The following is a 58,864-nucleotide window of genomic DNA, read 5'->3' as shown; positions in this document are numbered from 1 at the left end:
AATAATTATATCTTTAATTAAGGAGGGACAAAGATATCTCTCTCTGTTCAACTAAAAACTACTAAGGCCATTAAGTCAAAGAACATTATAGATATCTCCCATAAGCTTGCATTTCAATAATTAATATATGTAATCAACAAGTCTGATTGCATTAGAATCCCGCCATTTCCCGTCACATATTGATGGGTGCGACGACGACGTATTAGCAACTGCAAATCTGTCAATTAGCGGCCGGAGATATCCTCTATGCGTACAAACTGACTAATTCCTTGAGAAGGAACCCACAAGAATTTATGATGAAAGCTTTCAGGTCAGGGAATTAGCCACAAGAATTTATGATGAAAGCTTGCAGATCAGGCAAGCATTCGACATCTTGTTCATGGGATTCTAATACGGAAGAAGCAAAGTGAGAATGGGAAAAGATTTGATGGGTTGACTAATGAGGGTTTAAGGGAACATGCATGTAGGCTTGAGCAAGACAAGCCAGCAACGTTGCCTACTACGTTTATCGAATGGTTGATTTTCATGGCCTACCCAGCCGGACTACCCCATATATATACATACATATATATATATATATTGTTGTTATTTGAATATAATAAAAGAGTTTGATTTAATACTTAAATCAAACTTTTGTATTCAGAATTATTAACAAAACTATTTTTTAGATAAAAGTGACTTTCATTTAAAGAATAGAGGTTAATCTATTTGTAGAAGAGTTTGAGGGATTTGTGATAACTATTGAATTGATTTAGATTTAGTTTATTCTTATTTGTTACATAATTTTTGAATAAATTTTGAAGTTATATATTTATGCTTTTCCCATTATGAGAATCTCTTGTAGAGAGTCTCTAGGAGACCTTGTTAGGTCACCTGAACCTCTATTTCATCATAAGCTTGTTGGAAGGATCTCTTGAAGACTCTTTTTTTGGACGGGTTTTTTGGGTCTTTTGTGGCTCTCTTTCTTTTTGTCCTTTATGATTTATCTTTAATTGTTGGACTTTATCCCTTATGGACATTGTAATTTGGCCAATGTGTATTCATTAGATGAATCATTTTGCCCCTAAATTTTTTTTATTAGGGTCTCCCACTAGATCTTCCGTTGTATCTATGTAACTAAACCTTGATCAATACGTATATTATGTGTGCATATATATACATACACTCATTTAATTTAAATTTTATACAAAAAATGATATGACTTATTAATTCCGTAAAAAAAGAGAAAAACACTTGTCAAATTAATTGACGATTGTAGGTAAAAATGAGTGTTTTTTTAATGATTTTTTTTTGTGTAAAAAAATAAGTTGTACAAATTAAAAATGTTATTGGATTGGTCCAGGCACCACCTCATAGTGGTACAAATCATCTAATCTTGTGACAAAATTATTCCATAATTTGTGCCTGCTAATTAAATCCAGGGCTTGCTCATATATATAATTCGTAGCTATAGCTAGGGCAAAGACAATGGGGATGATCCAATTAATCGCCTCCATGGAAGGTGTCCCAGAGGTTTCACATTTCGACAGCACTGTTGACCTTTCCTTCATCTTTCACATCCCAAGTGTTGCTTCCTACATTAATTAATTAATCATGCAGCAGATTGTTTATTAGTTAATATGACAAAGAGATATATAATATATAGATTTTCTTATGAAGATGCTGCAAATGTACGTATGTCGCGGTGGTCTTTTCATACGGCAGTTGATATTCTACCAAAAAGTTTGCACCAAAATGGTTACAACAATGATGCCATAAATCACACTTCTAGCTAATTGATGGGGTCAGTTATCTCACTCAAGATATATATATATATATATATGAAGTTTTATTAAGCCTTTAATTAATTAGGTTTGCCATAGATTTTTCTAATTAATTAATTTGGATTTTTTTTTAGTATTGATTATCCATCCTTTTAATTAATTATTACAATGTGATAATTAATTATGTTTATGTATACATAAATGTATTTCTGTTTAGTATTTCCTATATATATATATATATTCTTTTTCTTCCAGAGGACGAAATAATTAAGAAAGCTAGAAAGATCAAAGATGCAACTTAATAAATAGAGAATACACTTTGAAGCTTCCTCTAATTCATTACACAACACAGTAGTTTTAACCCATCAATCAAATGGGTTGACCAATCAAATCTAGCCCCACCCAAATGATTGTGACGCTCCATCCAACTCTCCCCTGGCCTCTCCAAATAGATAGCTAGAACCCTTCCCTATCATTCTACTATTATATTATTATTTTTATCTTCTTATTAATTTAACCAAAAAATTAAGAACGAATTTCTAGGCCACCTCCCACATGCACGCTAGCTCTTCTTTCATTTCATCAAAGTCAAACGAACCCCCTATTCAAACTTCAAATCCTTCCTTTCCTTCCTATTCAAACGAAACTTGCTAGTGAACTGAAGAAAGATGAATAAAACTATATATACAACACTAGTTGCTCCCTCACGTGCTTCGTTTGAATGAGTTTACCGTTACTCCTGATGATCGGCCATGTTGGATGGCCTTGGCCACACACACAACTTGTAGTTGTATATATGTTTATATTTTATTCGATTTCTATAATATATATATATATATATAGTTTCAATTAGAAACTTAATTATATATAATTTGACTACAGCGGCCGGCCACTGTGTTATTATTGTGAATATGTAGTAGATGGATCGAACATGTGAACGTTGGAAAATTTAAATGTTGTACGATATCTCTTTTTCTTCATCACATGCAGTTAAGTTGAGTTGGCGGTGCCGCTACTTCCCCCCAACTGCATCATGCATATATAGCCTCAACAAAGATCCGCACTTGGTGAAGATCCTAATTAAATAATGTATAGTTGAGAAAGTTACAAATAATCCTTAAAGCCCTTTTCATTAGGTAAAGATGGGCAGCTTTTCATAATGGTCGTCTTCTCCTTCCCCATCCCCCATCTGCATTTCATAAATGATCAGTTGAGCTAGAGAGAGAGAGAGAGAGAGAGAGAGAGATTTAGAAACTGGAATTTTCATAAAGTAAACTGTTCTGTTAATTGGAGAGAGTGGGATAAAATTAATATTTAAGAGATGGATGGAAACCAACTGTAAAAGTATTGATAAATGAATGAATTGTTTTGTATTATTAAGGATTCACCAGTGTGATAATCTTCAAGTAGATTGCACAGTTGTTGCTAATGATTAGTTGTTTCATAAAAATCACTGCAGCCTTTTTTATTAATATGGAAAGAGAGAGGGAAATTAAGACCCTCCAAAGAAGGCGCTGTTGTTGGCATTCCACAACAATTTACCCAACATAATCATGTGGTTCCCTTGGTTTCTGCACTTGCAATAAGTACTGTTAATCCTGCATTCCAATCTTTCATCTTCTGTCACTAATTAAAGAAGAGTTAATAATGTGCTTGTTTTGGAGGCAAATTGAGAACATTATCACTTAATTTGTGGGAAATTAAACACACAAATTAAAATTAAAACGCACATATATACTAAATTATATTACCCCACAAAATATCATTTTTTTTTATTGGATATATACTACAGTTTGTAAACAAATTCTACATTAATTGTAGAAGCAGCATATTAATCTCATCTCAAACGTAATTTATAAGTCTTGTTTTGTTTTTATCTGGATTATTAATAATTAAATAGAATAAATTTCAAATCACTCGACAAAGAAAAGACTTTTGACATTAAAATGAACAATTTAGCAGCGTGTTTGTGTTTGAGGCTGCTCTTCAAGCTTGGATTTTTGTTTATTTTGGCAAAAAATGTTGACGCTTAGATTGAGATGTTGCTGCACTTCGCTAAGACAATACAAAACATGGAATTCCTTCCTTGGTGGGTGGCTGCCATATATATTATTATTTATCTTTTACTTAAATCACACTTTTTATAACATAAAATTATTCAAATATTAACAATTTTAGATTTACAAACTCATTGGACAGAATCCCAACTTAGTATTCATCAATAATAATAATAATAATAAATTAAAACTAATCCCTGAATGTCCCAACAATATTTTTCTAAATTCTCTTGCACCAATGAAATTTTGGTTAAGTGATCAAACAGAGAGATTCAAGAGATTTTTGTGTCTTTATTATAAAAGAAAAAAAAAAAAAAGAAGCTATTTGGATTGAATTTTTTTTTATTTATGATTTTGAAAATAAATTTTAGCATAAAAAAGAAAGAAGGTGGGTGGGTCCAGATGGGGAGAGACAAATGATGCCAATTTCCACAAAAGTGCACTCCCTACTCTGCACCAACCCGCTTTCTGCCCGCCTACTACAGCCCCCCGTCCAGTTCAGTGGTTTGGTGGCAAAATCGTCAATTAATATATTTATTATTACTTCCAGGATATTGTATCTTTAAAAATAAATTGCGATTGCGGGGACAATAATGGAAATCGACAAAGAACTCCAGGTGGGCCCCGCGCCCCACTTCCTGCTATAAATTGCCAACGTTCCTCTTCGTCCCAAAGTCTCGCTCCTATTTTTGCTTCCCACCGTCATCGCCATTCCTCACTCTCTCTCTCTCTCTCTCTCTCTTCGTTCTTGCTGCGCCTTCTCTCTCTCTCTCTCTCTCGTTCTTGCTGCGCCTTCTCTCTCTCTCTCTCTCTCTCTCTCTATATATATATATATATATATATCACTTTTAGTAGTTCTATACATTGTCTGGGTGTAAAAGCAGCAAACAGCAGGGAGACAAAGGGCGTTTCCCGGCTGCTAATTGCCGGTAAAGTCGATCGATTCCAAGCTAAAGCGGTGGTTTTTATCGAGGGGTGCGTACGGTGACAACATGGTCGACGTCGACCGGAGAATGACCGGTCTGAACCCGGCCCACGTAGCCGGCCTCCGCCGTCTGTCGGCCCGAGCCGCCGCCGTTCAGCCACCGTCGACGCCGCTCCCTGTCCGGAACGGGCTGCTTTCATTCGCTACTCTCGCAGGCAAAGTTATCACCCACCTGAAAAGCTCCGGAATCCAGGTCCAGTCCGGCTTGTCTGACGCTGAGTTCGCGCTAGCCGAAGCAGAGTTCGGATTCGCATTCCCTCCCGATCTCAGGGCCGTACTCTCCGCCGGCTTGCCTGTCGGCCCAGGGTTCCCCGACTGGCGGTCTTCCGGCTCCGCTCGGCTCCACCTCCGCGCTTCCATCGAGCTGCCAATCGCTGCCATCTCGTTCCACATCGCGCGCAACGCTCTCTGGTCCAGGGCTTGGGGCCCGAGACCATCCGACCCGGAAAAGGCGCTCAAAATCGCTAGAAACGCCATCAAGCGAGCCCCCCTTTTGATTCCCATCTTCAACCATTGCTACATTCCTTGCAATCCTTCCTTGGCCGGAAACCCTATATTCTTCGTGGACGAGAACAGAATTTTCTGCTGTGGTTTCGATCTGTCCGATTTCTTCGACAGGGAGTCGTCTTTGTTCCAGAGCTCGGACCCCCAGGTTCTCTCGAAGCAGCGTTCGGTTAGCGAGAAATCTGCCGGGTCCTCGTCCAATTTTTCTCGGAGAAGCCTCGACGCCTCTGCCGGGGGTAGAACCCCTAGATGGGTGGAGTTTTGGAGCGACGCCGCGGTGGATCGGCGTCGGAGGAACTCTAACTCATCCTCGTCTTCATCCTCGTCGCCGGAGAGGTACTTCGAGATGCCCAGGTCTGAAATGCCGAAATGGGTCGAGGAGTACATAGAGCAGATCGGGTCAGTGTTGAGAGAAGGCGGGTGGGACGAATCGGACGTCACGGAGATCGTACACGTGTCGGCTTCGGGGTTCTTCGAAGGTGAGATGGTTCTGTTGGACAATCAAGCGGTCCTGGACGCTCTGCTCCTGAAAGCGGATCGGTTCTCGGATTCTCTCCGGAAGGCCGGGTGGAGCTCCGAAGAGGTCTCGGAGGCCTTGGGGTTTGATTTCCGAAGGGAGAAGGAGAGGAAGCCGGCCAAGAAGCTCTCGCCAGAGCTGGTTCAGCGCATCGGAAAACTGGCTGAGTCGGTTTCCCGGTCATCATGATGATCTAACCGGCAACCGGCAAACATCGAGATTCTTTCAAATTTTCTTTCCCTTTTTCTTTTTTTCCAATTTTCGAGGCCTGGGGTTTGCTTTTGGGCAATATTAGAAGGGAAAAAAAAAAGAAAAGGAAAACGGGTTGCTGCTGTACTATGAAAGTTGTATAAAGAAAGATTAATTAAAGAGTTAAAAAATTACATGATTGCTATAATATAATATATTTATTCATAGTTGAAATAAATAAAAGTTTTTTTTTTTTTTTAATATGTCGTGTTTTTTTTTTTTTTTTTAATTGGTTGGAGGGGCATATTATCAATGTACATACAGCTCATATTTATTATGAAATTTTGTGTGTTTTTATTGAGCTTTTTTCAGAGAATATCGTTTTTGATGAAGTGGCACAAATTTCTATTCAGCAGCGCACGTGTGCAACATTTTATTTCCAATAGAAGGACGTTATTGGGTCCCACGTTCGAGCCCTGGGCTTTGGATCGAATCAAAAACGCTAAATAAAAACCTTTCGGGGGAAGCGACAGACAGTGCCCCAAGAACGGCGTCGTTTTTTTCCATGCCCACTCCACTCGGGTGAAGCGAGGCGCGGTTTGGTTGGTGGGTGGGTGGGTGAGAAAGTCATTTCACAAGCGGGGGTGTTCTTTGCTCCTTTTTTTCCCGAGAAAATCTGGCGAGAGTGATAATACGTTGCACGAGAATAGTAAGTGATGGAAAATGTCTGAGAAAAAAACTCTTCTTTTGATAAACAAATTGCAGAGAGATAGATAGATAGATGTCGGATGAAATTTGTCATTGGAATTTGGAAAAGGAGGAGAGGAGAGGAGGAGGAGGAGGAGGAGGAGAGGCTCTTGCTTGCTTGCTTGCAGCTGCCCAGGGGGTGGGGGGGGGGAACCTGACACCGAAACCGTCTCAGCGTTCGGCTTTTGAGGGACAAAACAACGAGGTTCTCTGTTTCTTTGGTGTGAAAGTGATTTTTTGAATTATCATACTACTACGATCTGGGGCAGTACTGTAAATTCAATTTGACATTTCTCCTATTAATTAAATGCATTGCAAGGGCAGGTTATGTACATTGCCTCATTTTTGCCAATAAATTTCGCAAAGGATTAATGTACATGTAACTTTTTTTCCTGACCTTTATTTCGATTCCCTCAATATCTTATTGAGAAATTAAGGTTGATATTTCACAAAATTAGACAAGAAAAAGACACTGTTGTATAATTGGACTATTCCCCATTCGAGTGTAAAAGTTCACATGGCATGTTACCAAAAAACTTCCATTATCAATACAAATTAAATATTTTAGATCAAGGATGGAAATAGATAGTTGTAGCGAAGATATATAAGAATGAGCTTTCAACGGTTTCACACACTCACGTAGGCATATTGTAATAGCAACGTACGCCAATCTTCTATGTAAATTCCTTTCCCCTTTACCCTTTTTCATTCTTCCTCTTTAAGTAAGTTTATTTATGGAGTGCAGCAGCAGCAGTAGTAGTAGTAGTCAGGGAGGTGAAGAAGCGAAAAAATGCTTCTCATCACATCGGGTCCTAAAACTTTGAATGCGAACCCAATGATATTAGCCCCACACTTCAAACACATCATTTATATTTATTGCTTATTACTGTTTCACTTTCCTCTCTTCCAATCCGGGAAAGCCCCATTTCTTTTACGTAATTAATCTCCCGCTAACTAATTAATTAGCACTGACAAGACAGTATTGGCCTAGTTTGCTAGTCAATGAATTCCCCCCCTCTCTCTCTCGTTTCACTACTACTGCTGTGAACTCACCCACAGTTGGCCCATCTCATAATAATAAAATGGCCACCACAACGGCCAGATGTCTAGATAAGAAGAGCATGCCAAAAGATCCATACAGGGAGAGAGAGAGAGAGAGAGAGAGAGAGAGAGAGAGAGAAGGCGTCAAGCTTGTCAGCCGGCCGGGGGCCACCACCACCAAGCATCCAAACGCAAGCCGCTTATAATTTCTTTCATCATGAATCCACAACTTCGTCGATGCTTGCAAATTTTGATGGAAAATATATATCGTACTATATACATATAAGCTTCGGCCGGAAGCCAAAGCCAAAGCCTGCATGACAAGCTCGCTTTTTAATCATTTCATTCGCCTAAACAGTAGCCAGTCCTAATAGTCATAATTAGCCACAAAATCTCGTTTTTTACTGCTTTCATGGCTCATAACTTTCATGATTAACTAAACGCGGCCGGGGCTTCTGTTTTCTCTTTGGCTTTGAATGCTTTTTAATGGCTGACTGATTTACTGAGACCGATTCAAGATTAGAAAAAAAACACCCAAATGGGAACAAAAACTGGAAAACAAAAAAGGAGAAACGGGATGGGATATGGGATCCTAGAGTACTCGGAGAGCCTGCCAAGCCAAGCCAATAGTTTATAGATGCCGCCCAAATCAACGGTCACTCTTGAAGCACCTGAAGAAGTGAAGCCGACCGTTGGGCGGTCACGTGCGACGGCAATTACTCCCTTCATGTGCGACCGCTACGCTCTCACGTGCACGGGAACAGTCGCGCCCGGCACGTGCAGAGATGAGAAAATTGCCATATTGCAAATGGCAAACCCACGTGGCCTGTGGCCGTTGGCTGGACCCCCTGCGGGTGAATTTATTGAGGAGGTATGGAGCTAAGCTCTTCTCTCAGTTGTGTTGTCTCTGGTTTTTTGGACACCGTGACTAATGAAGACTTATAAGGCTCTCCTACGAGGGTCCTTCGGTTCCCATTCAAGATTCAAAATTCTAAAATATATTTGTTTTTGTAATATATATATATGACAATATGAGTTTGGACAGTAGAAGTTGTTATAACGAAATTTAAATGGTGTTTAGAAATTTATGATAGATTGTTGAGAGATAAACTAATTAATAAATTTACATTCGTTAGTTAATTTCAGTTATCTTTTAAAATTCTACAATCATAATAAAACATTATTTTGAGTATTTGAGATTGTCTTTCAATTAGGATCAACTTAAAAAAAGGTTATAAATTAGAAGAAAAAAAAAACTTAAAAAATATATAAACAATAAAATATGTTATGTGTCTCTTTAAAAATAAGTGATTTTACTCTTTTATATTTGTCATATCAATTATTTTCATTGATTGCTGACATAATTCATAACTTTTTGTAAGATATTGTGCACCCTACTACTAAGCCAAAATGGTGTTGAGCTACAATTTTGCTCATACCTCTCTACATGAACAAAATTACGAAGTTGATGGTGTGTAAGGAGCCACTGACCACACATTTAGGTGATGAATCCACCACGTCTTTTGTCGTTCTTGACTAATCATCCACATCAATAACACTTCCTAATTTAGGGTAACAAGAGTAGGTGTGAGTCTAGGAGACAATTGTCTTTGTACATGTTGAGGTGGGCGGAGGACTTTTATGGCTTTGATTAGAGAGGTGGTCTGGGAGTGTTGGCAATTGTCAAGCCAAGGGACACACCCACCCAACTTGGATTTTGAAATTTTGAACACTTTGGGTATGGATATGAGCGTGACTGCTGGCTCACTTCACTTGGATGGTGACCACACCTTTGACATTAACACACTGGTCTCCTCCACTATTGTCACCCGATGCCCCCTAACATTAGCTTTTTGTATTATTGCAAGCATCTGTAGGACCATCTGATGTTTTTGTTTGTCAATGCCTCAATTATTGCCGCCAAACACCACATTTTAGGAACAATAAGCAGCATTTGGTTTGAATGAAAATAAGGTCCTTATTACTCCATCCATCAATCGATTCGACCAAAATTAACTCAAGTAGACACTTGCTAACGCCAGAAGCCTGAAGCCCTGAAGCCATTAGTACGACGTGAATGTTCGTCCATTCTTGTTTCAGAAACAAAAAGAAGCAAATTGAATATCTGGGCTAGGGATACAGCTTTTGATCGCTATCTTGAAGTTGTATTTACATGTTTTAAACAAACTGTATTTTGTGTGTATTGAATGGCAATGTCTGGCTGCCCAGAATGAATTCTATACAATTCTTCGTCTGCCAATTGAATTAATAAAGGTCCATATAAGTGTAGGCTTATTATGACACAACCAGCAACATTTCACTGGTTCCCTTCTTCTCCGCAATCTGTTGTGGATCCTTTATTAGCTTTACCCGAAACGCTACCTGCACATATTTGAAATCTTTGAACCCACAAGTTTATAGAAGCACGCACATGTTCGTAATATATGTACAAGCTAATTGTTGAGAATGGAAACATAAGTTTCATTGAACTCTCATACCACTTGTTATGAATTGAACCAAACAGAAAAATATTTTGTATTTCACAGGGAAGATCAAAATGACAAATTTTTCGTTGTGTCAGAAATAAGTGTGTAATGGAACAATGAAGAAGATCTCACGGTTCTAGGCCTATATACCCATGCCCTAAAAGCACTAGCTGGGCTCACACTCTCTACCTTCTACATCTTTCCAAGAGAAACTAAACAACTTAGATATAGAAGCTGTAAGGGTGCCCTAATCCTCCTGTGAATTGGATCGGAGTACAGAAATCTTATTTCTCCTCTGAATTTGATTGGGTTAAAAGTTGGAGTTGGTCTAGAATTCACACAAACACAACACTAATTGTGCTATTGACGCACACACTAGTAATACACAAGCAGGGGCGGATCCAGCGACTGAGGCTGGCACATGTTTATACACCGAGTTTTATTCAATATAGCTATATACAATAAAATACCTCTTCCATGGTGCATGTATATAGCAGGCACATGTATATAGCTATATACAATAGAATTCAAAGCTATACACAATAAAATTCTGCATATATATTTACGCAGGGGCTGAGGCTGGCACAGGCTGCCCGTGCCAGCCCTCCCCAGATCCACCCGTGTACACAAGTAAAACCAATTGTATTTCGTGGACGAGCCGGTTGCCAAAATAGTCAGATCAATAGAACAAAAGGTCGTTTTCTAGAAGGAGGGAATCTTAAAATGCTAATGGCCATAATAACGGCCATATATCAAGTTAGTATGTCATGGTTCCTAAGAATCATTCGAGGCAACATGTGAATACTCAAAGAATGCTTCAAGCGATCTTAAGTTAATATTCACATGGCAATTAAAAGAAATTATCACCTTTCTATCAGAACCAAACTCAACAATGTCTGATGGACGGAGACGAGCAGGGAAGTTGGGAGGCACCCGGTAACGCCTTCCTTCATTGCTACAGAAGCAGAGAATAAGTGAAAATTCTTGATAATGCTTCATAAGTAGATTTCGGAGAAAATGAAAACGGAGTTATACTACAACTTACTCCGTGATCCAGGTGCCTTGTTCACTCCGCAAATCTGTCAGGAAAAAGGCACCATCCTTGCAGCTTATCCGAGCATGGGCTTTGGAGACCTGACATATGAAAGGCCTCAGGACTTGTGATCACATGGAAAAGTATGAAATTACAGCAATAAAAATGAAAGAGAAAAGCAAGACAACTTTGCAGATCACCTGAGGTGAGGGTAGGGCTATTGATATTCCAGGAAAATCTGTATGCGACACACTCCTGCAATCACAATAATACAACATTTTTATTTTTATTTTTTCTGAATTATAAGGGGGTTGTACGGAACATGATGCAGGGATAGATATGTGCCCACTTTAATAGATATAGAGAAATTTTTGTATTTTAGTATTATTGTTGTTACTATAGCTATTTTTGGTGAGACAGATAACCAAATGAATCACACTAAGATCTTTTCAAACAAAATTTCGTATTATATCCCTGGCAATTACTGGAAACTCCAAGTCAGTTAAAACTACCATTTGCTCCCAAGTAATTTAGATAGCCGAGAGGCATAAAGCCTTACCCAATTATGCAAGGTTGTTTCTCATCCCTACTTAAGAAAATAGGCTTCAAAACACCATTTGCATTCGCACATGGAAGTAGACACCACCTGCACAACAGAAAGGCAAGAAGCACCATGATAAAGCACGTGTACATGGCAATGTAATATCCTAAAGAAATATTTTCCAGATTTGGGATTTTTACACATACTCTCCACTGGCAGCACGTTCAAGAGCGTCATCATCTTCAAACCATTTCCTCAATTGATCATTAGCCTTCATTAATTATTGGCCATAAGCATTAGAACAAACATCTAACAATCAAAGAGCTAATGTGTACAGAATTCTAAGTGTTTTGAGCAACATACTTTGTCAGATAGTCTGCAACATAATGATCTGCCTTCAAGCTTTGTGCTGCAAAACGCAAAAGAGTTTGTCTTTTCAACTTGAAACAAAATTACATGATTTCTATGCTTACATTACTTAATGCAATTCCCTTTTCTCCTCAGTTCAAACTAGATGCATCATCAATTGCAAAATTAGTTGATCTAAATGAGGAACGAGTGTTTCTGAGCTATTCAGTAGATCCTTTAAAACAGGGAAAAACATGCAATGCCTCAGTCAGCTGTTCCATGAATATGTTGATACTTAAGAACTTCCAAGAGGAAAAGAAATAATGAGAAAAAAAACTTGATAACATAAAATTAAAGTTTGAAATGCAAGGGCACAAGCCTTTCGGGTGATCAGAGGAGCAATACTATAAAGAAAAAAAATAAAGAAAAAAATAAAACAAAATGTAAGTGAAATAAACTAGTTTCTGATCAGTACTTTAAAATAGAAAATAAAATGCGAGTGAAAATAAAATAGCTTCTAATCAGTACATTATTTTCCATATTTACTACTTAGAATGATCCCTTTTAGCAGTTTTAGTGATTGATAAAAAGAAAAGCAGGATGGAAGTATGAAAGTTTTTATTAAGGACAACTGATATGGAAAAGGTTTATCTGATCTAACCCATTACCGCCGAGGACCCAACTCAACATCAAAGGCATTGCAATGTCAATAAAAACTCTGCCTCCAACTCTTCCTGGATGTGGAATCCTGAACTTGGTCAAAAACTGCTAGACAGGCAGAATATACTCTTAATGAAATGTGTGAAGAACGCCATAAAGATCTAAAATTTGTTTTAATTAGAAAACTGCATGCATCTACTTTAAATCCCTACCGATAATGGACCAAGCCCTACACCCAAGTATGCCTTATAAGTTGTAGCCATGATTGCGGCCATTCGAGCCAGTCCATGGATAACAGCTACTCGCAGTATTCTAGCTTTCTCATAGCTGCAGAAAATTGGGCAGGAAAAAAAAAATACTTGAAACATAGAAGAAAATGTTTCCATATTTGATCTAATGAAGCTACAAATCAGCTAAAATACAGAAACAGATGCACATTAATTTGTTTAAAGTGATCTGTAATATTATAAGATGGAAATTTTGGAATGGCACTGGTATTAGATTAAATGTTTGAGCTATTTACTGAGATATGTAGCCCTTTTTGTCATACAATCTCATAACAAGACTCATAATGGTACAACCACCTCTTCACACGTGTAATTGGCATTCTAAGTGGATACATTTTCTCAAACTTCAGTTATTGCTAAGGCTTCTTAGAGAATGCCTGAATATGCAGTATCACCCTCAACATTTAGATTCCTTGACAAGGAAAATTGCATTACCTCCTCAAAGAAGAAACAATATCAACGGGACTTCCTGATTCAATGCTCTGTTCCCAAGCTTTATCAAGTTCCAGAGCTAGCTGATGACTATCCTGAAATTAGAACAAACTAGTTCAGCAAAGAGTGTGCTTCTATCTTGAGGTGATTTGTTTCATAATGTCCATCATCTGCCTTCTAGTCTCTACCAGAAATGAGTTATGGAAATATATTGATTTCTATTTTTTTTTCCCAGGGGGTGGGGAGATAGAAATTGTAATGTTCATTTACTTCTTAGACAATAATTTTTATTAAAAGCAAGAGGAGTTCAAGTCCAAAACTATATTAATGACATTTCAACCAAGAATAACATAAGAAAAATGCTAGCATAAACATTTCCAACTTTAGTAAGTGGAAGAAATAGTAATCAATGGCATCAAATCCAAGTAAAGGAATATAGCAAAGTATAAATCAAATAATAACCTATAGCTTGTAATACCTCTTGGTCGTATGGAATCAAGATATAGCAAAAGAAGTTATACCTCAATGGCCATGCATCCACCTTGGCCCAAATTGGGCTGCATCGCATGGACAGAGTCCCCAAGTAATGTTACACGACCCTTTCCCCAAGTAAAAGTCGGTGCACGATCGTAGATGTCCCGTCGAAGAATTGCATCTTCATCCGTGGCAAGCAACAAATCTATCACATTGTCACACCAACCCTCAAATATCTTCAGCAATCTTTGCCTTTTTCCTGCCAATAAATAAAATAGAGAAACATCCCCAGTCATCATCACCATCCTTATCCTTACTATTAGACAGTACTTGCATGAAAATTTTCCTCTTGCCAGTTATTCTTAATGACCAATCTTCTGTTAAAATTTCATATTTTTAGAATCCATGAAATGGAAACAGTACTGGAGAAAAATATTACCAGTAAAAACAATTATTGGATATAAGAAAAAAGCTCAATACTAGTTTTCGAAAAAGCATGTAAGAACTAAGGCATAGTAGAACCAGGAGGCAAGTTCAGCAAACAATGTGAGCCACAAGGGATCAATTGTTCATGGGTATATGGTTAAAAAACAGCTACCAACTGCACCTGCAATTATCTGCACCGCTCACTGTGATATTTATGCTAAAAGATCTTTCATTTCATTAATTTCATGCATCTTCCATTTTCCTTCAACTGAAGCTGTTCTTCATGTTTAGTACAACAACAACAATCACAAGCCTTATGTATACTTTTGTAGCTGTCAAATAGTATTATAATTTCAAATGGTGAAGAAACTGTTTACTATATTTCTACATATGCATGTGGATATGTGTATATTATTCCCCAGGTATTGCAAAGGTTTAACAAGTCAAATACTATCAAAACATTTATGACTGCAAAGTTATCTGAAAGTAGTTCCATCAAAGTCATGGTCCTACAGTAAAACCAAAAGCATCTGAAGAATATATACCAGTGGAACCATCTACACCACCAGGTGGTTCCTTGTGAAATGCATACCACTGCATCTTTCCAGCACCAACATCTGAAGAAACAAAGTATTGTTTGTGTCCTAAAAATACACGGTACCTTCAAAAAGAAAATTCAATGAACCTCACTCTTGAGAAGTAAGTTACAGAATAAAAAGTCCAAGTAGATAAAAAAAAGTAAACCCATAATGCACGAACTAAGGAGCATGGCATACCCAACAGACTCAATATCAGCAGGTACAAAATCTGCAATACCAGTGTAACAAGTGTAGCCTGAATATGCAGCTTCCTTGGGTCCAAACAAATTTCTTCTCACCTGTCCAAAAGAAAATGAATATTATGTAATTTTCATAATAATTAGAAAATCCTAAACATTTTCCCGATGAGTAGACTCTTCACCGAAGGAATAACATAATACTAGCAATCATCCAGTTTTTGGCATATCCCTTCAAAATTTACTTTTTGTGGAAATTTAAACAAGGTGTCTTATACAAACTTTCAGGGAAAATAAAAAATAACACAAAATTTAATACACTAGGAGACCCACTTACAATAAGGTCAGAACAATTTTTGCCATGAGATAGTTTCTACTGAAGATGATTATCGTCAAAACTACCCCAAAATCAATGTAATATGCATCTTCGGCACCCAATTGCCTAGATATGTACTAATCATGTGGTAAGGTTAGAAATGGCCAGTGTTAGCCACATATTGAGACTCATATTTGAATCACAAATAATAGAACATGGGTCAGGAAGTTGTTCAAAATGTGGCCTGGGTTACTAGGGCACCTGACCAATTTTTTAGTATGTTAGGTAGTCAAACAGCGTATCTAGGGATAATAGATGTGAAGATAAGCATAATGGCAAGGCTGTAAGGAATTGAACACCTCAGGATAGGATAATAAAAATTTTTAGGGGTTTGCAGCTTGGAGGTTAAGAGAAAGGTTCACCATGGTACCTTGCCTAAATGGATAGTTAGTGCCAAGAGCCTATTTGACTTGGAAAGGGAGTCATATTTTAGTTCTATTAGGAATAGGAGCCAAGGGATGAGTACATCCATTGATAATCCAAACCAATTTGGTTTAGGATTATCTTTATTCTTACGGAATAACCCTTAAGGCAAGACTAACACTTAGGGATAACAGAGGTGAAGATAGGCATAGCAAGGCTTGAGACAGTGAACACCTCGGATCAGATAATTGAAAATTTTAAGGTCTGTGGCTTGGGAAATTAAGACAGAGGTTCGCTTGGTACATCAGCTAAATGGATCATTTCAGTGCCAAAAGGCAATTTGAATTGGCAAGGGAGTCATATTTCACTCTTTATTAGAAATAGGTGCTAAAGGGAAGAGTGATTTTCCAAACCAGTTTGGTTTAGGATTATACTTATCCTTATGGAAACCATCTCTTAGGAAAATTGATTACTATAGTCGATTATATCATGTGATTCCACCTAAGGGATTCACTTCATAAATACACAGTAATCCAACATCCATAATATTGAGGCGTGCTTTGCCTCTCCTACTTTCTAGTCTTAGTACTTTGTCTTTCATCCCCTTTTCACATCCTTTTTACTTGCATGAATTACTTTTATTTATAGACAAGTTGTGAACTAGTAATTTGACGTACTGACAACAATTTCATGATAGCAAAGTTTATAAATGAAAAATTTTCTATAAGAGAAGTCTATCAGGAGCATGATATTTCACCTTTGACCATATTCCATCTGCACCAACTAAAAGATCACCTTCATACCGCTGTCCATTCTCAAGAAAAACAGTGACCTACATGGACAAATGTCAATTCACAGTATGGTAAAAAATTTATTAGTGAGTCAGCACAAAAGAAGAAGATCCTTTCATCATATGTTGCAGTCCCTAGGTCAAGATGTCAATAGGAGTCCTCAACCTTTGAAGTCAATATAGAGGCGCATACAGAGATAATAAGTATACAAGAATTCTGGCTCAGGTTACCTTATCACCATTATCCTCAAAATTAACAACATTACTCCCATTCATAATCACATCTTCCCCCACAGCATGAGCTAGGATTTGTTGCAAGGTCATGCGACTAATAACTCTCGTGACAGGTAACCCCCGTTCCGCTGCAGGCGTGAATGTGTCAAACTTGATGTACCTGATAACCAACTAGGCATCGTTATATTGAAAGGTGCTTAGATAAAACACTTTCACCTAAAAAAGGCTCATCAGCAAGAAATAATAATGATAACTTTTTGGTGCAAAGGAATTCTGTTCCCTTTTCTTTAGTATGAAGGAATTTCCTAAGAGGGGAACACTTTCTTAAATTGCATCAGAGGATAATAGGATTGAGAACAATATGTTGAATATTCATTAGAATTTACATTGGATAATAGAAGCTGCTCACAAGTCAAAAGCATACTGCTTTCATTAATATTAAACCGCAAAAACTTATAGGCTGCCTCTCTATCCTTGTGATTATAACAACAACAAAATCTCTGCTGTGGATTGAATAATCCCCTCAAAACACTTCTAGTGCTGAATTTGTTCCTCCTATTGACAAATGGTTTCAAGTCCAGATAAAGGAGGACAGCTGTGTTAGGTAGTCCGACAGCCAGTGTCACATTCATTAATCAACTATTATGAATTCTCTATCATTATGACTATAACATTAACATTATTTATTGCAGGAACCTTTTCTGTTTGGTACATGAATGCAGTCAGGAACTTTCCATAAAAAGATTTAGAAGAATATATCTCTTACAAACCAGGAGCTTGGAAATCTTGAGAATTCTGTGAAATTGTATACCCATAACCACTGAAGTTCCACTAGGAGATGCTATTTTCTCATCTGAGCTCTTAGAAACCACTGAAGTATTTGGAAATTACTAATTGCTATACAGTCTGCACCTGCAGAACCTGTGCCTTAATGGATAGATATAAATACGCTGGACCATACCGGCCCAACCTCGGCCCTCGGCCCACTATCCAATCTCGGCCCTTAGCCCACAGCCTGATCCCGGCCCAACCTTAACCCAGTTCTGGTCCTGCGCTAGCCCACAACAACATCATTGCAGCCGTATGCTGGGTACTACCGCTTTCGCCCAAAATCACCCATCCTAACATGGTTGTCGCCCAAACACGCTTAGCCTCGGCCATGGGTAAACCAACTTCCCCCACAACATCACTGCCAGAGGTGCTTCCATGGCCCGGTAGGGCCTCGACTCAAATCCACATCCTCATCCCTCAAACCTTAGGGCTTCTCACAAAACAGAAGGTGACCAAGAGCGATCGTATGGTGTGCAGAAACAACATGGAATGCTTGCCTTTTATAGACATAATAAGGAGCATCCAACGGCCCAAGGCCGTCCACCATCGCCCCTAACACGATCTCACCACTAACACGATCTCACCATGCGTCCCAGCATTAATGCCCTGCATCTGGCAAACGAAGAGCCGCCACGTACTTGAGCAATTAATTCCTGACAAACATGCCCTAGGGAAGTGGTGCACCTCGCGTGGGAAAACGCCCCCTCACCTTCGTGAATGCGCCTCCTAGGGAAGTGGCACACCCCACACTTGAAAACATCGCTTCACCTTCAAAGGTACCCGCTTTGGGCCCCACGCCGCGCGTGCATCCCAAACATAATACCCAAATGTTGACCGTTGGCTCGCCGACCTCAGTATGCCCCCAAGCGCCCGAGTCTACCTCGGCGGGCGGACCTCAGGTCTATCCCAATTTCGCTCAGACTGCCTTGGTCCCACCTCAAACTATGCCTTGTATCAAACAGACATCGGCGGACCTTGAGTTACTTAGGCCCACCCTGGCAAGGGGACCTTAGGTCCACAACAGTTTTTCTCTCTCTCCCTGCCTTGCAAGACAAGGCTTGAAGAGACAGCCACACGGAAAGCATAAGAAAACGAAAATGGATGCAAGAGCCAAAGCATACCCGAAAATATCTCATTTATTTGATACTAAAGTAAAGTGTCTACATCATTTACACAACACAACACAACAAAAGAAGAAACCAAACAAAAAGAGGCAAAAGCTATGTTAAAAGCCGACGGCAGGTCGGTCAAGTTGATTAGGGATCGGGGCTTCACCAAGCTGCTCGCTAGTCTCCCCCGGCTAACCTCCCACCTCCTGCACCCCCTCCAAGGCCTTGCCCTTATCGGTTGGGCCCTCGATATCCGAGTCCACAAGCTTGCCATCCACGATCTTCTTGAAGGAGCCACAGTTGGAAAGATCCACCTGGGATAAAGCAACTAAACTTGCACCAGAGTTGTGTCAAAACCGTCAAGATACTACTCAAGGGCCTCGTTCTTCAAGCCCCCTAACACGACTTCCAGACGAGCAACTTCGCGAAGGGCGGTATCTTGTTTAGCCTCCAGCGTCCCAACCCTCTCCTTCAGCTCTTCTATGGCCTTCTAGGTCGTATCTCTCTCCGCGGACACCTTTGAGAGTTTAAACTCCCGCCTCATGGCCAAATCCTCAGCCTTCGCGGCTCGGGCATGCAGCTCCACTGTCTCAGCCGTCAGTCGCTCATCGACCCGCTCCTGCGTGGTCTCCCAGGCTTCCTTAGTGTTAAGAGTAAGAACACATCAATCCCTCTAGACTCTCTCAACCCAATAACTCATAGAAATCACTCAACACCTCCAAGAATACAAACGATATAGAGAATAACAAGAATAAAAGAAAAATAGTAAAGAACAAAGCAATTTATCCTAGTTCAACCCCAAAATATGGGACCTACATCCAGACTGATGTAGCCTCTTTCCAATCCACTATCTAGAAACAATTCTTAGGATGATTACAGAGAAAAACCAAATACTCACTCAGCCCATATAGCCTGAAAGCTAACTGGATTCCCCGAGATTACAAACTTATCCCCAGCCTTACTCTCAGTCACTCAAACGATCCCAACCCACAAGATAGTAACAGAAAATCTCTTGAAATGAAGCTTTCTCTTGCCTACCCCCATGATCCCTATTTATAGGCCATAGGGACGTGAGTTTACAACTGACTAACTGCATGACCGGAACTACCAAACCTGGTCAACTGCCTTTCTAGAAGAATTCTCATACTAACTTAAAACAGAAAAACATACAAATGCAAGCATACAAAATACCCATTTGAAATAAAGTCCTAATCTAGTACAAATGACATAACACTTAGCCTTCTGCCTCATTGCCCCCAGTTTTCTCTTGGCTTCCGCAACGTCGTCCTCTGGCAGCTTTGCCTCGATCGCCAGTGACTGGGTAGCATTGGCAACACGAAGAAGCTGTATTTGTACCCACCGGAACAGCCCGAGGTACCCTAAGGAAGCATGCCTCTCCTGATCTATATCCAGAAAGAGATGATTCATGATAAACCTTCCCGGCCGGAAGTCATGGCTCCAGAGGCTTCGGGGATCATTCTCGACATCATCACAACCCCACAGCTTGGCCTCGAACGCTTCAAATGCGAGGGCACTGGTTCATCCTCGGCCTGGCCGGAGATCGAAGGACCCGGCACATCGGTAGCCTGATCTGAGCTTGAAGGCCCCGGTAAGTCAGCAACTCAACGCCTCTTCCGTTGTAGAGGAGCGTCCTCGACCTCTACCATTGCATTGAATGGAGGAGAAGGGATAGCTTCAACAACGGAAACCGTGGAAGGCCCCAATTCGTTGGCAACTCGATGCCTCTTCTGTTGCAAAGGAGCCTCCTCGACCTCTGCCATTGCATTGGATGGAGGAGAAGGGACAACTTCGATAGCAACAACCGTGGAAATCAGTTGGACAAGGACAAAGCCCTTCAATTTCGTAGTAGCAACCTTCTTCTTGCCAACCACTGCCCCAGAGGGTGGCATGGCACTCTTCTCTATCATTCGCCCCATCACCTCCTCTTCCGTCAAATTGGGCGCCACCAGATCTAAAACGACAAACACCAGCATGGACCACGGTCAATGAAAACCAAACAAAGGAAAGACGACAATAGCCTACCCATGTACTCGGATAAGCCCTCGGGATCCCCCTTGAACTCAATAAGCCCTGTAGATTCAAGATGGGGAGAGAACGCAAACGCATCTGCCAAGGCTTGACCTTTCGAGCCTAGACCCTCGTACTCCATGTCTATAAGGGAGCTTGGCTCTGGCTACCAACATCTGGGATACTTCTCCTGGCCCAACGTGTCCAAGAAAAAGCTGAGCTCATCCTTTTTCGAAGCCACCTTGAAGAAGCCATCTTTGAAATTCTTATAGGAGGAGTGGAAGGCCTTCGGCAGCTTCCTCCCCGGATGTCCAGTCAGGGAAACCCAACTACCCTTCCCGGCCCCCTTCCAATGATAGTAGAAAAGGAAGACCCCCAAGTTAGGTTTGCAATCCAAAAACTCAACCAGTACCTCGAAACCACGGATGAAGCCCCAACTGTTTGGGTGTAGTTGTGTTGGGACAACGTTCAACGTTTGCAAAATTGAGTGCTGGAACTTGGTTAGGGGTAGCCACACGCGTAGTTGCGAAAAGAATGTCTCGTACATGTAAACAAACTAGGCGTTCAGGACCGAGCCGCAAACATGCTCTTCCTTCTCGCACGGTCGGCAGATGAACCTTTCTTCCATCCTCAGTCCCAGAGAGGGAGAATACACTCCTCATTGCTTCCATAGACAAATCAGTAACATACCTGGATGCAATCTTGGTAACCTCCTTGCTTACCCAATCATATGAACGAGTGGGGTTTGAAGTCAATACGATCATCAGCAAGCGGACTAGCAAGCTATCCAGCCGATCGGAAGATCTGAAGGCCAAAGAGTCCGTCCAAGACAGATGAATAATTAGAGACGAGTACGAGAAGTACGCACATGCGGAAGGAGTGCATATTTATAGGCATCACGCAAGTGACCGTTGCGATCCTTCCAGGTACCCCGCAATTACAGCCCTAACAAGCTTGCCCCACCTAGCGTAGTGGGCTGCCTCCACGCCTAAAGACGGCGTCTCACATTCTCAGACAAGCGTCTCGATTTTCAAAGCCTACGTGCAGTCAAGTAAGGGTGTCATAGCGACCCTCTAAATTCAAAATTAAAGTTACATCTAGACAACTCGATAGGGCGTCGAGCCCCACACCAAAACTACTCAACAAATAACTCGGTAAAGCATCTACAAGCTCGGACACCCCCTCTGCGAGCATCTGACCTATGGGGGGCCAAGAGCCATACCCACCTACCAACCTACCCCTACTTAATGGACATCTGGCCCTCAGATGTAGCAAGTTCACAAAAGAAACCAAAAAAATCAAGAGCTACGACAAAAATAGAGCATTGCAAATAGCGTAAAAAGAAATCATTTATTTCCAAATAAGGTGGCAAAGTTACAAGACTTGTCCATTACAACAATGGAAGGCCTACGTTATCATGCAGACTATCACAAAGAAAAAGGAAAAAGCAAAGAATCATGACTTGATGAAGGTCTTAGATAAGGATGCCGGAGTAAAATCAACAACCTCGGCATCTTCGAGCACTTCATCCTTGGGCTGTCGCAACTCAGCTGCCCCCGAAACATCGGCCCCCTCAACTTGGCCCCCTTCCGCTGGATCCACAAGATGGTCGTCCTTGATTTCTTTGAAAGGCTCGAAGGCCGAGAGATCCAGCTCGGGGAAAGTAGCTCGAACATGGGAAAGAGCCATTTCGTACCCCTCCACATATCGAAAGGAAGCCTCACTCGCTAGCCTTTCCGCCTCAACCCGCACCCTATCGGCCTCCTCTTTGGTCTTGCTTGCCTCGGCCTTCGCCTTTGCTACCTCGGACCGAGCAACTGCAATATCAACTTTCGCCTTCATCTTCTTCTCGATCACCTCGACTTTGGCTACCACAACCTCCGCCTTCAACCTTATCAACTCTGCACTAGCAGCGTCGAGCTGGCTTTAGAGAACGTCAACTATAAGACACTACTTAGAGTGAAGCAATTTGGCCTCTTTGGCCCGCTTCTTTGCCTCGGCAGTGGCCGTCTCCACAGCCTTCCTTACTTTCCTTTCCTTTTCGCTAATCCTACTTCATCTTGGTGAGCTGGCCCACGATATCTGCCACAAGCGATCGACAATCTGCAACAAGATGGAGTACCTGGCGCTTGACCTGGTGGAACGCAGTAGGTTGCCAAAGATCCAATAACCTCTTTCGCTCCGACAACGAATGTAGATGAGCATCAATGAAGAGGTTGCTTCGGAAGTCGGGATCCTAGAACAAGACCGAGTAAGTTTTAAGCTCGACAGGACCGAGCTACCAAATGGTCTGGCCTCCCCTTTAGAACCCCTCTGTCACTTCTTGTGCTGAGCCAGCTCCACGGAAATGGCAGGCTCCCCAGGACAGGGAATCGAGGCCTCAATAGCAACAACCGTGGGTAGGGACCGCACGACAGAAGGAGCCAACTTTGGTAGGGCTAAGGCCTCCCCTGCTGCCTTGTTAGCCGACGTGGAGCCCGACGTAGTTTCATTCTTCCCCTTGGGAAGTGCCTTAATCTCTTTCTTGGGAAATTGCGGTGCTATTTTGCCTACAGAAGGAATACACAAGCATAAGCATATGCGCGAAGCAAAAGAGCAAGCAAAGCGATAAACTGCTCACGCACTTGACAAAATCCCCACAACGCCCCGACACAATCCCTCGGTAATGAAAGGAATCCAGATTCAAGGAGTTACCTAGTCAAAGTCGTGGGCGGAAGGAAAACGTGAATAGGAAGCACAATCTCGACCATAGGCCCTGAAGACACCAAGAGCCTGTGGGATTGCGGGAATTTGAAAACAGAAAAAAGCAAGGAGTAGAAATCCTAGGCAAAATAGGACTTTTATAATGGTCATTGAGCGACGCATCCGATGATCGAAAGCCATCCATCACTGATCCACCTCTACGAAGCCGCCATTTGTCACACATTTAAGACCACAAAAGGGGTTGTCAATTGCCAGTCTACAACGTCCCACCTCCCCAACGTAGCACCTTGAATCTCGAAATCACATGCGCCCGCGTATCAGAGCATGAAGAGAGCCGCCTCATCGTAGGATCCGAGCTAACTTTAGGTACCCGTAAGACCTGCGCCCACGCAGGCGTAACAGCATGTCGGCTAGGCCATCTATCCTAGTCGAGTCCTAATGACAACTCGGCTACAAACCTCGGCTAAGAAACAAATTCACCCAATTTTCCCTTTTTCTAGCTCGGATGCTCGCTTCGCAACCAACTGACTTGGGGGGCTGTGGACTGTACTGGCCCAACCTCGGCCCTTAACCCACGGTCCAATCTCGGCCGAACCTTGACCCAATTTTGGTCATGCGCTAGCCTGCAACAACATCATTGTAGCTACATGCTAGGTACTCCTATGCTCACTCAAGATCCCATCCTCGTTAATGGCAAATCCCCATCCTCGTTAATGGCGGATCCCATACCACTGTCAGGGAGCCCTATCGGCGCCGGATATCCAATCCCATCACCCTGCAAACGCACAACGCATGCATGTAGGAGGTCCTCTCCTCCTTCTATATAAACTAGCTCTCCCCAAAGCCAAGGTATGTTTTTCTTTAGCCTACTGATACTTTTCCATTTTACTCTCTTACTTACTTAAGCATCGAAGTGCTTGCAGGTGCCAGGCACCCCCCGGAGTCCATCCCCTGCCGTTGTGAGGTCACGTCCGACCGCCTCCCTTTGAGCCGGAAGGAACATGCGTTAACCTCAGAGGTAGTTTGAAACAATAAGTGCATCTCAGGGCACCCCGATTATTCCAAATTCTATTGCCACATTTCTAATTCTCCTTTCCCAATTACCCTTCATATGAAGAAAGCTTGCAAGTATCATTAAAGAAAATACAAAATTCTCATTACAGTTCCATACATCTCAGCTTGAAATTATAAATCTGTTGTCACACCAAACCATTAGCAACAGCATCATGCTTGTAATAAACATACAAGCAACTGCACCACATACATGCATATCTGAACTATTAATTGATTGAAACACAAAAAAGGAGTAACCAACGTACCAATTACCAGAAACACCGTCCACCAATCCATTAATCCGATCACCGGTGATGCAGCCAGCCTGCATAACTTGGTCGGCAACCTCCAAATCAATAGCTTCCAAAGCAGCCAAGGCATTACTTTGTATCTGAATTGGACCCCTGTACTGTCCCTCTCCTCTTATGGCACTCAAGTCCTTCTCGAACACCACCACCTCAAACCCCTTCCTCTTGGCCGCCAAGGCGAAAACCAACCCGCCGATGCCTCCTCCGGCGACCAGAATCCTCAACTTTTTCCCCAACGGCAGCAGATTCCCGTCAATTGCCGGCGCTTCAGTCGCCACTTTTGCCCTCACCATCCTCTTTGCTTGCCCAGTTTCTTTGCTTCTGAAACCGTAGTTACAGTTCAGAGTGTGTAAGAATTCCAGTGAGAAGGCTTTGGAGACGGGAATTGGGAACTGGGTTCTGGAGAAAAGCGTTGGGGATGCGTTTATTGAGCTGTAAAGCACGGCCGAAGCCATGGTTTCAAGCTCTTGCCGATGGGAATTCAGGTCAAGAAGAGGAAACAGAAGAATGGGAATTCTTTACCTTTTTCCCGTGGAGAAGGAAAGTAGAGAGAGAGTAAGAGTTGGGGTGATAGTTATGGTGGTGGTGGGGCAAGGAAGGATGAGATTCAGGAGCCAATCCATGGCCAAGAAAGAAGCCTCAAATGGTGGAAGCTGCACCATTGATGGAGATTCCCAAGGCCATGTGTCATCTCCACGTTCGCTCAGCTTCATTAGTCACCGTTAACAAATTACAAAATATCTTTCAGGCATTGCTGGTGCTTTCTGTGGTGGCCAGTTCCACTACCGAATTGTTATAATTATCGTGTCACCGCCCAAATGGATAATCTTTGAATAACGCAAGTCAATTCGATTCGGCCCGGATAGTGGTAGAATGGAGTTTCTAATCTTATACAGCCATTGCATTTAATACTCAAAAACACTTTTATTATACTTAGCCTTTGCATTTAATTTAACACTCGCATTATCTATTATCCCATCTATTCTTTGAATTGAACAACAGGATTCATAATTTTTAGAATCTTTTACTAGTCTTGTTATTTATTTTTGTATAATAATCTCAACAGAACATAGGTATAATTGATGATGATTTAATGATAAAGAGGGAGATCAAGAATTGTAATAAATTTAACTTTGTGTTTTAAACATGAACAATGCGAGATTGGCAAGGAAAGATTATTCATTGATTCATTGGATTAGTAAAGAAAGACTCTTGAAAATGGAAGTATGGGAGCTAACATTGGTGATGATAAAGATTGATGTGATGTGAACCAGATTAAGAAATAGCACTCAAAAACCCATTATTTGAGTGTTTGGAGTTCATTTGTCTAAAATGGTTTGACAGGATAATAAGTTGAGCTGAGATTAGGCTGGCAGAGATAAATGACAATTAAAGTAGTGTACTTTCAGTTTTCCTTTTAAGTGATTACAGTCATTGATAAATGACTTAATTAGAATGTTGTACTTTCAGTTTTCCTTTTAAGTGATTACAGTCATTGATAAATGACTTAATTAGAATGTTGTACTTTCAGTTTTCCTTTCAAGTGATTACAGTCATTCGGATTGTTGTCAACTTAGCAGTGCGATGTCTTATGGAAATTATGTGATTTAAGGTTTGGGAATTATTAGAAAAAAATAATATAACTCTCGATCTTGTTCTTATTGATCAAATAAAAGGACTGTTGTTAAGTTCTTTCTTAGTTACTCCTTTTTTTTTTTTTTTTTAAATACCGTAGTAATTATTAAAAATATTTTATTGAGTCGAGATGGTTGTTTAAGATGATTTTATTGATCATTAATGACTATTTGATACTTATTTATCAAGAATTAAAGGCCTTTATAGATAATAAGAAAAACACAATATTAAATTGACCTTAGAAGGCCATTTTATTAGACAGGAATAGAGATTTTGCAGAAGTTGCGTGGACACTGTCCTTTGACATTCCACTTCTTCCAAAAAATAATGGCAAAGGGCTTTTCATTTTGAATAAAAGGTGTTTTGATCCTTTCAATTTCACAATACATTTATTACTTCTAATTTTATAACAACCACAAACTTGGATCCAATAAACATAGCATATAAAACACATGTGCAGGTGTATGTGAAGGCAGCATCATCATCTTCTTCTTCTTTATTCCCAGCACCGGTGACCTCTCGCATTTCTCATTATCGTTAACCAACTTCTTGTCTTCCTCAACCCGACCGACCCTAGTCCATTTTCCCTCGCTGCAAACCAACCTTGGCCACGCCTTTCTCATCACTGAATCGACGATGGCATCGAGCAATCAAAGTTTGTGTTTGTGAATCGAATGCAACAAGGGGTAGCAACGATTCGTGTTGCATGGAAATAGTGGCACCAAGTACGTAAATGTCGATTTGTGTTTGTGAATCAATGGCATCATTGAGCAAACAGAGTTGTGAATTGACAGCACTGAGTACCACCGAGGGTCTTCTTTGTCTTTATCTTCCTTTTCTGTAATGACAATTCGTGTTGCAAGGAAATGGCAGCACTAAGCATGGAAATGTCGATTCATGTTCGTGAATCGATGGTGGCTCAACTTAGTTTGTGTTTGTGAATCGACGACGAATGTTAGGGTTAGGGTTGTAGGGTCGTCAGCTTCGACCTCTGTAAGGCTAGGGTCGTTGGCTTCGACCTTCATTCGTCGTTCGCCCCACTTTCTCTCTTACAGCATCAAGACACGTGAATACTTCTCATTGGTCTAGTCAATAATATGAAACCATTTCAAATCATGTCTATGCTTATTGAACCCTAAGTGTGTGATAATTACAAAATTAAAAGTTAAGAGACACAATAATGAATTATTATTTGAAATTAAAAGTTAAGAGACATGATAGGTTGAACTTAAAGTTGACTTTTTATCCAAAATTAAAAAGATATTTTAATGCCTTTTACCAAAAGAAAATCATCATCATCTAGAAGATCAACTTGTACATTAAACAATGGGGAGGAGCAACATCAATTGGTCAAATTCAGGTCACTAGTGAAATAGGATGCATGTTTGACGGGATTAAAATTAAATAATTAACGTCGGCGGTGCCACTGCCACCCCATTACTTTAATTAAAAAAGATTGTATTCACATTTAAGTAGAAATAGGTAAAAATTTAAGAAAAACGAACATAAATAAATGTGATTATAGTTAGAAAAATAAAAAAAAATTAACAGTTACGTTTATGGTTACTAAGAAATAATGATGACCAAGTAACTGTAACTGATTTATAAGGATTGACAATTATATTTAGCTTATAAATTATTAATTTTAATATATATATTCCTAAATAAAATATCCTTAAATTATAATTTATTTAGGTCAACAAAATTGTAACCTTGAAATATATTATGATAATATCCAAAAAAATAGTACAATCATTTTCATAAAATATATAATGAGTATAAGTATAATTTAAGATTTCCCATTATTTACTTTAATAAAAAACTTTAATTTCTGTTTTATAAATTTTATATAATTATAAAATTTATTAAAATAATTATGAATAAAATTCATGGATATGGTTAATCCATTAGTTACCGACACAATTATAAAAATTTACAACTGTACGATTACAAATATAAACACGATTATAAAACATAAGATTACAATTATAATTATAATTATAATTATACTAAAAAGAACCCATAAATATTACTGTTTTTCTTACCACTTTTTTTAAGTATATATTAGACAAAATTTTTAAATATACAAAATAACTTATAAATTAGGTATATTAAATAAATACATAAAAAATTGTATTTAAATCTCTCTCTAGTATCGCTATTTTTTATTATTAAAAGTCATTAAATTTATTAATATAATAGAGACAGAGACCTAGCATTCTTATAATTTGATGCTCGTCTTATCTCTTTACACTTAATAAAAAAAATGAATTAGTTTAAGCAAATTTTATAGAAAGGTATGTAATAGTTAAAAAATAAAAGGATTAATTTCAACTAATTTTAAAATATAAAAATAAATACTTTCACAAAATTTAAAAAATCATTATCATACAAGAATAAAAACCACATAAAATAACAAGGGTACGGATGCATCAAATTACTTGAATCTTTTCCGAATCCCACCCAATTGTGAGATTAGATTGACCCTAACAAGATTATATCCATTTAAAGAATATTGCTAGAAATTAATTGTTATATTTCACCATTAATTGTTGAGATAGTGAACTAAGGTAGAAAATAGAATGTATATATGATTGTCACATCAAATCTCTCATCTTTTCTCTATTGTCATGTCATGATCGTCATTGCCAATATTGATGTCATTGGCTCTACTCTTTTTTCCCTAACCATTTGCTGATATTGCTCTTTACAATAAAAACTCCAATTTAATATCCAAAGAGATAGAAAGAGATAGAAGATGACGGAAGGAGATAGGAGATGACAGTGCCGCAACATCGTCTCTACTACAAATCCATCACTTGTTTTCTTTTCATTGAGATTAACAACCCTTTTTATGATTTCTTTCCTTTTCTCCCACTCTCTTTTGTTCAATCACATCCTTTGCATGGGGTTTTTGCTAGAAACCCTAAAAGCAATTTGGATTTCTCTAAAACCCTAATCCTAATTGTGGTAACCATGCACAATTGATGTTTTCGATTACAATTTCAAAGGATTGAATATTGCATTGTCATCATTTTTTATTATGGTTTATTGGTTACACATAAAGAGGGAGAAAAGTCAAAATCCCCCATTAATTATATTGAGGTATTGAGTGGGAGACAAAAGAGGTGGATGCAACGATGAATTGAAGAGAGAGAGAGAGAGAGTTTGAGTAGAGTTCTTAAGAGGTACCAGTGTCTATGGTGGTGCCGTCAATCGTTCAATTTAGAAAAAAAAAAAAGGAAGAGAGGAGAAAAAAAATCTAATATGACAAACATGCGGAGGATCTATTGTTATCTGATAGTTAATGATGAAATATATAAAAAGATAATTAATAATAATATATAGAATTATAACAAAAAGTGAAGTTGAGTAATTGGATTGGTCGAATTAAATGCTGTGATTAAAATTAAAACAAATGTGAAAATTAAGTATTATTTTGATAATTTGCGCTAAGATAAGTATTCCACATCAAAACCTGGACGGATGTGAAGTTGGCGTCTGAAAACTCAAACAAGGCTCCGGGGGTGACTGTTTGAAGCTGATGAGTTGCAAAATTTGTCGTGAAAACGACAGAGCAAATAATCAAAGGATTTTGCTTGACATTGCATGTGGTCTGCATGCAGGCAGTAGGCACCAAGAAGATTTAATAATTTGAATTTGGAATTCGTTTTCTAATCATGGCCATGGCCAAATAACAGGCATCCACATAAAATTAGATATAATTGGATTCTTTTTCGTTTTTAAAGGTCTGTGGTCGCAAGGACCACACAGCAGAAGTCATCCTTCAAAGAACAAACAAAAACAAAGACCCTTCAACACAAAGACAAATTGCTTTCTACTCTTTTTTTATGGATAAAAGAGTGGAATTGGGCCAAGCAGCAAATTTTAGCTCGTCTCTACACTGGTAAAGGCTGTTCATTGGGTTGGGATGCATCATCATATAATTAACTTAAATTAAAAATAATTGAGTCGGTTTATTTTGATTTTTTTTTTTAAATTTAATTCAAGTTTGGATTCAAAACATATAACATCCCTTTGGGTTTAGGTTTGAGTTAGAAACTGAAAAATGTATGTATTTGTGGAGGGGGGTGGGGGCAATGGGGCATACTGAAAAATGTCCAAATACATTGGGGATGCAAAGGGGGTTGAGTTTTGAGTACATAAGCATGTGAGTGTAACAAAAACGTAGTAGTAGGACAAGAGCAAGTCTGAACTCCATCCTTGACTTGTGGAACGTCACATGGACTGACATCTTCGCTTGATGCCCTCCCAACCAAAACTTCAGCAAGTCTCCCTGCTCTCACAGGCATTTCGTCGAACATAACACAGTAACCAATAGTAATAACCAGACTCGCAGACGGGCTGTGTAGGCCGACCCTGAGATTCATATGCTCCATTGATCGGAAAGGTCCGGCGGTAAGATTTTGAAAGCTGAGTTTATTATTATTATTATTATTATCGGGGGTGGGGGGTTGTTTAAATCTGCTACCAGTGTTATTTCCCTTTCGCATTCCAAGATCCCGCTAGCTGTTGCTTCTGTTTCGAGTTAGGCGTTTGAGTGTGAAGTTTGATAATAAGAGCGGGAACAAGGAGTACAAGTGTTTGACAAAGATGGGTAAGCCTTGCCTCTCCCAGCTACTAGACAGGGCTGATGGTGCTTCCGAGCTTGGAGTCGCATTTACTGCACAAGCTTTGTCTATTTTCTTGCAATTTGGTGGTTGAATTGATGATGTACTTTGGCCGTACCTGATTGGGCGCTGGTTCGCATGCACACACGTTCCAGTTATTTCTGGATGGTCACCCATTGGCGTAGTTAGAATATGCATGTACGTGTAGGTAAAAATGGGAGGTAAAGGAGAACTATGTGAATTTTGGGGAAATACCGCACCCAATGATAGATGAGCCCTAGAATAGGCCAATAGGCCTAGAGTATTATTTTGGAAAGATAATCTGAACCATCAATGTGTTATGAAAATTGAATTATTTCAGGTCTGTAAGTTTATTTTTCTCTGGAAAAATCTAGTCTTTATAGGGTGACAGTTGGTTTACTGCACTTGGGTTTTGCTACATTTGGGCAACTCAGGGTACCATGTGACCTGCTATTGGCCACAATTGAGAAGCATGAGGAGACCGCCTATTTTGTCTCACAATTCAGGTACGTATACAAGCCCAGGAACACCAGATTACCGAAATGGCAATGCAGGCGGAATTCAGAAGGGATGGAGTTCGGAGCGAGTGCCACCTCCATCAAACAGCAGCCAGAGACTCATAAGTTCTGCTGCCTTGTCACCATTCAGTAGTGGAAGGACTTTCCCGTCGAAATGGGATGATGCTGAGAGATGGATTACTAGCCCGGTTTCAGGGCTAGGTGTTGCTAATACTTTTCTGGCACAAGCTCAGAAACGACCCAAGTCCAAGAGCGGCCCACTTGGCACGCCTGGTGTAGGGTGCGCTTCTAACCATTCCCCTGCCATTCCGGCTCTGCAAGAGGGAAATGTTGTGAATTTCATGGCAGGCTCGCCCTTTACAACAGGAGTGCTAGTGCCAGATGCTGTATCTGTTCAATATTCTTGTCACAGCGGTATTCAACCAAACCCAGTTCATATTGGAAATGCAGGGCTTCCGACGGCTGGTCTACCTGGATGGGCAGATTTATTAAGTCAGTCTTCATCCAGTTCTCAAGGTAATACGATTCCTGCTTAAAAGTCCACTTCCGAACAATCTCCTAACCTGCATTACAAATTACGAAATTAAAATAGCTGAATAATTACACATTGACATGGTTACATAATTTAGTGGACAGCTCTCATCAACACTGCCAATTGTTCTAATTTATCTTGGCTGGCATAATCTTGAACTCCATGAACATTGGAATATTCTCTTCTACAGCCTTGTAGCCTAACCGTGAGAAATTTTTGTATGCTGGAAAGATTAAAGTGGTGAGACTCAATTGATAAATGTGATTTTGACGTCATATTCTCAAAACCCTATAATTAATGATAGCAAATGTGATGTTGGCCCATTCTTTTTCCTGGATGCACCCAGCCCCTGTGATAGAATGCAAATGATGGTTGTGGTCCTGGCGTGGAATCTTGGTTTGTGAGTATACAGAATGGTTAGACGTAAATTAAGGTCAATAAGATTGTCTAAGTTGAATACCGGGACATATTTAATCACACTTTGTTTGTACATTGCATGCACAAGGTGGCAGTGTATTGTTGACACATCCCACTGATGGCTAAATAAAAAAGGTAAATATTTCAGATGCACTGTAAAATGCCTACACCCAAAGGAGGCATTCAAGATGGATGTCTGGATGCCATTTAAGCCCAGACTATGGTGCACAACAATTTTTTGATATTATGTTTTCTAATCTTGCTTGTTACTGTGGGGTCAAATATAGATGAAAAGCTTGATGACACCAAGGATGTAGAAACCAAGGCTTCTCTTGTTTCACGGCGGGATGTGGCAACCCAAATGAGTCCCAGGGATAGCACAAGCTCATCTTCCAGAGGAAGATCATCATTCTCTACCTCCCATCCCTCAATCTTCCTGTTCCGGGGCTGCACCACAACCATTCGTCTGAATTGGAAATCAGGGATCTTCAGGTAGACAAAGAAAGCCACAAGGCACCGTAAAGAAATTGGACTGAGAAATATGAAGAATGGCCCACCAGATGTCGAGGAGCTAACTTTGTCTTGGGACATTGCAGACACAGCAGAGAACAGATCAAAGTATGTTTACCTTCTCACTTCTTGTTCTTTTCCATTGCTTGCTTATCAACAAACTAACTTAACCGACCTCTACACCATTAGCATTCCAATAACTGGATGGAACGTAAGTGGAAAGGCTAAACCTTAAATTGTCTCATCCCTTATATATTTTAATTGGTGTTCAGTAGAGGTTTAATCACTATCTGTCCTGCAAGTATTCTGACCTAAGTTTCATGGCATAGTTAGAAAGCAGTTGTCTCAATATTTCAGATATAAAACTATCTCCTACATGAAATTGTAGACCACACATAAGTACTTTCAGTATTCTATGCAACAGTAAATCTAAAAGGGAATTTTAACTGTACGGCTACAAGACTAGCCTTGTTGCATGGCACGGAATGTTGGACAGTTAAGTAAAAGCATGTGCAAAATATGAGTGTAACTCAAACGAGGATTAGAGGAGGTCACAATGAATATGCAATCATACAAGAAAAGATGAAATTAAAAATAAGATCATCCGTAATAAGTTTGGACTGACACTTATTGAAGGTAAGATGTATGAGATGTAATTAAAATGATTTGGAAGAAGTTTGTAGGAAAAAAGATAGAGCAAGATTGAAGAAAATTTGGTAGTAAATTCTTAAGCATACACCAGATATAATGATGGCCTTATAGATGTGGCCATGGATAGGGATGATTGAAGAACTAAAATCCATGTAGCTCACTCTATCTAGTGGGATTAAGGTTTGATGTTTCTTTTTTTATGCTGTTCTCTCTGCTCCAAAGGAACGGGTAGGATATTTTCATGAAATGACAAACTAGTTTGAGTATTCTTATCACAAGAAAGAAGTGCAAGATTATTGCAACTAACGATTCAAGAAATTTAAAACCATTGCAATCATGAACAAGAATAAATGCATAAAATGCTCTCTGACACTGTTAGTCTTTCAGCTCTCTTACATTATCTGCCACTTCTGCAGCCTCAAAATTCTCTGAAAAGTTGTCCTAGAACTTGCTGAAGTCTGTAATCCTTGTCAAGCCAGGTGTTAATCGAGCCATAAACTTCTTAGATAAAGACATTTTCCAAGTCATAATCTAGAGGTGAACTGCATGTCTACCATGATCTATCAAGTAAAAGAAAAAATTATTTACCTTGAGAATATTTTCACAATCCATCTTCTTACACCACTGCCTTGGAGGTAATTGACACTATGCTGATGTCTCAAGATGCCCATTGTCTCTCTCATGTATCTGAAGGTTTCACTGGGCTCGGGAGTTATAGCAACATCTGTGACTCAGAAGATAATTCCTAATCTAAGCTTGCTTGTGTATTGTCAACACTGGAAAGATCAACTTATGTCTTAATTATTGAATTAGTATTTTTTTAATTATGTCTTAATGATTCTAGTATTTGCATGTTATTTAGTTGGAATTCTGTCAAATTGACGAGTGTTGCTTCTGGATTACTTAATTGTAAACTATATACAAAGATGTATAACCTAGATCATATTCAATCAACTATTAAGATTATACAAATATATCACTTTATATGTTCAAATAGTTTTACACTTGCCAATTGTTTGATCATTTCCGTCTTGCTTCCAAAATATTTCCTTGTCTAAGCTAACTGAAGCCGTACATCAAAACATTATTTTGATCCTTGGGAGCAGCTTAACTGTTCTAGAAGAGGGTCATATATCTCTATAGCTCATACTTGCTAGTAAACACAGTCAACCATAATCAAACATATATGAACAGATTTTAGTATATTAACCTTTCACCTCTTGCCTAGGCTCCAAACAGAGGAAGCCAGGATAACTGCATGGGAGAACTTGCAGAAGGCAAAAGCTGAGGAAGCAATAAGGAAACTTGAGGTTATAGTTTACTCATCATTGTGCTTAACATACAGTCAGAAGTTATTAAAAGGAAGAAAAAAGCTTTTACTTCTAACACCTTCCTATTCTCTAACAGTTGCCAATCTTTATGAGATATATCATGACAGTGCAGCAAACAGTGGATTTCACACTAACACCAACTTTGGTTCAGATGAAATTGGAGAAAAAGAGATCCGCCTCTATGGATATGATATTGAACAAGTTGCGAGTTGCTCGGATGAAAGCTGAAGAGATGAGAAGCTCAACATCAGGTGGTTATGCTCGTGCAGTGCCCAAGACCTCACATAAAGTTAAGTTTTTCCATAGGTATGTCAAACTGGTGTCGCTGAGGGGCTGCTTTTTCTGCCACGCATCCTGACCTATGTATACTGCCCTGATAAACCTTGAGATCAGGTAAGTCCTGTTTGTTTTTTTGTTCTTTTAGTATGTTGTTGATGTCTGACTCTTGATTTCTTTCACTATCCAAATATCAGGAAGCTTGACTACAAAATTTATGTGTCTAATTATCATCTATAAAATGTATACAACTAGCCTTTATGAAGTAAGATATTTGATATCTTTATATCTTTCCTTAATCAAGAAGGTGAAAAAATTATGCCCAATGAGTTTATTATCTACCAACATGCTTTTATGAAGATGGATTACCTGTTCCAAGGAATCAACATTTTTTTTTTTTTTGGCTAGGTAAATTAAATCAATAATTCACATACTAACTTCAATTATTCCATCCCTTGCCTTAAACTGGCAATCAACTGACAACAATTTGATTAATAACCAAACTTTGTTTGTTTGTTTGTTTATTTATTTATAACTGTGCATAGAATTCCCAGTGCCACTATTGAAGGTACATTAGTTTATTAAATCTTTATGGTGTCATATTTCACTTTTGACTCTTGTTCTCAAAGTAGAGGAGGATTATCTGAATGTGGATGTAAATGCCATTCGTTTGGACTGAACTATAATTAGCTCAGATATTACCTTGTGCTTTCTTTGATGTCAGATGAAAAGGCATGGACAGTCAGAACTCTATATATTACGAGTGTAAGTTGCTGTTTCTCATCGCCAAGGTGTTTTGGGCTACAATTGAGCAATCAAATGGGTGGATGACCCACTGGCACCTACTTTTTGCAAATAGAAGGGTTGGTTCTTGGTGTTTGCCGGGGACATTGCAAATTGTAAAGCTAGTTGTTGTTGCAAGATTCGGGCATATAATTCTGATGTGTATAGGAAGAGTAGTAGATTCTGGTTGTGTATTGCAGGATTACTCTATTAAAACCTAGTGATCGATCTACCCAGTATATATTGTGTTTCCAATCTCAAACTGGAGACCCTTTTCATTGTTACCACCTACTTGCTGTTACAATGGTGTGAAGTGAAGAACTCTATGACTACCCATAAATGAGGCTTTTTGCTATGCAAAAATGAGGAGGAAGAATAGATTTTGTACCCAATTTCACTCTTTTTGTTGTACTCTTCTACTTATCTCTAGTGTCACATAGTAGTCCTCTCATGCCAGCAACATCACCGGCTAACCCCTTCTTCGCCACTCTCTACATTCTAATCTCCTCAGTCCTCTCCTCTTACTTGAGCCTCATTCAATTGTTGCCTCTAATTCTCAATCCTTCCCCCGACTTGTCCCCACATAAGCAAAGTTCGTGACCTTCCTACTTTTAAATAGCAGATCTGAAATTTTTGAATTATTTTTTCAGACACAAACATTAGTAATAGTACATATGTATATATGTGTTTACTAATATTAATGATATTAAAACTTTTAGAAACATTTCATTCCGTGTAGATTGACAAGTCTAGAAACAGAAAAGCCTAAAATCTAAAAATTTAGACCTCAACACAATTCTCTTTTACAATCACACGAGGTTTTTAACCTGGGGTGATTATGCTAACACACCAAACATATGGGTATTTGAAGAATTATCCAGATTATAATTTTAAATGTCTTTTTGTTTATATTTGATTTGCAAACAACTTAGTGAGATGTTAAAAAAGCATACTCAAATATTAGCCTCTTACAAAAAATATTCTACAACAATATAAAAGTTCCACTCTTAAAAAGGGGCATACAAATTATTTCTTTTTTTTTTTTTTATAAATTTGTTTACTACTAGTATTAGTAACATTATAGATTTACTAATATGCATATTACATTTTTTTTTTATTTTTATGCGCATTGAATATATGCCAAAAAAGTGGGTAAAGGACTCAGGAGATGACTAAACTACCGATAGGACACTTTCTGGGAAACAAAAATAGGAGATTCTCTCATTGACTTGTCTCCCACCCACGCACCAAATATCGAAAAATCTCACAGTGAAGCCAACTTCCCATCATCTATAATAACACAATAAATATAATAACTAATTATGATAAGCTCCGCGAAACCAAGGGCACCCGTTCTGGAACGGAACATACCAAGGGAATTGATATGAATGTCTCAGTCAGAAGTTTCTATAGTGTTCCAACATTCAATGATTTTTCAACGTCCAACCAAACCACCAAACCTAATATTAATAATAATACACAGATGCCATGAAAATATAGCGGAGCGAAATACAGGAGAGCCTTGACAGTTGCTAACCCTCTTCTTATCTAGTATGGCCGATATCTCAAATCTGCCCGTGAAGTTCTTCCTCCACCAAAGCCATAGCCCCACTGCAAAATATATATAATAGAGGTAATAAGATGGTCAGAAATGAAATCTATATTTACACAACAGGAGCAGATAGGTAATCAGTCACAGTCTACAAGGGTGACGCACATAACCAAGCTACATGTCCATTCTTCTCTATACTTACATCATCAAAATCAAGGCTTCCATACATCCGCCCATATGTTCGCATGGGACCACCATAGCCCCCATAAGGTTCCGGATTATCCATCATGAAGTTTCCGCTGGGGCCAGCATCATCGATAGGGGTAGCTGAGTCTATGGCAACCTGCAAAGCAAGTTAGTCATATTGTAAAATACAATTAAAAGATGCCAAAATAGCTTATACATGAAGTCCATACCCCTTAAGGCACTAGTTACAGATCACGTTTAATTGAATCAAGTGAAGCAATAATATCAGCAGTTCCATCACTGAGCATTCGCAGACAGTCCAAGTGGTGAAAAAACACCTTGCTTGAAGTAACCATCCATTTTCAATTAGCATCTATGTCCCACAGGCTATATAAGCCATATTACCTTCTCTATTAGTGACTGCTCTTTTACCGGCGTTACTGATCTCTGGCATGAAAATACCTGTTTTCTATACATGAATTGTTCTCCATTCTACAGGAAAAGGAGAAACTGATTCTAACAAAATGATGCATGGTGTCCATACTGTCTTACTGTCAATACATAATATAACCGATTACTCTTCACATGTAAGCTTAGGCATTATGTCCCACACTGTTTTCTGGACACTCATTTTACTTGAGGATTCTGCATTAAGTGTTACATTGCTAGTTTACTATATCCCTATATCTATACATGTTATACCACATAATTACATCCACGTGAATACACTGGTAGTTTATATCCTTGACTCACATTTTGCTTCTAATCAATTTATGAACTCCTGTTCTAATGGAGGTTTGAGGCAAGGATGTTCACCTTATACAAACGTATTTGACATGATATGCTTTATTATCCTTGATGGGGTCATGTGCCTTTTTTGTTTCTTCTGATATACGTGTTATGATAACATTAGACGATGTATGAGATAATTTTTGTTAGTTATTTCACAATCTCCATGTGTAATCTAATGTGTAATTTTGCACGTGTGGCTTGTTGGCCACAATGTCAAGATAGACCATGGCATTGAGATCAACGCCAGTCATAGACCCCATTTTTCAGGTGGTGATAATAGTAATTGATGTTGCTATCACTTAAAGATCCATTCCACTCTGTTGTATCAGCCATGCTAGTGCATGACCATTAATGGTGGTCATTGGAAAGTGCGGGTGATGCATTTCTTTAAATACAAAAATTTAGGTCAGAAATACATATAAATATTTAAAATACAAATATATATGGTAGGCCTTTGAAGCTTTGCTTAAAACTTTTCAGCATTGTGTGGGGCCACCCCTTGGTGAGGGCAGCCCTGGCTGTTTTAGAAATGAGTAAGGCCCAGTACACATGGTGCTGTTAAAAGTTGTCTAGAGTATAGGATAAGAAGATCAGTGCAAGCAGTGTGTGTATTTTGAGGGCCAATGAAGCATTAAATAGAAGTTTATATCCTATGTTGTAATTCGTGATAGTTGGGGGGTTAAACTGTAAATATTTAATAGTCTTCATTGGAATATCCGCCCACTGTTATAAATAGAGGGCTAGGGGTAGCATGCAGAGTAGACTTCTCAATTCTCATTCTATGTGTGCGAGTGCTGATTGTTTCTGAGAAAAAGCTAGAGCTTTGTAATCTTGGGAAAACAATTAGGATGTACTTGGGATAAAAGAGAGAAAAGGGAGACTGCTGTACTGATCAAGTTTCTGTCAATAAAGACTGTTCTTGGTGGCTCTTGAAGACTGGATGTAGGTTTCCTCAAAGGGAACCGAACCAAGAAAAACATTGTGTTCATTTGGTTGATTGGTTTGCATTTCTTGATTCTGTGATTTCATTTACTGTTAATGTTGATTATATATTTTCTGTTGATTCTCTTCGGGTGTGGTGTTTGTGTCCAAACCGAGAGGGTTGTGTGTGTGTAAGAGGTAAATCTCTTCCAAGATTCTATTCTGTTGTAGTTCTAGTTATAACAAATTGGTATCAGAGCCCATCCCTAGGTTCAAGATTTGCCAAGATTTCATCTGTTTTTGTTCCCTGTCATAGAATAGTGTCAAGAATGGCTGCGACTAACTATGAGATACAGAAATTTGATGGGTCAAATGATTTCGGTCTATGGAAAATTAAGATGAGGGCGCTGCTGGGAAACTTGGGATTAGAAGAAGCCTTAAAGGCAGAAAAGAAATTGCCCGAGAATGCCACTGAAGAACAGAAAAAAGAGTTCAGTGAGCGTAGGAAAGAAATCAACAAGAGGGCCTATAATACTCTAATTCTAAGTTTAGGAGATAAAGTCCTTAGGGAAGTTTCAAGGATGGAAACGGCTGAGGCTTTATGGTCTAAATTAGAGAGTCTTTATATGACAAAAACCTTGTCAAATAGGTTGTATTTAAAGACAGTTTTTTACATTTAAAATGCAAGAAGGGAAAAAACTAAATAATCACATAGACGAGTTTAATAAACTATGTCTTGACTTAGAAAACATAGATATTAACTATGATGAGGAAGATAAAGCCCTTGTATTATTGCATTCTTTGCCAAGAACATATGAAACCTTTGTTGATATATTAAAACATGGTAGGTAAAAATTATCCATAGAAGATGTTTTTGGGGCATTGAACTCTAAGGAGTTGCAGCAGAAATTAGAAGGAACAGGTTCAGCCGGGGATGTCCTAACCGCTAGATGTAGGACTGAAAATAGAGAATTTAAATCTAGGGGGAAGTCTAGGTCTAAGTCTAGGAATGATAGGAAACCAATGAAGTGTTTTCACTGTCATGAGGAGGGCCACATCAAGAGAAATTGCCCAAACAGGAAAAAGGAATCCCAAGAAAGAACCAGCCCAGAATGTTCTAGCACCATGAGTGAATTTACCTATGAGAGTGCGGATGTCCTATAAATTTTTCTAGGAATGCTGGAAAAGAATCATAGGTTCTAGGTTTAGGGTGCACTAATAAGAAAATGGTATTACTAGGCAACTATTAAGAGTTAAGAGTGAAGGGAATTGGAGATGTGAAAATTAGGATGCATGGTGGATCTATTTCCAAAAGTTTAGAATCTGTAAACTTGTCCCTGTTTTAAATTATAAACCTAATTTCCTTAGGAGAATAGATAGAGAAAGGTATCTAAGGCTAAGGATATTAGGGGAGGGAAAGGTATAAGGGAATAGAAATCATGTAGTTTGGTAAGGTTACCAAATGTAGAAGTCTCCAAAACAGACCTTGTATATGTCAAAATCCCATTAGAGATCAGTTTCTAGGATCTAGGGGGGATTCTATCTAGGCTTTGTCTCATGGTGGAGCTAGGTGAAGTGTACCTAGTGGAGATGATGTGTCCCTAAGAAATTCCCAAGTGTGTAAGAGCTTGCTGGAATTGAATATGATCTTGCTGGAATTTGCTTCGAATTTGCTTCTGGTATGAGGGGTTAGGTGTAGTAGAGTTGTGGAATAGGTATGCCTAGGTCTCCTAAAGCTAGGGTTCTTACCTATGTAGGAAAACTCTACCAATAGGACATGAAATTAGTTGTTTCTAAGGTCAAGGGATGAATCTGGAATGCTGTGTTAAAAAAAAAAAAGAATAGCAAGTATAGTCCTTTGGGAATGTCCTAAACTAAGCTATGAACCAGGGTATAGCAATAGGTAAACCTGGAAATTTCTTTTGTGTTTGATCATCCTCATTGTGTAAGCAAGGGCTGAATCGCAGAAGAAACTAGTGTTTAAGATAGTTGGGCAGTGAGGGTCCACGTGAACAGTGAGGGGGGAAGGGTGTATGCAAGTGATGTCTTGTATGGTGCAGCCCATGATGATCAAAATCCAGGTTAAGCAAGGAAAGGGAAGGACAATCATCTTGTAGGTAATGAGCAAGGGAATACAAAGGTTTAGAGTGATGCCTAAGATGGGTAAACGAAAGAACTCAAGATAGGTACCAGTAAGGCATGGAAAAGTTTGGTTTTAAGAATACCTAGGCACTGGTTTGAGTGCTAAGGAATAGGCTGGAAAATAAAAACCTCTTGTATAAGAAGAGGAGATGCACTCTCATCCAAATGAATGGCATGGAGCCATGTAAATTTGGGAGAAATGAAACTTGGACTTAAATGGAAGATCCCTTAGGTTAAAGGGATGGAGTGATGTGAAGTGTCTATTTGAGAATTAAGGAAGGTGCTGGAAATGGGGAAAAGTCTAGGAAAAAGGCTAGACAAATGGTCATTGGTTAAAGCAGCACATGAAGGCTTAATTTGGGTCGAATAGGTATCTCTAACAGCCATGATCCATGTGAAAATTAAGGGAAATTTATCTTGTAGAGAAGCCCAAGGGATTAGAGGCTAGAGGGAAAGATAAGCAAGGTTGATTGCTTAGAAGGTCTCTCTATGAATGATAGTAATTCAAAAGGTCAAGGTATAAGAAATTTGATCCTTCTAGGATAAGTCCAAGGATTAAAATAGAGTGCATAAAGAAGCTATGAGTATTTCAATGGTATGCCTAGTGAAATGTAAGGCATCTTCACCGGAAATTGTCCATGAAAGAGACTCAAGGTGTAGCTGAGAACTTAGGTCAATGTTTGAGAGTGTAGGATAAAGGAGAAGTTGGAAATTCTAAGGCATAGAGGATGGAATAGAAATTGACAGCTTATGATAGCCTAGGTTATCCAAACCTAAGCATATCTTGATAGGCTGGTAGATAGAAGAGGCACAAGAGAAATGAGCAGTCTTTTGAGTTTGAAGCAAACATAAGAAGGGAAGACAGTGGTAAAGCCTAAAAACCGGTTTTGGGAGGTAGGGGTAAGTCTAGCAGTGTTAAGACCAATCTGGGTAAGGTGCACTGTTGTTGTGATGCTGTGTAAAAGGATGGAACTTTTGGGATTAAGGAATTACATCATGTATGGATTTTGGTTTATGGTGGAGTGTGCCAAGATGAATAGTTATGAATTTAGGGTATATATATTGCATTTTGTATGCAGCAGGAACCCTAAAGAAAAGTCTAGGTAGAGGAGTTGAAATAGCCAAAGGGCAGTCCACTTGGCTTAGATTCAATTCAGCCCCACCATAGAAAGGACCAATCATATTGATGTTAGGAATTTATTCATTAGGGAAATCCTTAAGGAGGAGGAATCAATCCTAATTAATGCATGTATAGGTTATGCAGCTGGAAATATGATCCAAGGTGTCCATTGTTGAAATCTACAGCATTGATTTGATATTCTTAATGTTTGTTTTTTGTTTGAGTGATCAGGTGCAGCAAGAAGAACCTATGAGGGCAGGTCAAATTTATCTATTGGAAGGCCAAGGCTTGAATGGATGAAGGTTGTGTCATGAACCTAGGGTTCATAACGGGCTGAAATTGGCAATCGGAAGGATCCGATTGAATTGAGGTCAAGAACAGAATGTATAGAGGGAAAATTGAAGAAGAATGGGAAAGAAATTAGAGAGAATTTGAGGGAGAGCAGAAGAGATAAATGAGAGGGAGATTTGAAAGAATTGTAGAGAGAGAGAGAATCAGATTTTCTTTTATTCATTCAAGCATATCTCATTCCTACAGCTGAGACAATATATATATAGCCTCACTTAGCTACCAAACAAAGCTCTCTAACCACCTAAGCCACAAAACAAAAAAAAAAAAGCAAAATAACAACACCCATGTACTATAACCGAATTACAAAAATACCCCATAACTATAATTGTAACTCAATTACAGCTTTGCCCTTATAATACCGAAGGTCGTAACAATTCCCCCTCCTTGAAATGTTTCTTGTCCCCAAGAAACTTATTACCACCTAAGCCGTTGCTTCTTTATCCAATGCCCATCTTCACCCAATGGTTACTTTTTCGTTTTTCCTTCTTCTTATCTTGTTTTTCCCTTTTCTTTTGCCTTCTCTTTTCTTTCTCCTCATCAGGAACAGCATTATGTCTTGCTAGGACACCAATTCAGCCATCCGCCTCTTCCTTAGTGCTGTTAAAAATGGTTCCAAATGTGTCGTCAACCCTACAACCCCATCCTTTTCCAAGTATGGACAGAATTCCAATCCTCTGTGCAGGTAAAAATCTATACATTACCTCGAACTCTTCTTGCTACAATGTTACCTTTGCTTTGTCTTGTGTGCCCGTGCCAATGACATACATGTGAGATGTTCCAAGCAAGGTGCCCGATGCAATCCCTTGTTCCTTCTTCTCACGTACTTGATGAAGAGGCTTTTCTAGCTCCTCCTTCTGCTGCTTCCAGAAATCAATAGAATCAAGTGTCTTAGCACTAGTAAGAGTGCTTGAGAGACTGCCATTCTCCAATTCCTCTTCCTCACCCTTTTCTTCCATGTACTCCTCAGCCCTCTCCACCTTCTCGCTGCCCATTTTACCCCAAGCCAAAGAATCCTTAGCTTTTGGTAGGTCCAAAATAGGAGGAAGGATTCCAGCCCCAATATCTGTGTAGATTGAGGGTCCTTCAGTTAGATTTTCTGGATCCAATGCTATTCCATTTCCCACAAACTTCTGATCTGAAACACCCCCAAATCCTTCAACCCATGCACTAGCCAACGAGGGTAATGAGTTGGCATCTTCCTTGACAATTTTGCCTAAACTGATATACTTCTTATGCTCAACATTGGAGGTGAGCAATGAATCTGCTTCTCGCCTCCTCAATTTCTCCTTCAATGGCTCTATTTTAAGGAATTCGTCTGTGTTAAAACTCTCGCGATAATTATCAAAGTATTCAACGGGAAAGTTGTAATGATACTTCTTGATTAGTATCATCGCAAACTCCTGCAGCTTCTCACGAAACATACAGCCAAATTCATCGCACTCTTCATCAATCCCACTTCTTTTTTCCTTGCCCCCGTGGTTGATCTCCTTCTCAAAATCCTTTCAAACTGAAAATGAAGCATTCTGCTTCATGTATGTATTGTCGCCCCTAGTTTCACGAGTAGGATACCCCACTGAAAATGCAACATTGGTCCGCTGCAATTGAGGCTACTCTCTTGCTTGAAAATTAACCACTGAAAATGTAGCATCATTCGGCTGCAATTGATACCCCTTTTGTTTCATGTGTGCCCTGGTTCCAATGGTCGACATCTCACGGACATGATACTTGGAAGACCAATACATATCGCTCTTCTTCAAACAAGTTAACCAAAATTCAAAGCTGAAATTAACCTTTGTTTCCCTTTGCTCACTGCCTCAAGCACCAACAATCAACGAGTTGGATGAGCTGGAAGCATTCACTTCTCACACGGAATCTGCCGAATTTGCTGCGCCACTCCGATCGGCCATTGAATTGCCAATTAGAGCTGACGAATGCAATGGATAAACAGCCTTCGAACTTGCTCACGAACGCTACAGATTCAGGATCGTTCGAATCTATGTCCACTTCACTGCTTGCCGGAATTGAAATGGTTCAATGATCTTCCTAGGCACACCTCTTCTTTCAGCCTCAGTTGTCCGCCTTCCTCTTCAAGACTCGGACAGGAGTGCCCAACAACCTCCTCACATCAGCATCAGAAATCACCAGATCCTGCTTCTCCCTTCGATTCCAAATAATGATTACCAAAATTATCGGCTGAGGGTCACTCACCTACGGCGCCTTCCAATTCCGAACTGAGGGTGCTCGCTTACTTGGAGATTAACACCTCCCAGCACCAACCACCTTCTAGATGTTTAGAGTTGCTGGAGCACCACCCAGCCAAGTTGCCTGCCAGCACAGCCTCCCGAATGGATCGACTCAGCTATTCAATCCATTCCTTGTTGTGTCCAGGATTGCTTCCTACGATCCTTAGTGTTCAGCAGCCCTTCGTTAGTGGAACTCCTTCCAATCCCAATTGGGCGATATTTCTGATTGGAGGTGTTCAATCCATTCGCCTAAACTGTTGGACTCACCTTGGATCCTTCCTTTGGTTCTGCCCAATCACCGACTGTTGAAATTGGCCGCAACACCCACTACACCACTGTGAGGAACCCGCTGCACAATCGCCAAACCTACTACAATTAACTCGGGTGCAACACCCACTTCCTTGCCCAATCACTGACCACGGTTCGCGACCACTGGCTCGGTTTTGTAATTTACTAGAATTGCTTCACCTAATCGCCAACATCAGTCATCGTCAGAGATCAATAACAAAGTCGGATCCTCGCTCCGTCAACTCTGCTATTTCTTGAATCACCTCTTAAAAGTTCAATTAATTCTGTTGCCGCTAAGGATTGCCTAACAATTGATCGATTTCTACTACCTAAGGTTCGCAAATCAACAAGCAAAGGAGTCGGAGGAATTTGCTTCTCACAATGGACTCCACCTACAAGTTCAAGCCAAGACCCGCTTGCGCCTTCTCGATTTCGCTCACTCCTTCCCCTCCAACTCGAATCTAGAACGCAGACAACTCGTTGCTCGCTCACTTAATTGCAGATTGCCTCCGCACAATTAGTTCCCGGTGCTCAACACTGATTGTCGCTTGAACTCACCTGTTAATACCGACCGTAATTCTCTTCAAATGCTAAGAATCAAGTACAACAGCCGTCAATCACCTCCATGCATCGGAATCTAATTCCGAGCATCAATGGTCGAAAATCAATCCTCAGTCGAGAGACCCACCCAAACTCGCTGGAATGTTTAAACTCGCCAAGTCTGTTGAATCACCGAAGCCTGGGCTTGAATTATTGAAATTGATTTCACCAGTCTTCAAATGAATCAGAACTACAGCAAAGGATGGACTGCTCTGATACCATTTGTCATGAACCTAAGGTTCATAACAGGCTGAGATTGGTAATCGGAAGGATCCAATTGAATTAAGGTCAAGAACAGAATGTATAAAGGGAAAATTGAAGAAGAATGGGGAAGAAATTAGAAAGAATTGAGGGAGAGTAGAAGAGAGAAATGAGAGGGAGATTTGAGAGAATTGTAAAGAGAGAGAGAATAAGAATTTCTTTCATTCATTCAAGCATATCCCATTCCTACAGCTGAGACAATATATATATAGCCTCACTTAGCTACCAAACAAAGATCTCTAACCACCTAAGCTACAAGACAAAAAAAAGGAAAATAACATAATAACAACAATCATGTGCTATAACCGAATTACAAAAATACCCCTAACTGTAATTGTAACTCAATTACAGCTTTACCCTTATAATACCCAAGGTCGTGACAGGTTGAAGTATACTCAAGACAATGGTGGAGAATTGTTAAATGTTGTCTAGAATATAGGATAAGAACATCAGTGTAAGCAGTGCATTTTGAGGGCTAATGAAGCATTAAATAGAAGTTTATATCTCATGTTGTAATTAGTGATAGTTGGGGGGTTAAACTGTAAATATTCAATAGTCTTCATTGGGATATCTGTCCACTGTTATAAATAGAGGGGTAGGGGTAGCACGGAGAGTAGACTTCTCAGTTCTCATTCTATGTGTGCGAGTGCTGATTGTTTATGAGAGAAAGGCTAGAGCTTTGTAATCTTGGGAAAACAATTGGGATGTACTCGGGATAAAAGAGAGAAAAGAGAGACTGTTGTACTGATCAAGTTTCTATCAATAAAGACTGTTCTTGGTGGCTCTTGAAGACTGGATGTAAGTTTCCTCAAATGGAACCGAACTAGGATAAACATTGTGTTCATTTGGTTGATTGGTTTGCATTCCTTGATTATGTGATTTCACTTACTGTTTCTATTGATTATATATTTTCTGTTGGTTCTCTTCGAGTGTGGTGTTTGTGTCTAAACCAAGAGAGTTGTGTGTGTAAGAGGCAAATCTCTTCCAAGATTCTATTCCGTTGTAGTCTTAGTTATAACAAATGCCAGGCAACCACCCAACACAACCCATTTGGCAACTCTAGCAGCATGTTAATAATAAAATATCCCCAACTAGGGACGGGTCATGGATGTATAGGGTCATCTGACCCACATAAGTTCATTCTTTATGAACAATTAGCAAAAAAGATAGAGGAAGACCAAGAAAAAATTACTAGGAGACACTTGAGTATCATATTAGTTATAAAGGCTTGATAGAATAAAGACTTGTTATGTTGTTTGTATTTTATTCTACTCATATAATTTTGCTTTCCAATCTAGATATAGGACTTATTGTCTAAAAAATAAGTTCTTTTAATGTATAGATTTACTACCTATTGCCAAATTTGAGCCTAAATAATTTATCAATTATGTTCTATTTATTATTATTATGTTAAATATTGAAAATTGTTTTATCTGTCAATGTGTTTTTAGCATTGTTTGATTTTTTTGAATTTTTGTAGTAAAACACATAATTGAAAACACAAATTAACTTTTAGAGATAAAATGTTTTTAAATACATAAATTGATCAAGGCTGATAGGAACGGGCAGGGAGAATTAAGTATGGTGCCTGATGAGAATGGGTATTAGGGGGGGAAAAATAAGATGCAGTGATAGGAACGGAAGAAGGGGGGCCAAGTTCATTGCCAGTCCTATTGTAAAGTGTAATAACACAAGATGCACCTCCATTACTTTGATGATTCTGGGATTTCTTATTTGCTAATCCTGCTAATGAGACTAGGCACAAACAATCTAGTTTTCATGCAAACATAAGGCAAATACAATATCCAGGATAGATAAATCACCAATACGATGTCATCATTTTGAACATATAAATGACTCGAACCAAAACACTAAGAATTACCCCCTATCACCCAATGATGCTATATGGTTCATGCCTTGAGTACCTTAGTGGCATGACAAATCACATATGATCTCTTATTCTTTGTTTTTATTTATTTATTTTTTTACTGCCACTCTTTTGTCTAAAATCCATGTTGAAAAAACCGATGGTTTTTACATTATTTGCCAACAACCAAATACAATCCTTTCTTTTATCCAGATTTGGGACCAGTTGTAATAAAAATATATATATCTTCAATGCTTAAGTGTTGAGAGAATCACCCAATTCACAGGTGAGGTAATTTCAATGCTGAAATCCACGAAGTCAATCCAATTAGTGGGTTAGGCATGTGATAACAAAGCAAACAGAAAAGGGGGCAAGGAAAACAATTTCTAGACGAGCATGTATAGGAAAATCATACCAATTCATCCTTTAAAGGGGTTTATACATACAAAATATAAGAGTAATGAGAGAGAATACAGGCATCACTAATACCTGCTGTCCACAAATCTCATGGGACCTTCGAGAGACACGATCTGCAACACCATCTTCAGCAAAGGTCACAAATCCAAAACCTCTATGGCCAGTTCTCTTGGGATCCTAAAATTAAATATTTTGAATCTGTAATTTATCAATGATGAAGAATCCATCCATCTTTTGGCAGAAAAGTTACAGGCATTTTACCTTTGGAACATAGACATCTAAAATTCGACCAAATCTACCAAAATATTGGCGAAGATCATCTGTTGTTGCCTCTTGAGGGAGCCTCCCAACAAAGATCTTTTTGCCCATTCCTCGAGTAGATTGGCCCCCTAATACAGTACCCCCCAAAATGTAAATAAATAAATAATAATAAGCATGAAAGAATTCACCAATGGTTCTCTTCACAAATTGCACAAGCACATAAGTAAAAATAACTTACTTCCATACATAGAGCCAGGATGATCATATAAGGTAGGGGCACCAAGAGCTGCATATGTAGTTGCCGCATTGATATATGCATTATATGCACCATAACCACCTTGTGTCATACGACTTACTGGCCTGAAATCCTCCTCCTGAGAAAACAGAATTGAGTGATAAAATAAATTACAGAGCACTAAAACTGAAATTCAAGTGCATTCACAAAAACAGCAAACATCAACACTTGGCATGAACATACAGGTCGAGCAATTAGATTGTGATTAAAAACATTTAAGTTTCTACTAGGAAACAAAGACAGAAAACACAAACTGAACATGGCAACAGTGTTGTTACTTGCCTTGGGTGTCGCTCTGTCTACAACTATTGTTGAGCCTCCCAATTCATGAGTTTCACTCATCAGATTGTCCACAGAATCTGCCACCAAGAGAAAAAAAGAAAAAGAAAAAAGGAGGAGATTAGTTCTGTGAACATTAAATATCCTGACCAATAATAGTTTGTCATTTGTGACAAACAAAGACATATTTTTGGTTTCCACTTGCCATATATCTACATCTACCAAATGAATTAATTATTACCAACACATTTGCAGTTCTAATGAAGAATAAATTCATTAAATTAAATGGCCAGATTTTTTTCCTTCCCTTCCTATAGGGAAGGGGATTACAAGGTTTTCCTTTATTCTTTCCTTAAAATAAAAGAGAAGAATTAGAGTAACCAATTCTTTCTAAGTGTACCACTGATAGGAAGGAGAGATGGGAGGTAAATAACATAAAAAAGGCATTCAGCTTTCATCCTATTTTAGAAAAGAAAAGGATTCAAGTTTCTCACCTTCAAAAAAGAGAATGGATATTTTACTATAATAAGTTAATGAACAAAAAACTGGGAACAAAACTGTTGATTAAAGAATAATTCACGAGCTTTGAAAGACCAGTCTTCTCTCTGATCCAAAGTATCAGAGGGATCTCACCCTCCCTTTTTCATTTCCAAATGTCTTCCATCCCAAACAATGGAAGCAGTCCCCTTTTCCTTCACTTCTTCCCCAACCAAAAAAGTTATAAGGTTCATGTTCAAAAGTGAAACAAAGCAAAGGTTCCAACACACTTTTATTGTATGTAGTCCAAACTCTTAAAACTTTTTAACAATGATTTCTTCTCATAATATTGAATCATCATCACAGGTGACAAATCCCACAATCCCACACCTCCCCACAGCTGCACAAACTAAAAAATGAACATTGTTATTATCTTAGAAGATGATAAGTGCAGAGAAGGAAAGAAATAAAGAAACTGAATCCCCTGCCATGAACCTCTACACCGTTGGACTGCAATCCACAAAAGCTGCCACACAAACTATCATGACTATTACATATTATGATCCCTAAGTACATAAATTCCCAACTATTTTCCAGTCTCAGTGTGTGCTGACTCTTCCCATATAATCCCTTACTCAAAAGTCAAGATTCCTGAATTTTGTCAACTGAAACCCTATAGGAGAAATAACAAGAGACATGATGATTGAATAAAAACTGAAGGGGCAATTTAACAACTGACCAGCACTAGCAAAAGTAATAAACCCAATTCCACGATGCCCTTTAGTCCTCGGATCCTGTAAAATGGTAACAAATGCTTAATTCAATAATTTACACACCATGATACACTGTATCAGTACCTTGCATATAATGGATATGGCAGTGAACCAATAAAAGTTTGCAGATTTACAGATGTATTACAATTGCTGTCTGTATATTCCTTTTCTTTTTGGTGTTCTTTTTGCATGCTTCTATGCATATCTAAGCATGTGTGTGTGTGAGAAGAGAAAGGGTGTGTGTGTGTGTGTTGGGGGGGGAGTGAGAGACCTTTGGCATGTATAGATCTGTTATATCACCATACTGCTCAAAATAACTGCAAGAGAAAATCAAACAAAAAGAAGTTGAGAGACCCCATTACATATTCATTTTTTCCAAAATGTGAAGACAAACAGCTAAACAAAAACCACAATTACCTCCGGAAAGCTGCTTCTGTCACTGATGGTGGGATCCTGGCCACAAATATCCTGGTGACTTTCTTTGACGGTGCTCTCATTTCCTCCTAAAAGACATTGATAAAGTATAATTAATTCAAACATAGGGGCCAAAAGGAACAGGGCCAAGCAGAATTTGCATTGGATGATAGCAAAGTGATGGATAATGTCAGCAGACAACCTTTGGTGTAGCAACTTTTACTTCCAGGATTCTGTTGCCAAGAAAGTGCTCACTGGACAATGCATTCTGTTCCAAAAGAGAGAGGGAGAGATGGAGAAGAATAATATCTGAGATATTCTAATACCCAAAAAAAAAAAGATCTCATCCAAGTACATTTCATGATCATACAAAAATAAGAAAAACTTGGATGGACCTGCAATAATTCATGTATGCAAGAAAAATGGTATCAATAAATGACTTAAAAAATGAATAGTCAGTCCTGGAGGTACCTTTGCATCCTCAACTGATGCAAATGTTACATATCCGAAACCACGAGAACGACCGCTGCTCCGCTCCTAAAGAAGATGAATGGAATTGAATGTGTTCAATAACGCTACAAGCAGAGAAGAAAAACACCAAACTCACGTCTAAATTCTATCTGCAGCAGTACCAGAAAGTTAACCATCAAAGTGGAGAATCATTTAACACTATTATCAACTCCAAAAAAGGTTAGGAAATAAAAGACGATAAAAACCCTATCAAATTAAAAAGCACATTCCTATCTCAGTTTTTCCCCCACAGCTACACAGATTCAGACATTCTGGCTTGGCCCCAGCCTAAATCCTTTGATCAATGGAATACACCGAACCCAATAGATATTTGCTAAAACTTCCCAATGTAATGTAAAACCAATGGGACAAGAATTTCACTTGAGAATGGTCAATCCCTAGTCATCAGAAACTTCCCAATGTAATGTAACAAGCAACGGAACAAGAATATCACTTGAGAATGGTCAATCCTAGTCATCAGAAACTTCCCAATGTAATGTAACAAGCAACGGAACAAGAATTTCATTTGAGAATGGTCAAACCCTAGCCATGAGAAGGGAAAATATTCGCTTTATAATGTTGAGAAGCATATACATGCACGGCACAATCGAAAACCTAGCAACGTTAGCAGTAAACTTGGATAAGAAAATGCAACCAATAGAAGAAATGACACCATGAGGCATGGAAATTGAAGCAAACACCCCATGGATGGAAACATTTTAGTAGACTTCAATTCTTCCTTGTTTCTTGGGGGCAGGCAGGGGCATTGTATCTCTCTTACTGTCCCATGTTAAGAAATCATCCTATATCATACATTTAAAGTAAAACACCAGTAACAGAAATTTATAAACAGATCCAGGGAAGGAAAAGGAGCACATGAGAACCATAGCATCAAATTTTAGAAAAAGCAACTGCAGTTAGTACACTATGAAAAATTTATAGCATTTCCCTCTTAACACAGCGCAATAGGATGATTGTAATATGGCCTCCTTGTATTGGGTCCCAGTATTCCAAAAAAAGGTAGGTGACAGCAACTTCTCCCTGTAAATCTTCGTGAACAAATATACCCACAAACATAAACACGTTTTTTTACAATTTCCCTTTTCAATAAGAATAATAAGGGCCAAGAAAGAGCTCCAAATCGCATCGTTAGTTGAAAGAACAAGTGCACGACCAATCTACATTTTCAACGGGAAAATTACTACACATATCCGAAGATTAACCTTCATGACTATGCAATCCTCAAGTTCCCCAAACTTGCTCATGTAATCCCTCAAGCCATCCGTATCGACATCCCATGGGATACCCAATACCTAAATAATCCACCAAAAACACATAAGAAATTTCAAGAAATCCCTGTGTGGAGAAAATCAAATGGGTAAACAAATAGGAAATCGGAAACACATTACCACAAGCTTTCTCTCCGACATTCTCAGGGTAAGAGCGATATGAATTCAGGAAATTGGTAGCTTCGAGCCTTTATAGACACACTCCTATTAACGTTATCTCTCTTCTGGTCGCTCTTAGCTCTCGATCTCACTTCTTCCCTCTCTATAGACCTTCTCTCACACTCGACTCCTGCACACAATAGACACGCCTCTTTCTCACACACAAGCATCATCATCATCATCATCATCATCAGGATATACCAAATCAAACTCAACATTTTCACCAATTTCCTCAGACGAATAAAACCTAGAACAAGAAGATCACAAAAAAAGAATTAAGAGATTACGCGCTCACTCACCTCTGTTATTTTAGGATTTTCCAAACCCTAAAACGCTGATCCCTCCTCCTCCTCTTCTCCCTCTTACCCTCCTCTTATCTCTCTCCCGTCCTCGCGCCGCTCTGTCCAGATCTCTCCTGTAGAGCGTATGGATAGCTATCAAATAGTGATTGGTTTTCATTCTCTACATCGCGCTTAAGGTGAAGACTCTCTCGTGGCCCGCCACGGCTGATCCAACACACGGCACATAAAAGCCCTCTGCCTTTGACGCGGTGTAAAATGACGGAAACACCCCTTTTTTATGAGGTGGCCCAGGGACCGGTCCAATCGTCTCCGATGTATTTTCCCAGTGTTCTATTTTTAGCGTAAGGCTATTTTGTAGACGAAAATTTTATTTTAAATATTTAAGTTTAATATTTTTATTAATGATTTGTATTAATATTTTCGTATTTATATTAATATATGATAATATATAATATTTAGAGTAATGCTCTTTTGTAGACAGAAATTCTATTTTGAATTTTTTCATGGATGTATTTTGATATCCTCATAAATGTATTTTTCTAGTATTATATTTTCAAGGCAACGTTATTTTGTAGATATAATTTTTTTTTTTGAATATTTAAGTTTGATATTCTGTATTGATATTTTGCATTATATTGATATAATATAAAATATTATCACAAATGTTAAATTTAAATGTCTAAGTAACATTTTCATTTTATATACAAAGATTGACCTTTCAAGAACTATTAAGTGATATTTTTTACTAAAAGATTGCTGATTCTATTCACCTGCTCGCCTATATGACAACATTAATTGATGAATTGTTTGTTTGGTCATCTTATGAAATTTACAATGAAAAGGAAATACGAGCACTTGCTTGGTACTCATACTCAATTTGTCAAGAGCACGACCCAAGGTTTCTATTAATTAATTAGTTGAAGGAAGTGTAGATTCAGCCAAAGCTCAAATTTTGATCCGAGCCATGACATTGACGGGCGATGCGTTACATGTACGTGTAGTGCAGAGAGAGGAAAAGATAAACTAACCCCTCTATGGTTGAGGCTTTTCTCCTTCACTTACTTCGATGCACTCCTATCTCTACGCATTCTTGTCTCTCAATTTCGCCATAAAACTGGCTTCCTCTGGTTTCAGTAAGAGATGCTTTCCACTACTTGGACGGATCGTCAGAAGCCATGGTCACTGGTGATGACAAGTTTAGAGTTCATCAACTCAAATGATCTCTCTCTTGGCTTTTTTGCAGTACTGTTTATTGAAAAGAAGAACAAAAAGCTAGCTAGCGTTGTGAATGGTCCTGATTCATTCCAGAAAACACACACACGCGATGGGTGAAATTGCCAAACCAAACCACCTCAAATACAACGTATGTACGGCTTAATTAAATGTCAAGATCAATGAATAAATAAAATTCTTTCTTCGCATTTGATCACATATTCCTGAGAACAAATGGACTCCAGTCTATATGTCCAAAATTAGCCCTAAAGAATTCAATGATACTTGTGGCAGCAGATACGGCAATTTCAAAACACACAATATATACAAAGAGTAGTTTCTCGATTTCAACACTGGATGCTCTGTTGATCCTTGTGATCATCATGCGGTTGCAGATATACGTCCGGCGATCCCAAGCGGGTAGCATTCACGTAATCTTGTAGGGAATGAGCCGACACGCCCGGCACCACCAATCCCATTAACCGCACGAATCGAAGCATCCACCCTTCTCTGTAATCCGCTCCCTTGGTGTACGAAATGGTGAAGCTTCTAATCAGCTCCCAGATCGCAGTTACAATCTTGGGTATAGCTGATAATGGCGAGAAGTAGTTCTTGTTCGGCTCCTCTGAAACGACCTGCTAACCAGCGTTTCACTTATTGCCATTGGATAGCAAAAATGTTACAGTAATGTCAAAACAGACCCTAGCTAATTAAACATCCAAAACAGGTTCTCTCACCTGGGCTTTATAGAAGCAGTTAAAGTAAATGCACGTCCCAAAGTGCTTAAACATGAACGTCGAATCATCGTACGGCAACCTAGGCACCATATCGTTGCTATACACGAACCTGTGGTATCGAATGCTGTATTTACTTAGCTGCTGTTTCATGAAATCGCCGAACTTCTCATCTCCTACCCTAGGCTGTCCAAACGTGTAAACCCCCTCTAGTCTCTCCAGCAACCATTCCTCGCCATGAAACGCCAAAATCGCCAGAAAAAGCACCGCCAGAGCGCCGCCCAAGCTGTGGCCGGTCACTATAAACTTGGCTTTGTCGTGCAAATGCTTTCTCAGCAATTCTCGGAGGGCGTAGTATGCCACCATCGGCTGGTTGTCGGCCAGTTGAATGTCCTTGGGCCAGCCAGTGGAATTCTGTAGACCTAAAGCCCTCATAAAGCCACGGTGGACTTTCCCCATTTCGGGGAGCTCGTACCAGGAGATGTCGAAATCGGTGCACCATGCATCTGGGTCGAAGGGTTCGGTGCCTCTGAAGGCAACGGCGATGAGCTCCGGTTCGACATTCTTGTCGCGGAACACGAATGCTTGTGTCGTAGATTTCTTCTGATACTCTGAAAAATCATATATAGGAATTTAATATTTGAGACTGTTACCAGAGGACTGACAGCCTTGTAATCCTCTAAAAACAATTCACTCCTAACTATCTGCGAACAAACTACAATACAAGCATATAATAAAAAAAAAATTAATCAAAAATAAAACACACAAATCATACTAGAAGACAGAATTTTATCCTGCTTAATCATGCCACATGAATGGCACTGCATCTAGTCTTGAAACTAGAGCAGTCTTTATTTACAAAAGTTCAATCAATACAGCAATAGTGCCTTCGCTCATTTCTATTCCGAACGCCCCAATTATTTGTCCTTCAAAGATTACAAAACTAACAACATCTAGTCTTCCTCTTAGAAGCAATCAGGACTCACAAACCACAGAATGAGAAAGAACGCCCCAATTATTTGTCCTTAAAGAGTACAAAACTAACAGGCATCTAGTCTTCCTCTTATAAACAATCAGGACTCACAGACCACAGAATGAGAAAAATCTATTGCACGCACACCCTTTATCCTCTATTTATAAAGGTGGACTGATATTCTAATGAAAATTATTAAATATTTATAATTTAAACCTTAATTATCACTAATTACATGATTGAGATATAAATATCTATTTAATATTTTATTGGCCCTCAAATACACTGATATAACTCATATTCTTATCATCCTATACTTGAGACAACGCTTAACAAGAGACTAATAATTCGCTGTATACATATTAATTTTGTAATGATGCAAAAGTCTGCTTCTCACCGTTGTAGAAATCGAAGGAATCCATGAACTCCATCTGCAAAATATTCAATAATTACTAGTTCAGAATTAATCCAGATTTATCCTTGTCAAATCACATACAAAAGTCAAAAGAATAAAAAGCATAAAAAATTCCACATGTTTCCATCTTAATTCCTAAAATCTTACAATAATGAGATAAGTTCCATTCGTTATCTATTTTTGTTCAACTAAATTACAAAAATTCTCACATTATAGTTTTTACTCATACAAAAGTAAAAATCATCTGAGAGAGAACTTTCTTATTTGGATATTATATATATATATAATGGACGCACAACTTTAATAATTGGACTCCATCATCCATGGTCGGGTCTTTTTATAAACGGCTACTCCAATTAGATCACATATATTCACATGTTCTATTCACAATAAATAAGATTGAAGTTTGTATGAGATCGACTTGAACTCTATGTATATCTACCGGTCTTAAACTCTATCTACCTAAAGGTCTTCTTATCCATCATCCCCTTGAAAAGAATTCTCATGTAATGGAAGAAAGATACTTTACCTTCCATTGATCTGTGACAACAGTTTGGAGGTAGGCTTTATTCTCATAGGATGCTTTAGAAGCCATCATAGACAGTGCAGCATTGTATCTGCTATCCCCGTGTTTGATGTCTTTGTCTAACTCCACTCGGCTGTCTACATGTCCAATAATCGACAAAAAAGTTGCTGACTTTCTGTCAGGAATCACCAGCTTCCCTACACCACCAATATTTATATACATGATGAATCCTTGCCATCAATCAGCCCCATTATAACACTGATACAATTAATTTCCAGAAAATTAGAAACAAAACTAGCCGATCGATAAAACAAAACGCAATACCTCGGAGCAGGTTCCACAGCATGAGGAAGAAGTTGGTGTTGCTGGAGAGGAGGTTGAGCCACATCTCCAGAAGAGACCCGAACCAAGCCATGGGCTTGGCCACAGCTTGGAGAAGCTTCTGGACCGAGATGGAGAGAAATATGATCCACCTGTACTTGAAGCTCTCCTGTAACTGTTCCTGGGCAGGACAGGCTATGAACTCTGCCTTGCCGACACGCCGGAAAAACAGGAAGCGGATGGCGTCGAGAAGGGAGCCATCCTCTTGCGACAGCAGCAGAGAGCTTTTAGAGAAGCTCCGGTCGAAAGAAGCCATGTGGCCTCTCGGTCGGAATGAATGTCGATGATGATGAGAATTGAGAGATCAGCTTGAACTGGTTCAATTAATTCATGAATAAATATATATCCATGGATGGATATACAAAAGAAATTACTGGGTAGGATCCTTGGAAGGAACTCAGAGGCAGAGTGAGGGCAGCTTTAATCATGTCGAAGACTCCAAGTTTAGTCAGTCGTCAGACCAGTATGGTCTCTCCCTCTCCCATTCGTACTAATTAAAATTTGTTTTTAAATGTTCGCCTGTCATTGTTTCTTCGGTAGGTAGGGGCTTTATTTTTAATATCTATTTTTTAGCTTCCTCATGTGAAAGAAAGAATGGGGGAATATATAGTGCTCTTCTGGGTCCATCACAAAATTATCACATTCAGACCATGCTTGTTTGCACCAATATGTATTTATGGTGGACGACAGTATTCAATGCATTAGGTACATGAATGATCGATCTTTGTTTGTCCCAGCCAATACTTTAAGACATATGTT

The 58,864-nt window shown here is 39.1% G+C and overlaps 4 protein-coding genes and 1 pseudogene across 7 annotated transcripts; 2 read left to right on the top strand and 3 right to left on the bottom strand.

Moving 5' to 3' along the window:
- Positions 1-4,504: 4,504 nt before the first annotated feature.
- Positions 4,505-6,463, top strand: LOC127803669 (uncharacterized). Its single transcript, XM_052340086.1, has one exon. The coding sequence runs from the start codon at positions 4,813-4,815 to the stop codon at positions 6,013-6,015; it is 1,203 nt and encodes a 400-aa protein (XP_052196046.1). The 5' UTR covers positions 4,505-4,812; the 3' UTR covers positions 6,016-6,463.
- Positions 6,464-9,846: 3,383 nt separating this feature from the next.
- LOC127803668 (zeaxanthin epoxidase, chloroplastic) lies at positions 9,847-25,694 on the bottom strand. 2 transcript variants are annotated; one of them, XM_052340084.1, is made up of 16 exons: positions 25,019-25,694; positions 17,026-17,188; positions 16,762-16,836; positions 15,267-15,367; positions 15,036-15,151; positions 14,112-14,323; positions 13,594-13,685; positions 13,084-13,198; positions 12,873-12,979; positions 12,227-12,272; positions 12,070-12,134; positions 11,882-11,968; positions 11,523-11,577; positions 11,335-11,423; positions 11,157-11,244; positions 9,847-10,185 (listed from the first exon to the last, which is right to left on the bottom strand). In XM_052340084.1, the coding sequence occupies exons 1-16, from the start codon at positions 25,513-25,515 to the stop codon at positions 10,099-10,101; spliced, it is 1,995 nt and encodes a 664-aa protein (XP_052196044.1). In that variant the 5' UTR covers positions 25,516-25,694; the 3' UTR covers positions 9,847-10,098. The 2 variants fall into 2 exon arrangements, with proteins under 2 accessions (XP_052196044.1, XP_052196045.1); XM_052340085.1 differs by having other exon boundaries at positions 12,873-12,976; positions 25,019-25,690.
- Positions 25,695-30,568: 4,874 nt separating this feature from the next.
- Positions 30,569-36,909, top strand: LOC127803727 (uncharacterized; annotated as a pseudogene).
- Positions 36,910-37,635: 726 nt separating this feature from the next.
- Positions 37,636-54,024, bottom strand: LOC127803670 (uncharacterized). 2 transcript variants are annotated; one of them, XM_052340087.1, is made up of 14 exons: positions 53,862-54,024; positions 53,524-53,692; positions 53,338-53,427; positions 52,076-52,141; positions 51,807-51,872; positions 51,608-51,693; positions 51,462-51,507; positions 51,157-51,211; positions 49,944-50,020; positions 49,605-49,740; positions 49,367-49,494; positions 49,178-49,282; positions 38,120-38,260; positions 37,636-37,976 (listed from the first exon to the last, which is right to left on the bottom strand). In XM_052340087.1, the coding sequence occupies exons 2-14, from the start codon at positions 53,542-53,544 to the stop codon at positions 37,914-37,916; spliced, it is 1,080 nt and encodes a 359-aa protein (XP_052196047.1). In that variant the 5' UTR covers positions 53,545-53,692; positions 53,862-54,024; the 3' UTR covers positions 37,636-37,913. The 2 variants fall into 2 exon arrangements, with proteins under 2 accessions (XP_052196047.1, XP_052196048.1); XM_052340088.1 differs by having other exon boundaries at positions 53,524-53,713; positions 53,862-53,953.
- Positions 54,025-55,263: 1,239 nt separating this feature from the next.
- On the bottom strand, positions 55,264-58,588 carry LOC127803667 (triacylglycerol lipase OBL1-like). 2 transcript variants are annotated; one of them, XM_052340081.1, is made up of 5 exons: positions 58,049-58,588; positions 57,728-57,921; positions 57,181-57,214; positions 55,814-56,421; positions 55,264-55,714 (listed from the first exon to the last, which is right to left on the bottom strand). In XM_052340081.1, the coding sequence occupies exons 1-5, from the start codon at positions 58,359-58,361 to the stop codon at positions 55,424-55,426; spliced, it is 1,440 nt and encodes a 479-aa protein (XP_052196041.1). In that variant the 5' UTR covers positions 58,362-58,588; the 3' UTR covers positions 55,264-55,423. The 2 variants fall into 2 exon arrangements, with proteins under 2 accessions (XP_052196041.1, XP_052196043.1); XM_052340083.1 differs by having other exon boundaries at positions 55,264-55,711; positions 58,049-58,584.
- Positions 58,589-58,864: the final 276 nt, after the last annotated feature.

Source organism: Diospyros lotus, chromosome 6, assembly GCF_014633365.1.
Source record: "Diospyros lotus cultivar Yz01 chromosome 6, ASM1463336v1, whole genome shotgun sequence".
Classification (NCBI taxonomy): Eukaryota; Viridiplantae; Streptophyta; class Magnoliopsida; order Ericales; family Ebenaceae; genus Diospyros; species Diospyros lotus.
The sequence above is the reverse complement of the archived record's forward strand: the minus strand, read 5'-3'. Positions and strand labels throughout refer to the sequence as shown.

What these genes read in the sequence shown, in the direction of transcription:
- LOC127803668 (XM_052340084.1), bottom strand. Translation starts at nt 25,515, where the DNA reads ATGGCTTCGGCCGTGCTTTACAGCTCAATAAACGCATCCCCAACGCTT. An exon ending in CAGATGGAATATGGTCAAAG is followed by an intron (nt 15,368 to 16,761) that starts GTGAAATATCAT and finishes TCTTTTGGACAG; the next exon opens with GTGAGAAGAAATTTGTTTGG. An exon ending in CAAGGCACCTGGATCACGGA is followed by an intron (nt 11,245 to 11,334) that starts GTAAGTTGTAGT and finishes CTGCTTCTGTAG; the next exon opens with CAATGAAGGAAGGCGTTACC.
- LOC127803667 (XM_052340081.1), bottom strand. Translation starts at nt 58,361, where the DNA reads ATGGCTTCTTTCGACCGGAGCTTCTCTAAAAGCTCTCTGCTGCTGTCG. An exon ending in GCTGTGGAACCTGCTCCGAG is followed by an intron (nt 57,922 to 58,048) that starts GTATTGCGTTTT and finishes TTGGTGGTGTAG; the next exon opens with GGAAGCTGGTGATTCCTGAC. An exon ending in ACTGCTTCTATAAAGCCCAG is followed by an intron (nt 55,715 to 55,813) that starts GTGAGAGAACCT and finishes AACGCTGGTTAG; the next exon opens with CAGGTCGTTTCAGAGGAGCC.
- LOC127803669 (XM_052340086.1), top strand. Translation starts at nt 4,813, where the DNA reads ATGGTCGACGTCGACCGGAGAATGACCGGTCTGAACCCGGCCCACGTA.
- LOC127803670 (XM_052340087.1), bottom strand. Translation starts at nt 53,544, where the DNA reads ATGTCGGAGAGAAAGCTTGTG. An exon ending in AGGATTGCATAGTCATGAAG is followed by an intron (nt 52,142 to 53,337) that starts GTTAATCTTCGG and finishes CATCTTCTTTAG; the next exon opens with GAGCGGAGCAGCGGTCGTTC. An exon ending in ATGAGATTTGTGGACAGCAG is followed by an intron (nt 38,261 to 49,177) that starts GTATTAGTGATG and finishes CTTGCTTTGCAG; the next exon opens with GTTGCCATAGACTCAGCTAC.